The sequence below is a fragment of the Leptodactylus fuscus genome, chromosome 3, assembly GCF_031893055.1.
Source record: "Leptodactylus fuscus isolate aLepFus1 chromosome 3, aLepFus1.hap2, whole genome shotgun sequence".
Lineage (NCBI taxonomy): Eukaryota > Metazoa > Chordata > Amphibia > Anura > Leptodactylidae > Leptodactylus > Leptodactylus fuscus.
In genome coordinates this window covers 92,991,548-93,063,636 of record NC_134267.1, presented here as the reverse complement: position 1 = coordinate 93,063,636, position 72,089 = coordinate 92,991,548, and the positions used below count along the sequence as shown (strand labels likewise).

General features: G+C 42.5%; 1 protein-coding gene across 1 annotated transcript; it reads left to right on the top strand.

The window, feature by feature from the left end:
- The first annotated feature begins 41,178 nt into the window (after positions 1-41,178).
- On the top strand, positions 41,179-71,459 carry HDDC2 (HD domain containing 2). Its single transcript, XM_075267991.1, has 6 exons — positions 41,179-41,374; positions 44,543-44,664; positions 44,993-45,095; positions 54,869-54,937; positions 70,934-71,072; positions 71,316-71,459. Exons 1-6 carry the CDS (start codon positions 41,300-41,302, stop codon positions 71,411-71,413), a joined length of 606 nt encoding a protein of 201 aa, XP_075124092.1. The 5' UTR covers positions 41,179-41,299; the 3' UTR covers positions 71,414-71,459.
- The last annotated feature ends 630 nt before the right edge of the window (positions 71,460-72,089 follow it).

Here is a 72,089-nt window from a genome sequence, read left to right as displayed (position 1 = left end):
GAACTCATCATCCGACCACCTTTGTTTCCGTGAGCATACAAATTTTGTTTGTAATTGAGAACATGTTTGGTAGCTTTAGCAGAGAGAAGATCTCTAAGCTCAGTTCTGAGCGCACTTAGCTTGTCCAGGTCTAAAATAGATTGTGAGAGTTTATGTGCTCTTTCCAGGGCGGAAATATGGGTGAGAAGGGAGTCTATCTGCTGCTGTTGCAACTTCTTCCACCTAGCGCCCTGGGAGATCAATATCCCGCGAACATAATGCTTATGAGTTTCCCAAACTATAGTGGGGCTGGTGTCAGGAGTAGAATTAATTTCAAAAAACTCTTTAATGTGTTTGGAGACGTACTCCACTGTATCTGGGGAGTCAAGTAGGCTCTCATTAAGTTTCCACGTGAGCTCTGGTTTAGGGATAGGAACTAGTTTAATGTCACAAGTGATCGGAGCGTGATCTGAGATTGAGATCTGGCCAATACGTGACTTTCTGGAGCAATGCAAGAGATTCTTAGAAAGTAATAGGTAGTCTAACCTTTGATAGGAGGAGCGGGGATTTGAGTAAAAGGTGAAGTCTTTGGTGGTGGGTTGATGAGTCCGCCAGACATCTACTAAAGACAAATCCTGGAAAAGTTTATAGACTCTGCTCAAGGCCCTCTGCGACAGCTGAGATCTACCAGAGGACGAATCTTACAAGGGGTTTAGTGTCAAGTTAAGGTCAGACCCCAAGACAATCTCGCCCTCAGCAAACAGGCGAAGTGTTTCAAACGTTTTGACTAGCCAGTCTACCTGTCCCGAGGTCGGAACGTATAAGTTCACCAGTGTGTAGGTGTCTGAAGCGATTTTCCCTTTCACAAAGAGGGCTCTACCGTCTAGGTCAGTATATTGCTTAAGGCACGTGAAGGGAACAGAGTGATGCACGGCTATAGACACCCCTCTCGATGCCCTGGAGTCACTACCATTATGAAACCATTGGGAAAAATAATTAGTCAGGAGCTTCGGTATCTTACCCCTATTGAAGTGAGTTTCCTGCCGGAAAAGGATCTTAGTCTGCAGCTTTCGCAGAAGGAGCAAGACCCCGTGCCTTTTAGCCGGAGAATTCAACCCATGCGCGTTAAGTGACGTAACTGTCACCTGAGCCATGACCTGATAGGAGAACAATCAAAAGAAACTCCGTAATACCACTACTAAGGGAAGGGAGAGGAGGAGAGGATGGGTTGGGGAGAGAAACAAAAGGAAAAGTCAAAAAGAGAGATGCTACCATTAATTATTCTGTACAATGTATTGGGAAGCTGGAAAAAATCAGAATGGGGTGGATTTGAAGAAAAAGTGCATTTGTGCGACTTACTTACAGGCTCTGTTTTTATGGCGTTCACTGTGCAGCCAAAATGACATGTCACCTGCAATATATGTTTCAGCATGATTTCAGGGATACCAAATTTATATGGTTTTATTTACATTTTACAAAAATCCAAAACTGTGCCAATAATTTTTTTTCTTCTAAAAGTTGCCATATTGCATAGCGCATCTTTTTTTGTGGGACAAGGTGTACTTTTAAGTAATACTATTTTGGGGAATTCCTATTGCTTTGATCACTTTTTATTCACATTTTTTCAGAGGCAAAACAGTGAAAAAAAGGTGGTTTGGCACTTTTGATTTTTTTTCCCGCTACAGCATTTACCGTATGGGAAAAATAATTTTACAGATTTGTAGAGTGGGCGTTTTTGGATACAGGGATACCTAATGTGTATATGTTATACAGCATTTAAGTACTTTTATATGTGTTCTTGGGAAATGGGAGTGATTTGAACTTTTATTATTTTTATTTTTTTATATTTTTTTACTTTTTTGAATTTTTTTTAATGCATTTATTAGAATCCCTAGGGGTCTTGAACCCCAGGGGGTCTGATCACTAATGCAATGCATTACAATGCTAATGCTTTGCAATGCTTTGCATAAAAAACAGCAATTCTATTGCAGGCTACATAGAGTAGCCTGCAATAGAATCCATTGAATGACAGGCTGCGGAGCCTTCACAAGGCTCCCTGCTGTCATGACAATATGATCCTGGCTCCAGAGTTTGCTCTGGGTGCCAACGATCACCAGAAAAATGGCGACGCCCACGTGCTACCAGGAAAATGGAGCCTCGGTCAGCTGGATCAAGGCGCCAGAGGGGTACGGGCACCGATCACGGACATTAGCTGTATAAAACAACAGACACCCGGCAGCTATGGTAGCCGCCCAGCTCCCTGTTAAATAACGTCCCACACCACTTGACTGATGAGACAAGAGGTGTACTTCGGTGATACCAAGAAGCAGCTGGAGTCCAATCCAATTTGTGGTTAAAACAGCAAACGAAGGTTTAATTCAAACGAATAGATAGGTTACAGTCCAAAAATTAAACAAAGTTAAAAGAACATAGAATATGCATGACAAATATCAAGTGTCAATATGAAGAGAGTGAGAGCTGGTATGAAGGTGGAGTTAGTGCTCTACCTCCATGTTACCAAAGCCTGCTTATAAAGGCTGAGGATGCTTTACCCTCATCCAAGTTTTTTCCCCATAAGGAAAGGTGTAGGTATGATCCTTCCATGTACTCCGGATCGTTCCTTGTTTGACCATAGCCCTAAGTTTGGCTACACTGACGTATTGTTGTTAGTAACGAGACTTCTTCTACCTCCACCCAACATTCCACTAGCCCCTTCATCTGTCAAGGATGACATGCTGGACACAAATGCTACTCCATGACCTTCTCCACTCACACTCTAAGTTCAGCAAATTATGAGATTTAACACTCCCGAGCGGCCGCCATGTTTAAACACCTGGCATCCACCGTACTAGCACGGTAGATGTCGGGAAGGGGTTAAGGAGTCCAAGGACAAGATTTAGCTCTGTTTGTACAAAAATATTAGATGGGTATATTTTGTGTCAATGAATTAGTTAATAGTAATCCACAAATCTACATTTTGGGGGAAAAAACTAACTTTGCGAATATGAATTAAGGCAATAGTTAGCATATAATGTCTATTGCTTAAATTGGAATGTATAAATGCTGTACAATGAAGAAGGTGAAAAAAAAATATTCCCTGTGGGTTACAATGTAATCATATATGATCAGGATGATTGTTGCACTCCAGACCTTCATGTGCTGCACTAGGCCTTCTCCTCATGCTGCCTTTGACCCTACTTGTGATTGTTTATTCAGGCAGTGACTCAGACTGCAATGGAAGGCGTTGCAAAAAGGGCTAGGAATCTTTTGCATAAATACCCACTAAGTACAAGAACTTAAGCTGTTATTTAAAATCCTCCCATAGGTCCAGCAGGGAGTATCAGAAACACAACCTTCACCACCCGCTGACAATTTGGTAGATAGTGAAGCCAAAAAAATGGCTCAATACAGTTGTGAGGGATATGTGGCTTAGACTCTGTGCCAAAGAATTTATGTATGCCAGGGGATATGGGAGGGGGGGGGGTGGTGGAGGAAATCTCACCTCATAATGAGAAAAACAGCCTTGGATGAGCTGGCACAAACAGACGGCCCACTGTCACAAATCTGTATTTGTTTTGGAAAGTAAATATTTTTCTCATTTACCTTGGTTTACAACATGATAAAATGTTTCATTTATTAATTGCAGAGTACACAATTTCCAAGTGTGCTTAACTGGAGACGTTCACACTTTCTATCCTTCACATTTTATTATATCCATATATTTTCTGTTATTCTGGCGCAGGCTTAATATATTCTTATTAATACACATAAGCTTATATTTGAGGTTTTGTTTTACCGTAACCTAGATAACAGATAGGGATCAGGTGTAATAACACCCTGATGGGGTCATTTAGTTTAACGCAGAGATCTATATTTTCTTGTTCATCACATCACAGTTGGTTTCCTGCCAAAATCCTTAAATTTACACTGGAGCAAGTAGGTCACAGCTGGTTGAGCGCAAGTGTTTAGACCTAGTACTGTGTTTGGGCAACCATATAATATGTGTCAACATGGTATGGTGGTATATACTGTACTCAGTGCTGTGCAACATCTCAAGTGGAATTCTATAAATGCACCTACCATAAGTAGAGCAAAATAGACCATGTCGCCAACCATCCTCTTTTCACTCTCATCTGACATTGTTTTCCAACTTCAATCCACATGTATGTATATTCCCACCTGTACAAAGAAGCTAAGGCACCACTGCTCCCAGCATAACTCTATCACTGCTTGCTTATTGCTATGTTTCATCTTTTCTGCTTGAAGGTGCAGTCTCTATTCGCCATTTTGTCTCAATTGTATGTGCCCCCTGCGTGCAAGATGGCCTTGAAAAATGAATGCTTTTCAAAGCACCTCAGTTGTCTGAATATAGCCTAACAGGCTAGGTAATCAATTCTTACTTGCAAGTAGTATATACTTAAGTGTACAGGTCAATTCTGTGCAACTGTATGGGTGCACTGACCACTGACTTAGACTGGAATTGAAACAGAATGGATCTGAAGGTAACTGCTAAAAAAAAACTACATATAACTCTCCTTATACCGTAATTGATATGTTTATATAATATCACAAATTAGAATGCTGATCATTTTAACCACTGTTGCTCACTTCTAAAAGTGACTTTTCACCTCCTAGTATCAAGACCTGGACCAGTTCCAATTCCACAAACAATGTAGGTGAAATGAAAGAAATCCGCGCTTACCGACTGAGTTCTTGCCAATAGATCTTTATTAAAACCTTTCACTCACACAACGCGTTTCGAAACCTATAGCCGGTTTCTTCCTCAGGTGTACATAAGGGTAGTAAAAAACATCATACCTCCTCCATATATATATATATACAAATGACTGAGACAAGGAAGCAGAGGGAGACCCGCCCCCTCATCTCGTCACTACGTTCCGTTACAAAGATCCATATAGATCTCATTTCCCAACAAATTATGTAATTCAGATATTAAACATTTGTAACATACCAGCATAAGAAAAGAAGAAAAAAGTTGTCATTACCTTTCGCCGGCGCATGTCCGCGGCGTCTACCATTCCCCTGCTACACATCGCTGTTGGGAAGGTCGCCCGGAAGTTGTCATACATATGCCGGTGGAGCGCATATGCGCTCCAACCACCGGAAATGGTGTATGCAGGGCGTATGTGTTCCCCTCGCCCCTGCGTTCCATATGCCGGAAGTGGCATGATCCAACAGAGAACCTTCCCACCTAAACATATCGCTGGGAAGCTTATTACCTCACACATACCAGCTACTAAAAGTAAACTAAAACATACACGTTTCTGTCTTATTCAGACTAATAATATCAAATATATCCAATCTATAAATACATACTGTTCACCCTATGGTGCTATTCAGGTTATTTCGAAAAATTCCTACCACTATATAAAATCATTTGAATATAAAAAACATTTAAATATATAAAAAATAAATAAATACACAAACTCCCGCACATAAAAAATACATATATAAATATATTGACTATACCCTATATTGATAGAATAAACTAACTACTTACCAGAACTGCCAAAACCCCCTCCCTGGGGATCAGCTATTTAATAGGTTATGTCTTCCAATGCCTCGTTTAATCCAATTGGACTCAATGTGTTCAGTTGATATATCCAATAGATTTCTCGGCGTTTAAGTGCCTCGAATCTATTTGGTGTGTTTTTTGGAATATAATCCAAGGGGACAACATGAAATCCTGTGAAATCTCTATTATGTTTGTTCAAGAAATGTCTCGAAACACTATGTTTAAGGTACCGTTAAGTATATTCGATCTATGTTTATTTATTCGTATGCGCAAATTCATTATTGTCCTCCCTACATACTGTAAACCGCATGGACACTCCACCACATATACTACATAGGACGAGGAGCAGTCCATGCGGTAACCCAGCTGAAAAGATCTTCCAGTTGATCTACTAGAGATCTCAGTCACTTCGTGACCTATACACTGACAACACTTGCACAGTGTGTGTCCACACTTATAGCTCCCCTTCACCCCTTCTCGATTGATAAGGGACTGAGTAACCTCAGATTTCAATCTGCTCGGGGCCACTATATTTTTCACACTTCTTGCCCTCCTAAATGTCAGGCTTGGTTTTTTTGGGAGAAGATTTTTCAGGTATTGGTCACTGAGTAAAATATACCAGTGTCTAGATAAAATCTCTCGGATCGCTGGATGCGATCCATTATAAGTAGTCAGAAAGTTGAATTTAAATGAATCGTTGTTCACCTTCGATCTAGGTATCAAACAGTCAGTTTGCGTAAGTTGGTCTGTTCTAATTTTTGCAGCACTAATAATCTTGCGCGGATATCTTTTTTCTTTAAATCTATGAGCTAAGATCCCACTCTGTGCTTCATAGTCTGAATCAGCGGTACAGTTCCTTCTAATTCGTTTGAACTGACCGAATGGAATATTGTTTTTCCATTTTCTATAATGTGAGCTATTATAGTCTAAAAGACCATTACAATCAACGTCTTTAAAATACGTCTTACTAGAAATCTTATCGTCCGTTCCTATAAGAATCAGATCTAAATACTCTATGGTTTTGCTCTCAATTTTTCCAGAAAACTTTAACCCCCAGTCATTATCATTCAAAGATGTTACAAATTCATTAAATAACTCTGATGTTCCTTTCCAAATAAACAGAAGATCATCAATAAATCTTCTAAAATACACAATATGGCTGGACCAGACGGGGTGATTTTGAATAAATTGTTGTTCAAACTCCCCCATATAAAGGTTGGCATAGCTAGGGGCAAATTTTCGTCCCCATAGCTGTGCCACACACTTGGAGATACAAGTTCTTGAAATTGGAAAACATTATGCTCCAATATAAACTTAATGCTGTCAACTATAAATCCCTTCTGATTCTCAGGTAACCCCGACTTCGTATCTAACGATTGCTTAATCATCTTTAATCCTTTTGCATGGGGGATATTTGAGTATAAAGATGTCACATCTAATACTGCCCATGAATATAACGGGCTCCACTGTTGCGTTAATAAATCAGTGAGTAAACTACTCGAATCTCGTAGATAGGAAGGGAGACTAACAACAATTTTTTGAAGCTGAATATCCACATATTCTGACAGGTTACATGTAACCGCATTTAGGCCCGATATTATCGGGCGACCAGGGGGATTAGACAGAGACTTATGAATTTTCGGAAGATGATAGAAGACCCCTGGTGTAGGGTCTCTTATCATCAAATAATCCTTCTCCTTGCTAGTCAAAATCCCTTTCTGGTATCCCGAATCAATTAATTGTTTATATTGAAAAAGGTGTTCCTTGGTAGGGTCATTCAAAAGGGGTTTATAGTACACAGCATCAGATAAAATTCTCTGAGCTTCCTGTACATAGTCTATGCGGTCTTGTACCACAACCCCCCCACCCTTATCCGCATTACGGACAACTATCTGCCTATTTTCAGCCAGAGAACGCAAAGCTTTTGTTTCTGCACTAGTTAAATTAGACCTTCGCCTAGTACCAATTCCATTTATATTCCTAAACTCCATTGATACTAAGGAAAAAAATGTTTCCACAGCACTTCCCTTGTGGTGCAGTGGATAGAACTTTGATTTGGGTTTTAAATCCGTATGGATCACCCCAGTTTCATCCATGTGAGAATCACACTGTTCTATCCCCTCTATAGGGTCTTTTTGTCCTTTCGAAATAATATCAAAGTGTCTAGCCAATGTCAATTTCCTGACATATTGGTTGAGATCAATGAAAAGTTGTAATTCATTGATATCCTGATTAGGACAAAACGAAAGGCCACGTGATAGTAAATTCTGTTCTGCTGTTGTTAAATTGTATTTAGACAGGTTATATACATTATTAATTAAACCCTGTTCTTTTTGTGGTTCGGGCTCTGTGGGGATTTTGGTAGTACCTCTATTTCTGTTTCTATTCCTACCTCCCCTTGAACCTCTCCTTCTATTTCTATGTCGGGTTCTGATGTTAATTCCACCTGTATCTGGTTTAAATCGTTCATCCCCTCGCGTTCTTTCCTTTTCAAACATATCGGACTGTAATAATCTGAGATTTTTGTTATTTTTTTATATAATGGCGCTTCTTTGATGTGAAACGCTAAATCCGGGGTGAGGACCCGGGGTAACGGTAAAAAAGGACTCTTAGCTGGTTTAGGTGTCCTTGCCACTGGACTTTGTAAAGCTCTATCTATCTGGGAAGTTGAAAGGGGGGTACCATAGAGAGAGTCCTCCAGATCACAATCAGTAGAGGTCTCAAGGACCTCAATCTCTCCCTCCCCCTTCTTTTCCAAACCAGCTTCCCCAAACTCACTAAAATTAACAGCATGTATTTGGGCTGTAGTAGTAATAATTCTACCTCCCCTTTTTGATTTAATTTTGATTTCAATATAGGGTATAGTCAATATATTTATATATGTATTTTTTATGTGCGGGAGTTTGTGTATTTATTTATTTTTTATATATTTAAATGTTTTTTATATTCAAATGATTTTATATAGTGGTAGGAATTTTTCGAAATAACCTGAATAGCACCATAGGGTGAACAGTATGTATTTATAGATTGGATATATTTGATATTATTAGTCTGAATAAGACAGAAACGTGTATGTTTTAGTTTACTTTTAGTAGCTGGTATGTGTGAGGTAATAAGCTTCCCAGCGATATGTTTAGGTGGGAAGGTTCTCTGTTGGATCATGCCACTTCCGGCATATGGAACGCAGGGGCGAGGGGAACACATACGCCCTGCATACACCATTTCTGGTGGTTGGAGCGCATATGCGCTCCACCGGCATATGTATGACAACTTCCGGGCGACCTTCCCAACAGCGATGTGTAGCAGGGGAATGGTAGACGCTGCGGACATGCGCCGGCGAAAGGTAATGACAACTTTTTTCTTCTTTTCTTATGCTGGTATGTTACAAATGTTTAATATCTGAATTACATAATTTGTTGGGAAATGAGATCTATATGGATCTTTGTAACGGAACGTAGTGACGAGATGAGGGGGCGGGTCTCCCTCTGCTTCCTTGTCTCAGTCATTTGTATATATATATGGAGGAGGTATGATGTTTTTTACTACCCTTATGTACACCTGAGGAAGAAACCGGCTATAGGTTTCGAAACGCGTTGTGTGAGTGAAAGGTTTTAATAAAGATCTATTGGCAAGAACTCAGTCGGTAAGCGCGGATTTCTTTCATTTCACCTACATTGTTTGTGGAATTGGAACTGGTCCAGGTCTTGATATTATATGCACGCTAGTGCGTTTGTCATCTGCTGCTTCTGGCTTTTGTTACGGATTTGTGTGTGGGGCTGTTTGAATGCTGTGATCTTTTCACAGCACCAAAAGGTGATTACAGTCCTACTATAACTTATATTGTGCTGTATCACCAAAGGTAATGCACTAGGTGCCGCGCAGTGCTTCTTTGTGTTTTTTTCACCTCCTAGAAGTCTGAAGCCTGTGCCAGAAGAAGACGCGTGAAGAGGACGTTGCTGAAGAAGATGGAGGTGACGCTGGAGAGTTCTCTCGCAGCATTGGGGATGCCCCCAGTGCTGTTTGAGCGCTGGGGCCCACCCCCAGTGCTGTGAGAGAATTCATTTGCATACCGACAAAAACCAGGATTTCAAGCGAATGGTGGCATGGAGAAGACGTAAACACATCTCAAAGTGACCGCTGTAAAACAGAATCCCATAGCCTTCAATGTGTGCCGGTCTTACGTGCGCTACACATTGAAATCAATTGAAGGCTTTTAAACCCATTGATTTCAAAGGGTAGCGCGCGTAAGACCGGCACACATTGAAGTCTATGGGATTCTGTATTACAGTGGAAACGTGTTTACGTGTCTGAATGAGTGGAGTTTAAACTCCGTGTGAAGGCAGCCTAAGGTCCAAAAATCAGCTATAATTTCCCTATAGTGGCTTGCATATCTTCTTATAAATGTTGTGTACCCGCCTGATAACCCAGCTACAATAAGAAAATGAGTTCCTGCAAAGTCCTAGATCATAGAAAGCTTCTGCATTCATGGTAATATCCATTGGCAACTGATCAAGACAACAGATGTCACCACTAAGATAGTTAGAGAAAATCTTTAAAACTCTGCAAAATTTTCAACTACTTATATTTGCAAAAATGTAGAACTTTTTATTCTCTACAAATATATAGATGTGATTATGTTAATGAGAATACCCCTTTAACTAGTTGCCAGGGTTCTACTATATGAAACATAATATTTAAAATAGCTCGGTGTATGTGAAACATCTGCAGACAAACAATAATCGCATAAAATAGTAAATAGACTACTTCGAGACCTCAACAGAATTTTTTTGTTTTTGTTTAAGCTGTTTAATGTTTGAGTAGTTTCTCTCACAGATTGGGACCTAAGATTTGAATTGGCCATTTAAGAATGCTCCATTTCAGCTTTCTTCTGTATCTAGGGTAGATTCAGGGCTCGTTCACGGAGTCTCCATTCTATAGGTTTCCGCTTCCTGCACGAAACTGGACAGGAGACAGAAACCTGCAGTCATGTTTCAAACCCATTCATTTGAATGGGTTTGCAAAGTGTCCGGCTGTGAACGCCGGTGTGCGTTTTATGCTCTCCACGGCGAAAACGTTTTTTTTTAACCAGACACAGAGTCGGACATGCAGGACTTTGTGTCTGGTTTAAAAAAAAACGGTTTTGCCGCGGAGAACATAAAACGCTCAACGACGCTCACAGCCAGACACTGTCTGACAGGTTTCCATCTTCTGCCGGCAGAAGACGGAAACCTAAGTACGGACACCCGAATACTGGTGTGAACTCAGCGTCACTTGTATATTTTGGGTCAATGTCATATTGCAAGTTCTACTTTCAGCTGATAAATGCTTCCAGAGAGTCTGCCACCAGTAAATTGGTAAAACAGTTTCCAAATAGGTCTCTGTTATTACGCTTTGGAGTTCCAATTCCATGTAAAACAGTGTTTTATTCAAATGCAATTGATGGTAAAAGTGCTTTGAGGGGGTCATAGTATTAGATCCCCAGGCAAAACACTCTTCCCCTCGTTTGCATATGAATTATGCGGTAATTTACCTGAAAATAGGGGCCCAAAACTGAGTGATATTTGGAAACTGTAGAATCATCTCTAAGGGGTATTGTGAAGTTACTGCTGACAGACTCACTATAAGTAGCTAAAAAATAACCCTGTCTTTTCCCATCTGTCAGGAGAAGAGGTCTTAGTCAAGATCCAGATTTTGGACAGCAAGAATGAAGATGGCTCGATTTTCACTCCTCACAAGAGACTGCAGGTCATCCAATACTTTTAGTGGAAGATACTGACTCTCTTCTTAAGGCTGTGCGTTCCACCATTGATTGGAGGAGTCAAAGGAGTTGCTCTCCATCCCCAATCAAATATTTCAGAGAGAAGAAACTTAAAGGTTCATGAGGATATTAAGGGTATCATTGAGTGGAAGGAGGTTGATAGAAAGCCTACTACTTCCAGGATATTTAAGAGAAAATATCCTTTTTCAAAGCAAACCCTTCCAATGCTTCAACAAGACACCAACTTTCTAGCTGGCACTCCAGCTGACCTGGTGAAGGTAGTTGCCAGATCAGCGACCTTGGATATTGCGACCAGAAGAATGGTCTCATTGAGGTCCTGGTCGGGTGATGTGGGATCCAATAGTAAGTTATATTAGATTCCCCGTGAAGAGAATTGACTCTTCAGATCTGGCCCAAGCAATATCTTGGAGAAGGCATTCAGAAAGGGAAAAAGAGGTTCACCTCAGAGCCCAGGTTCTATTATCAAAGGCACTCCTTTAGTAACTAGAAAATAGGCCATCCAGACCAAAGGATCAGAGGCTTTAACAGATCCCACCAGCAGCAGAAAGGGTTAAGGGGATATTGTCACTCCTTAGGGAGAGACCACATATAGGTGTGTGGAGACTTGTTAAGCCTTTAGCACTCCACTTTGCAAGGAACTATGGGAAGAATATGCAAATCTACCTTCCATGATGTAATTAGGAAGACAGTTGCTGCCTCAGTATTGCAAACCAATAGAGGGCGCTCACTGGAATGTGCAAGCCTGTCTTATGACAGGATTCCAGTGAAATAACCCAATAATGGCTGCTCCCTTTAGCATCATGCCCGACCTTCCAAGAGGCCTTTGTTTTGCAATGACGCTGGGATTATTATCAGGTATAGTCTCTACAGTAGGGCATATGAACATGGGTTGTCTTCATGAAACTACCCCTGTAAGTACACTAAATCTCACCAGTGTTTGGCACTTGGCATCTAATAGATTGCTTTAACGTAATCTCTACAAATGGTTCTTAATCTCCTAATTTACCTTAACACCTTCAAAGATTTGTCTTTAAGGCCACCATGAAGTGAAAATATCCTTATGACAAAGAAAATATGGCTTATTTCTATGACTATATTAAATGCCCTTTGGTTTCCTTTTCTGCTTGTATCCTGCATGAACAAGGGAATATATGATCGGAAAAAAAAAAATAGTTACTAAGGATAAATGAACTTAGCAGAGGAGAATAACACGCACATATCTGTATAGTATTTATTGCATATTTGTGGTATGCTGTATATTTAACAGAGACAGACAAGGCCAGATACCTCATAGCACTAATACTTCTATTGCCACAAATATTCCTAGAAAACAAAGAATATAATCACTGAGGCAACAAAACCGCCATCTGAAAGTGAGGCTTTTCTGATGTAGACCAGCAAACATGTTTCATATATACAGTATGTCTCTAACTACATCCATGCCAAGGTACAAGGTAAAAGACAGAATAAAATAACATTGTGGTTAGTCTGTCAATAGCAGACAACCTTCTTAAAATAATACTGTTCATTCTAATGCATCAAGTACATGAAACAATATCGTGATGTTCGCTGCTCTCTGTACGCACGGCTTGGGTGTGGAATTGCTTATTTAGGAATATTTTCCATCCAGGTCTTTAAGTGATCTTTCAAAGCTTTTCATGTGCCTTTAGGCATAAAGGAAATAATTTAAGGTTTATTATTAGCTCTATTTATTCCGTATTCTTAACTTTTTAAATATTATTAAATATCAATACTTAATATTATATGATGGTAACAGGTAATGAATTCAGCTGTATGTAAAACTTAGCATTCCTCTAAAGCCTATAATATTAGATACACAGGTGTACTCTCAGTGCAAGGCCATGTTGGTGGCAGTATTTATGTGTTCATGATGCGGTATTGTTTACATACAGCCCAGCCATGGGGTTCATAGGGCAGAAGATTGGGAATATTTAACAACAGCACATTCCTAAATCTAAGCTACAAGTAATTGAAAAACCTCATTCAGGCTGGGCCCCACGTGGTGTAAACACTGCGGTTTGCCTGTGGCGGAAACGCAATGGAAAGAAACACTGCATTTTACAGTCACTATGTAGTGGATATGATTCTAGTGATCACCATCGCCACAGTGCAGTAAAATATGCTGAGTGGACATGCTATTTCCAAAACCGTTGAGGTTTTGAAAAATTGCAGCATGATAATTATACATACAGAAACATCGGAATATCCCCTATAGATATAATTGAACAGAAAGTCCACAGATTTGCCGCTGTGGTTTTTTCCCTCTGCTCTTTTTTTGTTGTGGGATGCTACATGGGGTCTTAGTGTCAGGTTGATACTCTTTGCCCTGTATAATCCCTGAGAAAGCTAGATTGCGTTACTGAAAGGTAGGCTTACCTTTCTTTCAGCAACTCTGCAGGCAATCATCCTGCTTTTTTAGCATAAGGGTACGATATCAGGTCATCTGTGTGTCACATATATAATTGTGATAATATATAGAGATGAGTGAACAGTAAAATATTCGTAGAGCCTTGCACCGGCAGTGTTTTTGGCCCTTGGAGTGAGTAGAGCCTTGCACCGGCAGCGTTTTTGGCCCTTGGAGTGAGTAGAGCCTTGCACCAGCAGTGTTTTTGGCCCTTGGCATGAGTAGAGCCTTGCACCGGCAGTATTTTTGGCCCTTGGAGTGAGTAGAGCCTTACACCGGCAGTGTATTGGGCACTTGGAGTGAGTAGAGCCTTTAAAAAGCAGTGTTTTTGGCCCTTCGAATGAGTAGAGCCTTGCACCGGCAGTGTTTTTGGCCCTTGGAGTGAGTAGAGCCTTTAAAAAGCAGTGTTTTTGGCCCTTGGAGTAAGTAGAGCCTTGCGCTGGCAGTGTTTTTGGCCCTTGGAGTGAGAAGAGCCTTACACCGGCAATGTTTTTGGCCCTTGGAATGAGTAGCGCCTTGCACCGGCAGTGTTTTTGGCCCTTGGAGTGAGTAGAGCCTTTAAAAAGCATTGTTTTTGGCCCTTGGAGTGAATGGAGCCTTGAACCGGCAGTGTTTTTGGCCCTTGGAGTGAGAAGAGCCTTACACCGGCAATGTTTTTGGCCCTTGGAATGAGTAGCGCCTTGCACCGGCAGTGTTTTTGGCCCTTGGAGTGAGTAGAGCCTTTAAAAAGCATTGTTTTTGGCCCTTGGAGTGAATGGAGCCTTGAACCGGCAGTGTTTTTGGCCCTTGGAGTGAAAAGAGCCTTGCACCGGCAGTGTTTTTGGCCCTTGGAGTGAGTAGAGCCTTGCACCGGCAGTGTTTCTGGCACTTGGCGTGAGTAGAGCCTTGCACCGGCAGTGTTTCTGGCACTTGGAGTGAGTAGAGCCTTGCACCGGCAGTGTTTTTGGCCCTTGGAGTGACTAGAGCCTTGCACCGACAGTGTTTTTGGCCCTTGGAATGAGTAGAGCCTTTAAAAAGCAGTGTTTTTGGCCCTTGGAATGAGTAGAGCCTTGCATCGGCAGTGTTTCTGGCCCTTGGAGTGAAATGAGCCTTGCACCGGCAGTGTTTTTGGCCCTTGGAGTGAGTAGAGCCTTTAAAAAGCAGTGTTTTTGGCCCTTGGAGTGACTAGAGCCTTGCACCGGCAGTGTTTTTGGCCCTTGGAGTGAGTAGAGCCTTGCACCGGCAGTGTTTTTGGCCCTTGGAGTGAGTAGAGCCTTACACCGGCAGTGTTTTTGGCCCTTGGAGTGAGTAGAGCCTTTAAAAAGCAGTGTTTTTGGCCCTTGGAATGAGTAGAGCCTTGCACCGGCAGTGTTTTTGGCCCTTGGAGTGAGTAGAGCCTTGCAATGGCAGTGTTTTTGGCCCTTAGAGTGAGTAGAGCCTTGCACCGACAGTGTTTTTGGCCCTTGGAGTGAGTAGAGCCTTTAAAAAGCAGTGTTTTTGGCCTTGGAGTGAGTAGAGCCTTGCACCTGCAGTGTGTTTGGCCCTTGGAGTGAGTAGAGCCTTGCACCGGCAGTGTTTTTGGCCCTTGGAGTAGAGCCTTTAAAAAGCAGTGTTTTTGGCCCTTGGAGTGAGTAGAGCCTTGCACCGGCAGTGTTTTTGTTCCTTGGAGTGATTAGAGCCTTGCACTGGCAGTGTTATTGTCCCCTGAAGTGAGTAGAGCCTTGCACCGGCAGTTTTTTTGGCCCTTGGAGTGAGTAGAGCCTTTAAAAAGCAGTGTTTTTGGCCCTTGGAGTGAGTTGAGCCTCTAACCAGCAGAGTTAGGGGGAATCAGGGTGGAGAGTGTGCCCCTGCCGTGTGTGGACCGGATGGCAGTTGTTAGCCTGTTGGAGGAACTCTCCTGTGTGCCACCAACGAGAGCTGATGGAAACATCTCCATCATATTCTGCACCAGTTGTTTGCGGCAATCACTGATGCGACTGGCCCTCCCCTCTACCGGAATAAAATTAGAAGTATTATTTTTATACCGGAGTCAAGGATTGCAAAAGTCCAGTATTCATTGCTCTCCAGGATTTTGACAATGCGTTTGTCAGTTGAAAAGCATGTATTCAGCCATGTGTGCCAGAGTGTTACTTGGCATGACTTGGCTGCCCCCACCGGAATGGTCACTCTCCATTTCCTCCTCCTCCTCCATTTCGCCCCAACCGTGCTGCAGCAATGGGACGCAATGAACTTCCCCACTGGCCTCCTGTGTGACAATGAGATCTGCCACTTCGTCACCCTCCTGCTCTTCCTCCCTCAATATACACAGTGAAGTGGACAGGAGTGTGCCCTGACTATCCTGCTGGGATGGTTGTGCTCCTATGCCTGACTCCTCAGCGTCCGATGCGTTATCCCTAATGGCGATGAGGGATTTTCGCATCACACAGAAGAGCGGGATTGTGACACTCACGAGTGCGTTGTCACAGCTGACCCTCATGGTTGACTCCTCTAAGACACGCAAGATCTCGCATAAGTATGCCATCCATGACCACTCATGGTGCATAAACTGCAAGAGCTGACTCTGAGGAACCCTTGGATTTTGGAGATGGTACTCCATCAAGGGTCTCTGCTGCTCACAAACTCTACTGAACATGTGGTATGTCGAGTTCCAGTGTGTGGGGATGTCGCACATCAGCCGGCGTTCTGGCAGATGGAGGCATTGCTGGAGGCTTCGGAGGCTAGCAGTGGCTACTGTAGACTTGTGAAAGTGGGCGCACAAGTGATGCACTTTCACCAGTAGCTCGGGTAAATTGGGGTACGTTTTTAAAAACCGTTGCACCACTAAATTGAACACGTGGGACAGGCATGGAACGTGTTGGAGGTTGGCAAGCTCCAGAGCCACTACCAGGTTCCGGCCGTTATCACACACAACCATGCCTGGGCCCAGGTGCAGCGGCGAAAACCATGTTGACGTCTCATCGAGGAGGGCATCCCTCACCTCGGAGGCAGTATGCTGTCTGTCCCCCAAGTTGATGAGCTCCAGTACGGCCTGCTGACATCTCCCCACACTAGTGCTGCAGCGTTTCCAGCAGGTAGCTGGGGTCAATGTGATGGCAGAGGAGGAGGGTGGTGGTTCAGAGCCCCTGTCAGGAATGTTGGGTGGGGAAATGAGGTAGACCGCCCCAGATTGTGACCTGGTCCCTGCCTCAACTACATTCACCCAGTATGCCGTCAGTGAAATGTAGCGTTCCTGTCCGCATGCAATTGTCCACGCGTCAGTGGTCAAGTGGACCTTTGTGGAAGGCAGGAACGGCACAGCGGGAGAAGTAGTGACAGCTAGGGATGGCATAGCGAGGTGCCGCACTTGCCATCAGGTCACAGGAGGCCTGAGCTTCCACAAGCCAGAACAGCAACATCTCCTGAGCCAGGAGTTTGGAGATGTGCACGTTTAAGGCTTGTGCATGGGGGTGGGTAGCACTGTAGCCTGCGCTCAAAAGTCTGGGAGATGGTGGGTTGCTGTGAAGAGGCGCATGATGGTACAGGAAAAGGAGCTAAGGCAGGAGAAGGAGCTAAGGCAGGAGAAGGAGCTGAGGCAGGAGAAGGAGCTGAGGCAGGAAAAGGGGAGTATGAGGGAGAAGTCTCCAAAGTGGTGGAGGCAGATGTGGAGGTTTCCTGGCTGGTGGTCTGGACTGCAGTGCTAGAACTGGCGACAGTGGGAGAGGCACTGGCGGCAACGCCGGACGACGATTGTCCTGTGTTTTCTCTCTGCCACTGAGCCCAGGGCTTGCCTTCCAAATGAGGGCGCTTTTCAGAGCCACTACTCAGTTTCGAGTTGCAGAGTGTGCAAACCACACTATATTTGTCCGCTGCACATACATTAAAAAAATTCCACACCACCGAAGACCGTGGCCTCGATGGGGGAGTTTTTCTAGTCTGGCTACAAGAGGTAACATGTTGGGCCCTGCTGGCTATGGCCTGGCTTCGGTGAAGCAGCTATCCTCTGCCTCTGGACATGCCTCTGCCTCTAGCCACCCTCTTTGGTGCTGCACTTCCCTCCACATCTACACTGCTCTGCCCGCTTGACATCCCCCTGTCCAGGTCGGGTTAGTGTCCTGGTCATCCACCACCTCCTCTTCCGATTCCTCTGACGGCTCCTCCTTCTCCTCCTCTTGCACACCGACAATGGCAACAGGCTGCCCTGATGGCAACTGTGTCTCGTCATCGTCGTCATTGAGGGCCGATTGCTGGTCAACAACAACAACAGGAGATAACGGATGCTCCAGTGTTTAGGCATCAGGACACAGCAACTCATCTGTTACCTCTGGTGAATCAGGACATGGTGGAACAGAGAGAGGGACAGTAAATGGACCCGAAAACAGCTCCTGGGATGTGGGAAAGGTGGGATTACTTTGCTGGGAAGATCGGGCATGTTGTGAGGAAGGAGGACCAGACTGTTGGTTAGGAGAAGGAGTTGAGGTAGAGGCTGACTGGCTGGTGGAGAATGTGCTGGAAGCATTGTCCGCCATCCATTGTAACACCTCTTCATGGTGCACGGGCCTGGTTAGGGTTGTACCCTGCACCCTACTTAATGTGGTCATCAAGCCGGGACTGTGGGGAAGGGCAATGCTTGCTGCCGCAGAGCAGTAGGCACCATAGATGCTGTTGGTTGAGCGCAACCTTGCTCCACATCTGCATTTCTACGCCCCCATCCTCGTCCCCTTGTGCTAGCCTTACGCATTTTTAGATGTATAGTAATGCCCTTTTTATGGTCTATACACCGAGGAAAGCTGGTTTGCACGTATATAGCTGGAACTAACTGCTCAGTATTCCTGCTATTTTGTGGGGGGACACCCTTTGAAAAGCTGGTTTGCACGTATGTAGCCGGAATGAACTGCTCTGTATTCCTGCTATTTTGTAGGGGGACACCCCTTGAAAAGCTGGTTTGCACGTATATAGCCAGAACTAACTGCTCTGTGTTCCTGCTATTTTGTGGGGGGACACCCCTTTAAAAGCTGGTTTGCACTTATATAGCCGAAACTAACTGATCTGTATTCCTGCTATTTTGTGGGGGAACACCCCTTGAAAAGCTGGTTTTCACGTATATAGCCAGAACTAATAGCTCTGTATATCCCTGTTTTGGGGGACACATCATCCGTGGAAAGCTCGACTCCTCTCGCTGCAATATATAGCTCTGAAAAGAGCTGTTTTTCTTCCGTTTTTCCCTGCCTACTAGAAGCTAATACCTATCTAGCCTTCAGCAGATATCTTTCTCTCCCTATCTCTCACCGCAAATCTGACGAATATGGCGGCTGCTGTTCTTATAAATGGGAGGTCACATGTTTTCGGCAGCCAATGCGTTTTTTCTATTATTTTTTCAATGCCTCCGTTTTCGTAGTTCCTGTCCCACCTCCCCTGCACAGTTTTTGGTGCAAAAAACGAGTCATGGAAAGTGGGAAGGGATACGAATATTTACTGCATATGCCGCGTGGTATTGGATTGGAAACGAATACCTCGAATGGCCTGATATTCGATCGAATACCTATTTGATTGAACGGTGTTTGCTCATCTCTAATAATATACTATATTATAAATAATGTACCAGAACTGCATTGTGACTTCATTGTTTCCCACTAACATTGCAACCATTACAAAGAATCAGACTCTAACCTTAACAATAAAGGCAAAAATATCCATTATGTTTTGTTATTAGCAGGATCAGTATATAGAGGACAGGGTTCTGCCATGGCATGTACCCAGGTGGTGTGTGACAAGGGAGTCCCCCAACAGGCCACTGCTAGTGAATTGTTTCTTTGTGGAAAAAAAAGTATAGCTATCACTTTGGAGCTGTGCATGAGGGTGCATGTCTATAGAGAAATCAGTACATCTGTCTGAAGGTTATACAATTGTCGGGGAACAGCTCCCTCTGCTGACAGAAATGAAATTAGCTTGGAGACCTGTAGCAATATAAAAGTGGTTCAGCACTATGTTCTATTCCTAACAAAATATTTAAGAGGTAGCTTATTAGGGCTAGTTCACACGTGAGTATAAGGGGAGGTTTTTGACAGCGGATTTCGCGTCCAAAACCTCCCCTTATAATGGTGGTCTATGGAGACCGCCGGGCTTCTGTTCTCCGCTAGCGGCGAGCTGCTGCTAGCGGAGAAAAGAAAGGACATGTCCTTTCTTCAGGCGGAAGCCGCGCTGTCTCAGTCGCGCGGCTTCCGCCCCCCGCAGCTCCCTCCTATGTCGGCTCATTCATTTGAGCCGACAGCAGAGGGTTAAGCCGCGACAGCGATGGTCGCGGCGGGCGGGTTTTGACAAGAGAGAGACGCGGCTCGCCGCGTCTCTCTCTGTGTCAAAACCCGCGCGGGCAGTTCACGTGTGAACTAGCCCTTAAGCAGTTAAAGATTTGTTTTATGCTTAAGTATATAATATGCTGGGCATACATGTCTTTTCTTATCACTAAGCAGTGGCGTAACTAGGAATGGCGGGGCCCCGTGGCGAACTTTTGACATGGGGCCCCCCCTCCCCAAACCGATGCCGAAGACCTCGACTGACCCCCTCCTCCGCACTCTATTATGTCCCTTAGTAAGCCCTGCACACAGTATTATCCCCAATAGTGTCCCCTGCACACACAGTATTAACCCCTATAGTGTCCAATGCACACAGTATTAACCCCAATAGTGTCCCCTGCACACAGTATTAACCCCTATAGTGTCCAATGCACACAGTATTAACCCCTATAGTGTCCCCTGCACACACAGTATTAACCCCTATAGTGTCCAATGCACACAGTATTATTAACCCCTATAGTGTCCAATGCACACAGTATTATGTCCATTAGTGGCCCCTGCACACAGTATTATCCCCAATAGTGTCCCCTGCACACACAGTATTAACCCCTATAGTGTCCAATGCACACAGTATTAACCCCTATAGTGTCCCCTGCACACACAGTATTAACCCCTATAGTGTCCAATGCACACAGTATTAACCCCTATAGTGTCCCCTGCACACACAGTATTAACCCCTATAGTGTCCAATGCACACAGTATTATTAACCCCTATAGTGTCCAATGCACACAGTATTATCCCCCATAGTGTCCCCTACACACAGTGTTATCCCCAATAGTGTCCCCATATGTCCCACTGTGGACACCTATAAACATTTATTATACTCTGGGGTCTGAAAAGACCCCAGAGTATAACAATCGGAGACCCGGGGGATTAAAATCATTAAAAGAACAGAGACAGTTGCTTACCTGTTCCTGTCGGCCGCCGCTCTTGTCCAGCTTTAATGACGTCAGACGTCACATGACCCAGGAAGCTGGCCTGGGTCATGTGACGTCAGAGATGTCAGACACGAATGACGGAGGCCTGGCAGGATCGTGGAGAGGTAAGTAACACTGTTTTTTATGTTACCTTACCTCTCCGGTCCGCCGATCATTATACTCGGGGGTCTGCAAAGACCCCCAAGTATAATGATAGCCTCTGTGGGCCCCGCGGTGTCACTTGCCGATCCCAGCCCAGCCAGGATCGGCAAGTGAATAGGGCCCGTAACGGACTTAAAAAAAAACAAAAAACACAGTGGTAGCAGCTGTCACCGGGCCCCCTAATGGCCCGGGCCCTGTGGCAGCTGCTACTGCTGCTACCACGGTAGTTACGCCCCTGTCTCTAAGCATCACTGGTTCAGAGAGGCCACCCAGATTCACCATCTGAAGAGACCCCAGATTATAATAATAACTGGTGAGTGGCAAACCCCCAAAATTTCGGCTTCTGCCAAGCTCAGAATTAATAGAAAACTTGTTGGGGTCAATATTGGATACTATTCAGTGTGGGGGAGTCACTACGGGACATTATACCGTGTGCAGAGGCCACTATGGCACTTTATACCATGTGGAGAGCCACTGTGGTTCATTATAATGTGTGGAGAGGCCAATATTAGACTTTATACCGTGTGAAGGGGCCATGGGCATTATTCTGTACAACAGTATGTTTTTGCACAAAAAATGTAGGCAGTTTTCCAATAAGAATGCAAGCATTTTTGTGCAAATACACACCATGTGAACAAAACTTTACATCAAAGTGAAAGTACCAGAGGCCTAGGACTGGATACAGCAATGGCGGCATCCATATACTGTACATAGTTTGTCATCACCCTAAGGATGCTGCCATACGGTGCTCCATACATTTACCGTAATTGGGGGCTATACATGTACTTATATTGCTTCTGATGGGAAAGTACAGGTGTGTCGTGGGAAATAGCAGTAAGCGCATGTGTCCAGAAGCATCTGGTGGCAGCACTTCTATGTTATGGTATATGGTATGTGACTTTAGTATAGGGGATATCAGCCTTACAATTATTGCCCGGCACTCCGAGGACCTCATCTTTGAGTTTTTACTTTAAATCATTACGCCGTACAAAAAAAGGTTGCCTAACACTGCCCTACAGCCTACTCTTTCAGAGACCACTCCTATAAGCTAATTCTCTATTTGAAGACCCTAACTCCTTATAGCCTTGCTCTATGATTGACAACTTTATCGAAATGACCGAAAATGTAATAAGCAGTAAATGTCTAGCACACAGCTTCTGAAGTACTTACAGGCTACTGTAGGGGAGGTAAGTGACATACATTGTATGTGTCAGTAAAATCTCGCTGCTCAAAAGATCAACTTTAATCTGTATGGAAATGACTGCTTGGTGCACCTGGTGCATGGCTGCTCCTCTCAGAAAACCTGCTAAAAAGCAGACCGTGCGCCGTCACCGTTATAAGGTTTCATTTTATTTAATTATATAATGCATGTATTTATTATCTATAAAATAGGGAACTATACATTTTTTTCCAATACAGTGTGTGATCATTGTGGTCTGGCACGAGAGAGGTCACACCCTGCATCAATAGTACTGAAAGATGAAGGAGTCACATACTGCTATATCAGTGATCTAAGGAGACATCTAATGATAGTCAGGACTCAGCATAGGTTAATACTCTGAAACTAGACTCTTGATATATGCTGAATTTTAGTCAAGGTTTGTGGTTTGTTTTTTGTTTTTTTGCACGCCCAGAGAGGTAGAGGCCCACACCACTGTAATATCCACCAAGGCAGCCCAGCTGTAACATAGCACTGCTCAGGACAGTACAGCACTGTGCTTGTGATCAGGGTGGATCCATTGGGGGTACTGGCAGCTGGTGATGTAATGCAGACAGTGTGCTATGGATGGCTCTCTCCATGTGATGACTTCACGTCTATAAGCACAAACTCCATAAGCACCTGGATCAAGACAAGGTTTTCTTCACATCCTGACCAGATTGTTGTCCCTGGTGCACAAATTTGTGAAAGTACAGATCAGATTACATGACTGGGCACAGAGCAAGTGCTTGGAAAGACATGGATAAACCGTAAGAAATATCTAAAATCTTCTGGATAATCTAGCACTGGCATGGTAATGTCTTCTTTAGGTGTCTCTATAGTCCCGGAAGCTGCCTCTGAGGACAGACTTCTGTTGCCTGTTCCTGTCCGCACTATTCCAAAGCTGTGTCCTATACCATTCATGAAGACTGGTGTATTCATCTGATGTTGAATACTGGTCTTCATATTTTCTGCGCTGGCTGAGGGTGTGCATCATTTATAACAAAGTGCACCCTCTGCCTGGAGCTGGCATATAGCTCTGCTCATAGCTGGCATAGATTTCCAGTACCATTTGCTACAATTTTATGGTATAGAGTGCCAGCATAGTTTATATCAGTTTTCTGGCATAAATGATAATAATTTTGGCATGGTTGATGGTTCCATGCCCATCATGCCTCCGCCATGACTGCTTTTAGTGATGGAAAGTGGTGTGGTCAAAAATGTCAGCATTGATAATATATGTCTCAGTCGGTGTTTAAAAAGTTACAAACCTTGGGAAATCTATCACAGAATAATAAGAATCCTATGTGGAGTCTAAACTAGAGGCTTTCTCTAATAATGTATATATTTCTCGACTATGCCTAACCTCTTGTCTAACCAATATTGTTCAGGGTTTGCTACAGTGAATCAGCATAGGCAAAACCTATCAGTCTAAAGAGGAGTTTCTACTTCGGTGTGTATAGTTTAGGTAATTAACTAACTGCACTAATACATTGTAACAATCCCTGAGCTGTATGAGAAAGGCTTGATTTAAATATCATTGATGATATTGATTTTTCACTAAACAAATATAGAAGTAGCCTTTAGGCCAAGTTCACACGTGAATTACGTGTGGCGTAATTTGGTCCAGAAAAAAAACGCTTCCTAATTAGGAAGCGGTTTTTGGACCTTAGGGCGTTTTTTTGAGCATTTTTGGAGCGTTTTTTGGAGCATTTTTTTTGGTAAAAACCGCTTCAGAAAACGCTAAGCGGTTTTCCCCTCCTGGACAGTGAATGGACCGTAAAAAAACAAGTCGCGGTTTTTGGCAAATCTGCAACCAAAAACCGCAATGAGGATTTTGGCAAAAAAACGCAACGCGGTTTCCGCCTCCCGGTCACTTCTATTGACTTCCTGAGGTGGAATCCACCTCAAGAAAGGTCATGTTGCTTCTTTTTTCCACTAGCGGCAACATGCAAAGAATGCAGCGGTCTCCATAGACCACCATTGTGATGGGGCGGATTAAGACGTGGATTCCACGCCATAATCCGCCACCTCTGTGCCGTGTGAACGGGCCCTTAGAAAGGCTATTCTAGCCCTACTTCTGTTTTTGTCCTGCTCGCCGCCATGTTTGAAATAAATTGGTTTTTTTTAATATACGTTAATGAAGCTCAGGGAGCACAGGGGGCATTCATCAGCATCCTCATACCCCCAAATACCGCCTCCTGGGCTGTTGCATCATGCCCCCTTCATGCACATGAGCTGTCCAGGCAGTGGCATAACTAGGAATGGTGGGGCCTCGTGGTGAACTTTTGACATGGACCCCCTCCAAGAGGGGTACATGGGCGTGCAGGCTGTTTGCGAATAAGAAGGTGACGTGGGGTGCAGGGTGTGTATAAGCAAGAGGGGAAATGGGGTTGCAAGCAGTGTGCAAGCAAGAGGGTGATCTGGAGGGGGGAACCCCCCATTCCACCACACTCTTCTCACCCACAGCCTGCAGCCCCTTTCCCCCTTCTTTCTCACACACAGCCTGCGCCCCAGGTCACCCTCTTTGCTCACACACAGCCTGCACGCCCATGTACTCCTCTCGCTCACACACAGCCTACACCACCCATTCCCTCCTCTTGCTCATATAGGGCAGAATGGGGGGTGTAGAATGTGAGTAGGAGGGGTACATAGGTGTGCAGGCTGTATGTGAGAAAGGAAGGAATGGGGGTGCAGACTTTCTCACACACAGCCTGCACAAGCATGTACCCCTCTTCCTCACAGCCTATAACCCATTCCCCCCGTTGTACACTGACCTGTACAATCCTGGTAGCTCCGCCCATAAAAGACACTGAGTCTATGTTAGTAGATTAAAGGACCTTTGATGATGTCATGTCTCAGATCCTTTAATCTACTAGTATAGATGACGGCACAGGGCCTGGGGACAACGGGCAGGAGATAGAAGTTTCTCCTGCCCACTGTCACTATGCAAGTGCTGCGAGGCAGGAGCCCGGACAGCAGGCGGCCCCTGCTTGGGTGCCATATTAAAGGCAGCAATTGCTGACTTTACTACTGTTAAAAGATGGACTGTTTGAGGAGGCAGCTTCTCTTCATCTTCAGGCAGCCCTCAGTACTGCAGTAAATAGGGCCCGTTACGTGCTGTAGTTACTCCAGCAGGTAACGGCCTATTTAAAAAAAAAAAAAAAAATCAGCAGCAGTAGCAGCTGTCACCGGGCCCCCTAGTATCCCGGGCCCTGTGGCAGCTGCCTCCGCTGCTACCACGGTAGTTACGCCCCTGTCTCCAGGTCACTATCTTCATTGCGTAAGCAGCCGACGCTGTCTTAAAGGGGTATTCCCATGTACATAATCATATCTATATTTGTAGATAATTAAAAGTTAAACATTTTTGCAAATATAAGTAATAAAAAATTCTGCAGAGTTTTAAAGATTTTCTCTAACTTTCTTAGTGATGACAGTCTTTTATCCTGATGGGTTGCCAATGGTTACGACCACCAATGCAGAAACTTTCTATGGTCTGGGACTTGTAAGGAACCAGCTATGATTTTCTTATTGTAGCTGGGATATCAGACAGGGACATTACATGTTTCAGAAGATATCCCGGCCACAATAAAGAAGTCATGGCTGATTTTCTGACCTTAGAAAGTTTCTGCATTGGTGGTCGTATCCATGGCAACCGATCAAGATAACAATCTGTGACCACTAAGAAAGTTAGAGAAAATCTTTAAAACTCTGCAGAATTTTTAATTACTTACATTTGCAAAAATGTTTAACTTTTAATCATCTACAAATTAAAAAATAATTAGGTAGATGGGAATACCCCTTTAAGTGGAATCCAAATCCCACACATGCGCTGTCGGCTCGGCCACTATGGGTTTGGGCCAAGACTACAGTGCATGCTCTGCAGGCAAGCGAGTATAGTGACCTGGACAGCTTATCTGCATGAAGGGGCAGTGCTTGGAACACAGGGGGAACGCCCCCTGTGCTGCCTGAATTTAATTAACATGAAATTTGAAAATTTAATTTTAATATGAACAATATGATTTATTTAAAAAATGGCAGCAAGCAGGACAAAAACAAAGGTAGGGATAAAATAGCCTTTCTAAAGGCTATGCCTATGTGTGTTTAGTGAAAAATCAATATCACCAATGATAGACTCCCTTTAATGACCTGATTTTACTTAGACTATGTTCATATTCATAGACTTCTTTTTTATTCTTTACTGGATAAGAACTTTTGCAATTGGTTTTAACAGGGATTCTTACGCCCTATGTGTCCCGATATATAGAAATCTAAAAAAAGTCACAGGTTTCAGAATATGTTGACTTTAAGAAAAAAAATATTTTTTTTTTGCAAAATTTGGGATTTTTGTTAAGGGCTTAAAATGTTAATAAAACTATATAAATTTGGTATCTCAGGAATCACCCAAACATAAAGTACAGGTGACATGTCATTTTGGCTACACAGTGAATGATGTAAAAACGAAGCCAAAAAGAAAGTCACACTTTTTCTCCAAATCCCCATTCTGAATTTATTTTCCAGCTTTCCAGTACATTGTACAGAATATTAAATGACACCATTACAAAGTACAATTTGTCCTGCAAAAATAAAGCTGTGAATGGAAAAATAAAAAAATTATGGCTTCTTGAAAGGTAGGGAGTAAAAAAAAAAATTGATTGTGGCGCCAAGGGGTTAAAGGTATACTGTGCTGGGAACCAAGAATGAAAGGTGGAGACAGTCTAAATCATCTCCTCATTTATCATGCAGTATCAGTCTCTGTGATAAATCTGGTGGATTTTCATGCTACATCTAAATCTGCTCCAATGTGTATACTTACTAGTCACATAGATTAACACATTGGGGGAGATTTATCACGATTTTATATCTTTCATTTCATTTCTTAAACCAATTTGTATTGTAACAAGGTGCGCAAAATGTATTAAAGGGATCATGCCCTGAAAAGTATTTATCCTCTGTCCATAGTATAGAGCAGAGGTAGGCAACCTTCGACACTCCAGTTGTTGTAAAACTACAACTCCCAGCATGCTTACTTGCTCTACTTTTCTTGGAACTCCCATGGAAGTAAATGGAGCCTTTTGGGAGCCGCAGTTTCACAAAAGCTTGAGTACTAAAGGTTGTTGACCCTGGGTATAGAGGATAAATACTGTAGTATTGCATTGTCATGGAGAAATCACATCCTCTGATTTTGCCACAGGGTGTGCCGAGCGGGGACATGGAGCATGGCGGAACCCCTTGAATGCCGCAGTCATGTTTGACCGTGGTACCCAAGGGGATTACAACCCTGATCTGAGCTGTGCATCTTGTTATCACGAAGTTTGAGGAAATTTGGATTCACTATAAATCGATTTTTCCTGAAATTCAGATTGAATTTCACTGTCAGCTGAGATTCGCTCATTTCTAGTACACTCAGTGGCCAAAAGTCACGGGAAGGCATGTCCCAGTGCCAGTTATACGGATATGACGCTCAAACAGTGTTATGCGATGCGGCCTATCACGTTAGTGTCACCAGGATATCTGAGCAGTCTGATGCAGACAGGTGTCTCGTGAACATGGCAGCACGTCGCTAGTTAAGTGACTTTAAACGTGGGATGATAATTGGTGCAAGATGCATGGGGCATAGCATTTTGGAGATTACCCGGGAATTTGAGTTTCCGAGGTCAACAGTGTCTTGGGTGGACCTGCAATATCACAGAGACAACGTTGGCAGCAGTGTAAACTGACGCATCGGTTGACCACGAGTGTTCGATGAACAGACGTCACGTCACCTCCGCAGAGTTGTACGGGGCTCTCGAGAGTCTACTGTGGGTTAAATTGCCACCGATTTGAATGTGGGGCGCTAGTACCCCATTTCCACCAGGACTGTACGCAGAGAACTGCCCCACATAGGCTTCAACAGTTGATGCCTGACCCGTGTCCCTTTCCTGACGCCGCAACACAGAGCTCGACGACTGGCATCGCCCCGTGACCATCATCATTGGACTATAGAACAATGGTGGCATGTGGCATGGTCTGATGAATCACGGTTCTAGTTGTACAGAGCCGATGGGCATGTGAGAGTGTGGCGTATGCCACATGAAGCCATGGATCCTGCATGGGACGTAACCAGGTAGGAAGTGGCTCTGTCATGGTCTGGGCCGTGTTCACATGGTTGCAATTGGGCTCCATTCCTCGGGTGCAGGGATCAATGACCAGTGCTCAATACGTGCAACTTATGGCAGACCATCTTCACCCCTTTCTGGTGTTGGAGTTCCCTGGTAGGGATGCTGTCTACCAACAGGACAATGCAACATGTCATCACTTGTTGGTGGCATGGGACTGGCTTAATGAACACAACAGCGACCTCACAACGCTCGATTGGCCTGTCCGCTCACCCGACCTCAACCCCATAGAGCATTTATGGGATGCTGTGGATACCAGTGTCCGCTCCATGGGCCCAGCGCCAACTATACAAGACCAATTGTGGTCTGCAGTGCAGACTGTGTGGATCAATATCTCTCCAGACCTCTTCCAACACCTCATGGAGTTCATGCCTCGTCATCTTGCTGCAGTTATCATGGCTCGCGGAGGGGCGACCCACTATTAACGGCGCATCCGATACCTTCCCATGACTTTTGGCCACTCAGTGTGATAGCAATGGCACTGGATAAGAGTGTCACTGCTTTGGTTCATAAAAACGCGTTTTCTATTCTTGGATAACTTTTTACCTCCCGATTGATTGATAATGTCACATTTAGAAGAGGGATAAGACCTACAGCACAGGGGATCAACATGCTTTATGAATCAGTATGAAAATTGTAACTGCTGTCCAATATCATAAACAGCCACAATTGTATTTTGCCACCAGATGAAATATATCAAAATGCAGAAAGAAACTTGGCTCATTCTCAGCAGAAAACAAGTACTTACACTGGAATATTTGCCAGACGGGACATAAACAAAACTTAAGTAGAATGTATTATTAAATTACAGATAGAAGACCAATAAATGATTCCTTATGAATATTCATAGTATCACTTGACAAGAATGTTAAATGGAGTCATACCAAAAGTGCATACCCTATAGTACTCTGTGTGGTCTAGGTCCAAGTCAGTGTTTCTGAAAACAGGTAGAACTTATTCGCTGTGTATTGGGCCCATGGAAGAGCACCTCAGACTTCTGCTTCTCAAGCCCCTGTGAGTCTAAGGGGGAGTTCACACGGAGGAAAGTGGAGCGCAATCTGGCACGTATACATGTGCCGGCAGATGATGCGCTCAAAATACTCCCATTCATTTCAATGGGAGTTAGGATCGTATACGCCGCGTTATTTTGCGGCCGTGATTAATAGCACTAACAGACCTTTTTTTGAAAATTCAGTTTTTGCAATTTCTTTTTGATTATGAAAATCCTCCAAATGTATATGTATATTGTCAGTAGGACATAGCAGGGAAGGCGCATCATTGAGCTTTTTGGAGGGCAGATTTTCCTGCAGGCTCCATGTCACATTTACAGAGCCCCTAGACTCGCCAGGATCAGTTGTCACCTACTCCAGGATAACTCCTAGAAGTAGTGACTAGAGATGAGCGAACAGTAAAATGTTCGAGGTTCGATATTCGTTTCGAGTAGCCCCTCAATATTCGACTAATCGAATCGAATATCAAACCCTATTATAGTCTATGGGGGGAAAATGCTCGTTTCAGGGGTAGGCAACGCTCAATCAAATTATACTTACCAAGTCCACGAGTGAGGGTCGGGCTGGATCCTCCGAGCAGTCTTCTCCTTGCAGCGTCCCCACGGCGTCTTCCGGCGGGGAAGCTGCACGGAGAAGACTTCTAAAGGTAGGAGAAGAACCAGTGTTGATTGGCCGACTGTATGGCATTCGGCCAATCAATGCTGGTTCTGCATCGAACTTTTACATTCGAACAGCGAGTGGTACTCGATCGAGTACGAGTATTTTGAATACCATATAGAATATATACTATCCTATTAATATTATAAATGTGAAAGTTTGTGAGTTTGGATGTTTGTGGGTTTGTGTGTTCGGATGTTTGTTAGTCAATCACGCTAGTCAATCACGCAAAACCCGCTCGACCGATTTGGCTGAAATTTTCCACAAACATAGTTAATACACCCCATTGCGCAATAGGCTACTTTTCGTCACAATAGCGCACATACGTTTTTCCCAGGACCCGCACAAAACCCAAACTCACATCACTATCTCTGCAATCTCACACACTTTGGACCATAGCAAGCCACAAAATTCATATTGCCCTCTACAGCCTCGCCCCTAACCCCACACAATCACATATACATATACTTTACCACTTTGCTCCTCACCTTAACGATACTCCAGGAGGCTCTCTTTAACGCTCCGGAGCAGCCATGTTTGCCAACCCCCACTGCTCTGACAATCCGCGACACCGCCCACCCATGTCAATACCCCTAGGCGGTCTAATAAATGCAAAAAAAAAGTTTAAAAAAAGTAAAAAAAATATTAAAAACAACAAAAAAAAGTATTAAAAATTCAAATCACCCCCCTTTCCCTAGAACACATATAAAAGTAGTTAAAAACTGTGAAACACATACATGTTAGGTATCCCCGCGTCCAAAATCGCCCGCTCTACAAAGCTATACAAATATTTTTCCTGTTCGGTAAACGCCGTAGCGGGAAAAATGGTCAAAAGTGCCAAACCGCCGTTTTTTCACTGTTTTGATCTGATAAAAATTTGAATAAAAAGTGATCAAAGCAATAACATTTCCCGAACATGGTAGAACTACAAAGTACACCCAGTCCCGCAAAAAAAGATGCCATCCCCGTACATGCACGTATAAAAAAAGTTACGGCTGTCGGAATATGGCGACTTTTCAATAAAATTTTTTTTAACAGTTTTGGCTTTGTTTTTAAGGGGTCAAAATGTAACTAAAACCATATAAATTTGGTATCCCCGGAATCATAACGAAACACAGAACACAGGGGACATGTCATTTTGGCTGCACAGTGAACGCCGTAAAACCAAAGCCCGTAAGAAAGTCGCAGAAATGCATTTTTTCTTGAAATCCACCCCATTTTGAATTTTTTCCCTGCTTCCCAGTACATTATATAGAATAATTAATGGTAGTATCATGAAGAAAAATTTGTCCCGCAAAAATTAAGACCTCATATGGCTCTGGGAGCGGAGAAATAAAAAAGTTATGGGGTTTAGAAGGAGGGGAGTCAAAAACGAAAATCAAAAAATGCCATCGGCGGGAAAGGGTTAACTTCAAATACCTCTGTCCCAAAGTCACTATGTAAAGTTTATACCAACACCGTATAGCAGCTCAAATACAAATTAACTTCAACACAAAAGTCTCACGTATTCTCTGAATTACAGCAAAAACAAGATACAAACTTACATTTCATATCCCATACCTTATACACAGTACGAAAACCTTACCCGCGCCTGTATATACCCACTGGGTACCAGCTAGTATATATATATTCTATAGATTCTCTTTTTTAAATAGAGTGCAAACTTAAAGGAATAATAACTTTGGAGCAAACATGAGTGATCAAGAGATAGTTAGCTGTGGTAGGTTTCCCACACTAATTATATAGGAGCTAATGTAAAAAAAGATACTTATAATTTATGGTTGTAAATTGAGATAAACTGCATGGCATAGAGAAATCCTTTAATTTGACCCCAGTCAATCTAGAGCTTGAAATAGAGCAAAGTTTATTTATTTGACACAATATTGTGCCAGAGCACGCAGCTATATAAAAGTCATGGAGAGAAGTACAAAATGAATTAAAATTAAAGAGAAGTCAATGTTTATTAAAGTCCTATTCCCATCACAAATATATATAGCATTTCTATAGCGCAAGTCAAAAATGTCTTATAGGCAGGTCCACTTTAACCATAGGGCTAACAGTGTACTTGCATTAGGCCCTATGGTAGTTGGGGCCTCTGTTGAGACAGCCAAATAGTACTACATATGCTATCCTGCCCATTCCGGGCTGCCCCAACTTCAGCTCATCAGCGATGAGTTGCATACAATTATGAAGCAAGGAGCCGTCTGCTCCCTACTTCATCATTCATGTGATGACACCACTTACATTGTCCCTGTGATTCCCTGAAGACTCTGGACCCGAGAAAACAGGGGAGCGAGATGAGATGAGTATTAGTGGAGGTTTTTTCTTTTGTGTAGTAGGAGAGCAACATTAAATTATGGTGACAACTGTAGGGGGACTTTAACCCCTTCCCAACATCCGCCATAATAGTACTACAGCGGCTGCATGGTGTGCACACAGAACCTGTTTGCGCACCATGCCCTGCGAATGTTAGCCATAACATATGGCTGACAATGCCCTGTAACATCCGCGGTCAGAACCGGGTCCAATCACAGGTGTTAACCCCTGAGATGCTGGCAGTCAAACATGGGTTTCAGTTTCATTACATATTTGGTATCACCGCGTCCATAATAACCTGAACAATAAAACTGAAACATTATTTAACCCGAACAGTGAACATCATAAAAAAAACCCATAGAAAACCGCACAAAATAATGATTATTCACCACCTTTCCCAAAATGTTCAATAAAAAGTAATCAAATGGTCAGATGAAAACCAAAATGCTACCAATAAAAAGCAGATGTCATACTGCAAAAAATAAGCCCTCAACCAGCTCTGTCTACCTAAAAATAAAAATGTTATGCCTTTCAGAAGATGGCGATGCAAAAATAATTGATTTTTTTCCCTAAATTTAATTTTATTCTGCACAAATAGCAATGCATTAAAAAATAATATAAATAAGGTATCGCCGTAACCGTACCGCCCGCAGAATAAAGGTAACATGTTACTTATGCTGTATGTTGCACGGGAAAAAAAATAAATGCTAAAAAGCAAAGACAGAATTGATGTTTCCTTTTACATCCCACCCAGATAGAGTTAATAAAATGTAGTCAATAAGTTACAGGCCCCAAAATGGTGGCATTGAAAAGTACATCTAATACCGCAAACACCAAGCCCTCATATGGCCACATTGCCAGAACATAAAAATAAAAATCTAGCTTGTACAATGTGAAGACAAAACCCCCAAAAGTCACCAAATCATTAGGAAGGACATAAGTGGCTGCGACTAGAAGGAAATGTATAATCTGTGCGAGCGTTTTCAGGGAACACCCCATATTTAGAGCTTATGAGAGATAATACACCAGCGCTGATCCCCCAGAATGCCCCTCTTCCCTGTCATAGGAGCTAGTGGGAAAATAGAATGGGATTTGGTGTACCCAATTTACTCTGCACAGCTTACATATTCACTTCTGGGTTACTAATGCTCACTACATCACTTAATAAATTCTTTGAGGGGTGCGGTTTTCAAAACGGGGTCACTTTCTAGAGGTTTCCACTGTTTTGACACCTCAAGGGCTTTGTAAATGCGACATGGTTCCTGAAACTGATCACAGCCAGATCTGCCCTCTAAAAACCCTTTGGCGCGCCTTCCCTTCTGCGTCTCACTGTGCGTCCATATATTAGTTTACACCCACAAGTGAGGTACTATGGTAGTCCGGAGAACTTGCATAACAAATTGTGGGATGCGTTTTCTCCTTTAACCCCTTGTGAAAGTGCAAATTCTAGGGCTAAAACGAAAATATTAGTAAAATAAAATAAAATTTGAAAATTTCACCTCCATTTTGTATTAATTCCTGCACTTATAGAGTTAAAATATTAGGTATATGAGAAGCGCAATAAATAACTCCAAGAAACTCACTGTGTACCAGTCACTGCAAAGGGACTACACCTTGGCCACCTATCTGGAGAGAATACGCCACCCCAAACACACACAGACCCTGAGCCGGTACAGACTGAGCGCCCACAACCTGGAGATGGAGCGACACAGGCAGACATACAAGCCACGGGAGAACAGACTGTGCCAGCACTGTGACCAGGAGGCCCTAGAAGACGAGGCCCATTTCCTGCTGCACTGCACCAAATACTCAGCTATGAGGGCCGTCTACTACCAAAGACTCTCTGCCCATATCCCAGACTTCACATCTGCAGACGAGAAGAGGAAACACTACATCCTACTGGGAGAAGAAGAGGCCACTGTGGAAATCGCTGCTCAATACGTGTCCAGCTGTCACCAAACAAGAGGAAGCTGAGACCCCACGGACTGTTATACCCCAAATCACCCACCCCATCCCGCCATACACTCCCCCTCGACTCCAGCCCCCCCCCCCCCCCCACACACACACACACTTTACTAGTTTTGGCAATGCCAAATATCTATTCGGACGTGCCAATAAAGCCTGTTTGATTTGTTGTTTTGGCTTATTTAAGTGGTGCAGTTTTGAAAATGGGGTGATTTATGGGGGGGTTTAATACAAGGGTCTTTCAAAACCCATTCATAACTGGATTAGTCCCTTAAAAAATGGGTTTTGGAAATTTCTTGAAAATTTTGAATATTGTTGTTTCACTTGTAAACCTTATAATGTCCGTAAAAAATAAAAGGGTGACTAAAGTTTGATGCCGACATAAAGCAAAGTTCTGGGACATGAGATTTATGATACAATTTTGGCGTTCTGACTATCTGTATGTAATGCACATCATTTCAAACTTTATAAAATGCATATTTTTCAAAATTTCCACCAAATTTCCTATTTTTTCATAATTAAACACAAAATATATCAATCAAAATTTTCAATATGATTGCTTGCACAGTGCTCCATGGTATGTCTAAAGCTTGGGAAATCTTTTTATATCCAAATCCAGCTTTAAACTTCTCCACAACAGTATCTCAGACCTGCCTGGTGTGTTCCTTGGTCTTCATGATGCTATCACAGAGCAGGTGCTTATATGGAGACTTGATTACACACAAGCAGCGCCACACCTCTAATGAGGCGAGGTGAGGCGGCTGCCTCGGACGGCGGACCAGAGGGGGGCGGCAGCTCGCGCGATTTTTTGTTAACTTTTTTTTTCTTTGAACCAGCCCAAGGAGAGCTGATTCAGATTTCTACATATCAGCGTAGGCAGCGTCATCAGCAGCATTAGGGCTAGTTCATACGGGGACATGGATGCTGATTTTGACAGCAGATTTTGCGGCCAAATCAGCGTCCATACAATGTCCACACTATGTGAACTGCTCCCGCCGCGACCATCGCGGTCGCGGCTTTCACCTCCGCTGTCGGCTCAAATGAATGAGCCGACATGGAGGGCGCTGCGGCTGGGCGGAAGCCGCGGCTCATCGCGAGCGGCTTCCGCCCGAAAGATAGGTCATGTCGCTTCTTTTTCTGCTAGCGAGCTAGCAGAAAGAAAAAAGCGAGCAGTTCACATAGGGATACATTGTATGGACGCTGATTTGGCCGCGAAATCCGCTGTCAAAATCAGCGTCCATGTCCCCGTGTGAACTAGCCCTTAGCATCAAGATTGGTAAGTATAATAACTTTTTTTTTTGTTTTAGAATAGGCCACTACCTGCTGTAGTATCCCCAAAAGGTAGCGGCATATTTACCAACCTCCCTGGACCTGCTCACTGCCGCCCCCGCTTCCCCTTGTACTATAGGCCGCGGTGGACGGCAGTGAGTAGGCCCAGGCCGCGGTCCACTACCGCTATTATTATACTCGGGCGTCTTTTCAGACCCCAGAGTATAATAATTGGAGCCCCAGGGGATGTGAGGGAACATAATAAACAATATTATTTACCTCTCCGGGATCCAATGTTACTCCTAGGAGGCTTCGGGCCTATATGGTAATGTCTCAAACGTCACGTGGTCTGGGATATTACCATATAGGCCCGAAGCCTGTGCTAGTAGTAATAGCCTGTTACTGCTAGCACAGGCTTTGGGCCTATATGGCAACAGGCTATTACTACTAGCACAGGTTTTGAGCCTATATGGTAATATCCCAGACCATGTGATGTCTGGGCATTACCATATAGGCCCGAAGCCAGCTAGGAGTAACATCAGATCCTGGAGAGGTGAGTAACAGTGTTTCCAGACCCCCGAGTATAATAATAGTTCATGGGTGAGAAACTGTGGGGCATAATAGAGCTTGAAGAGTCCACTGTGACCCCTGCAACCTCTGTTATGCCCCAGAGTGGCCCACCCAGCAACCTCTATTATGCCGCACAGTCTATTGTGCCACTGTGCAGGGACCGCTGTGGTATATATGTGTGTAGATATATATAGATATATGGGTTGGGTGAGTGGAGAAGTGAGGAGTCAAAGATGTCTGTGTTTCAAAGTTTACACAAGTCACAGCTGGAAGAAGTGGTCATGGCGGTCCAAAGGGAGACACAGGAAATGTGGGAAGACGTCTCCTGTGAGTATTACTGCACAAAATATTACTGCATTGTATTTAATGTAATTTTACAGCTAGCTAGTACCTCCAACAGTCCGCCCCTCCCCACTCTCCCGCGCTGTCTGAGGTGGACGATCAAAAGATGAACAACACCCACCTTCCCCCCCCGGACTCAATACGGGGGGAGGGGGGGGGGGGCGTCTTTTGATCGTCCACCTCAGGCAGCAGAGAGGCTAGGATCACCACTGCAAACAGGTGGATTCTATTTATCATCAGTCATTTAGGACAACATTGGATCATTCAGAAATCATTCAGAGATCCTCACTGAACTAAACGGAGTGAATTTGCTGCACTGAAAGTAAAGGTAAAGTAATTTTCGTTCCACTTCACAATTGTGTCCCACTTGTTGATTCTTCCCCAAAAATTTTTAAATTTGATATCTTTATGTTTGAAGCCTGAAATGTGGCAAACGGCTGAAAAGTTCAAGAGGGCCAAATACTTTCACAAGGCACTGTATATATGATATAAAAATCCCAATCCCGACTATGTTTTCAACAAGTAATATCTCTGGAAGTAATTTAAATAGCATTGCAGAGAATCTCCACTTTCATATGACACCAAGCACATGCGTAGAGAGATATTTAAAGTGGTAATTTTGGAGAGGTTGATTTAAAAATTACTAAGAAAGCTGTATGTGGCTATTTCACGGAGGGAGGAGAGTGTTGTTAATGTTTGAGTTTTGAAGAGCTGGATGTCACCTGTGAATGATATTTTAAAGGTGTAGATCCCTAAGTCGTAGTCAATTGAGATCTGGGTTGTATCTAATGGCCACCAGGAGATGATCCATTACCAGCGCATAGAGGATAGGGGAAAGAGGGGATTCTTGGCGGGTGTCATTGCAGATGGTCAGAAGTAAGGAGAGGGAGCCATTTACTTGTATTTGGACTTGTGGGGAAGAGTACAAGGCTCTTATGTGGGATAGCATGGTGGGTCCTGGACCTATTTGATTGTCACCTTGAGAAACTTCCAATCCACTCTGTCGAAAGACTTCTCCTCATCCAAGGAGAATAACAGTGAGCCTGATGAATAGCGGAGAAGGCCTCCAGAGTGTTGTCTGGAGCTTCTCTTTGCAGAATGAATCCCACTTGGTCGGGGGGATTAAGATCTCTCATTTGTTGTCTATTGGCTATTAATTTAGCGTATGATTTGGCAATTGTGTTAATTAGGGAGAGAGGCCTATATCTAGGACAAAGTTGGGGACCTTTGCTCTCTTTAGGCCAGACTATGACATGTGAATGAAAAAAGAACTATAGGAACGGCGTATCAGGTGACACTGCATTAAAGGCAGGAGGTGGGAGAGTACAGATTGTAAGGTGTTATAAAAGCGTACTGTAAAGCAGGGAGGACCAGGACTTTTACCCGTCAGTGTGCTAGAGATTCCTAGTTCTAATTCTTGCATGATGAAGTATTTAATGGGGCAATTGCAATTTCTTGGAGAGAAAGGAGGGTGGTCTTGGCCATATATTGAGAAAGGATGACAACAGAGTCAAGTTTCTGAGTGGAGGCTTGAGGTGGGGACAGATGGTAGAGGGAGTCATAGTAGTTGTGGAATGCCAAGGCTATATAAGGGGTGAGGTGGGAGATGTTGCTGGAGTACTGTTCCATGGACATGACGTGGGAGGTTGAGTGCTGACTATGGCTTGGTTTTTTTTCACCTTCTCTGGCCTAATAAAAAATTTTTCTTGGAAAACTCCCTTAGGGTGCATGCACACTGAGTAACGCCGGGCGTGTATGAGAGCCGTACACGCCGGCGTTACAGCAGGGCTGCCGAACACTTCCCATTCACTTCAATGGGAGCGCTCGTAAACGCCGCTGTTACGAGCGCTCCCATTGAAGTGAATGGGAAGTGTTCGGCAGTCTGCCGTAATGCCGGCGTGTACGGCTCTCATACACGCCCGGCGTTACTCAGTGTGCATGCACCCTTAAATATACCATTGTGTTACTTAGATATTATTTAGTTGTGCAGTGCCACCTTGTGGTTATTTAACAAATTGGATTTCATTATCTTTTTAACACTGTCTCTTTCTCAGCTGTACTCAGTGAGGTCATGTCCATGTGATGTCACCTCACAAGACCGTCACCACCAATCACCACCACATGGTGTCAGCACAACAGCAGCAGGCCCTCATTTACTGCCATCAGCAGAAAAGCAATGGGATAGTATCCGTAAGGAAAGTATCTTGTCACATCATCATGTTTTACACATTTTAGTGTTCATATTACAGTCTCAATAACTGGATCTACAATGATTCTATCAATTTGGGCTTAAATCACCATTGGATCCAGCAATGACACTGGCAGTACTTGGACGTTGAGTGTGTAAACAAAAAGAAACATCAAAACAAAAATGTACACGAGCAGATGTTAAAAGTTTATGGAATTTTTATTTAACATCAATAGCAACGACAAAAGTTAAAAACAGTGAAGTCATGGTTTAGGCGTCACTGTTCACTGAAGAACTGCGTGCAGTTTTTACTTGTAGTAATGAGTAGCACATGCATGTCACCTGTATGATCACAGTCATATTAGAAACACGCAACTCATAACTGCAATTAAAAACTATCATACAGCACATTGCAAACCAAGCCTAAAGAATGTCAAACTCACACCAAGCACCACTATAAAGGACGACCTACAGGACAAAATGGGCAGAAAAAGAAAAAACTTTTTTTCTGAAAAGTTTTGGATTTTTATAAATAAATCTATATAAAGTTGGTATACTCAGAATCATGTACAGATTACACTTAGAATACAGGTGACATGTCATTTTGGCTACAGAGTAAACGCCATAAATGTGAAGCCTGTAAGAAAGTCACACAAATGAACGTTTTCTCTAATTCCATTCGGCATTCTGAATTTTTTTCCAGCTTCCGAGCACATTGTACAAATCATAAATGGTACCATTATTAAGAATAATTTGTCCCGCAAAAATTAAGCCCTCATATGGCTCTGTGAATGAAAAAAAATAAAAAAAAGTTATAGGGTTTGGAAGGCAGGGAGTCAAAAATGAAAATTGCCACCGACAGGAAGAGGGTAAACAGTTATTCCATGTTGTCTTATCTGTAAAAATGGAATAAAAAGCTAGACTGAATTGCTATAAAATTAGACATTTATACATAGCATCAGCTGTATGTCTGTGTCTCCCAGGCCCATGATCTAGGTTTGTTTTGTTAATAGGTTTTCACAGAAGGTATTCAGCAGAATTTGGTCAGCACATCAAAATGCTGCAATGATAGTGATGGGGTCACAGTTTTTTGCACAAACATCACAGCTGATAAATGGGTGTCCTGGGTGTTGGATTCCCTCTAATCTTCTATTGATGACCTATCTGAGGACAGTCCATCCATACAAAGGAACTAAATACCTCTTTGTGTCCATGCAAAAAAAAAGGTTTCCAGGAACAGAGGCTGCATACGGACACCAGCGGTTACCTTTAAAAACCCATTCAAATGAATGGGTTGTTTAAGCTGACCGCCGTCAAGCCGTCCCCTGTTCAGTTTCCCCGGTGTTTAGGATGGAAACCCCGAGGGGAACAGTGGTGGTAGTGTGAATGCCCCCCTTACTTACCGTATTCTTTATAACAATGGGTGCTATAGTAGTATTCCATACTCATCTTCAACGGAACTCTGGAAGACCCCCAGGAGATGCTGCCAGAGCAAAAGAAACAGGATGTGCGGGAAGATACTGGAGCAACGGGGACAGGTGGCTATGTGTTTTTTTTTGTCACTGCTCCAGCAGATTTAAACGTTAAAACAGTTTTTCATTATTGCCTGGACAACCCCTTTAAAGCCTGGTTCACATCTGCATATGTATTCCATCTGGAGGGAGTCCCCCTGAAAGGAATACAAGTGCAATAATGGGGTCCGTGTGCTTGCCGTGCATGAATGATTCATGTGGGCAGTGCGTGGCAAGCACACGGACCCCATTAACATCTATGGGGTCCGTGTGCTTTTACAGCACAGTGCTTGCAATTGCGCTTGTATTCCATTCGGGGGGGGGGGGGGGGGGGGTCTCCATGCGGACTCCTTTCATACGGAATACAAATGCAGATGTGAACCAGGGGTTAGTCTATGGGACACTGCTGCAGAAACTCATAGCTATGAAGAATATGCCACACAGATGAGGTAAGGGTACGTGGTCAAAGTTTGTATCGGGGCCCACAAGACTTTAGTTGTCACTGAGCCTAATAGTGCATTTACTGTCACAGTGAAGTGAAGATGCTATAAAATAACGTTAGAAAGCTCCAAACAGTTTTGATGCAGTTTTTTGGAACAGTTTTCTTAAATGTATGGATGAGACATATCAGCACCAAACCAGCAGCTTTATCTACATCCAAGTGTGAAGGAATCGTAAGGGGACCAATCAGATTTCAAGTCTTATCTCTCTGCGGCCCACTGAAGAATGATAGGTGAAACCTGATTGGACAACTCTCCATTTATCTCTTGTACTTTAAATCTCCGGCCGGCCATGTAGTCGTGCACTGCCCTGTGAGATAATATGGCGGCTGGCACGGCTCCATGTAACTACTGCACCTAAACAATCTCCTTATGGCGGGCAGCACTCGGTTACAACTCTACCCGTGCGTAGAACGTCTCTCGCCGCGGCCAGAGATCTGATAGGTCACACGGCGCTAGGGGGACGGGCCACAGCTGTGTGCCGCTTCCTGTGTATAGTAGAGCCGGCATGGCGGTGGCTGGTGCAGGGAGTAGTGTGGGAAAGAACCTGCTGCAGTTCATGAAATTCGTAGGGCAGCTGAAGGTAAAGTAGTGGCGATCCCTGCACGTTATTATATAACATGGCGTCAGATAGCGCTGAGGTGACGCCACACGTCTGCTCTCATGCCGCTGTTACACTATACTGACGTCTTCTGCCTGCAGACTCCATCTTTCTATGTAGACTGAGCTGAGGGCGACAGGTGTGAAGTAATGCACAATGCTAGATCCTCTGGATGACATGGTCTTGTGTTGCTGTGGGTGACACAGTGGCCATCTTATTGTTTTTATGGGGTATTTTACACCAGCTGTTCCCTACAGGTGATGGCCAGTGCTCCTTCTGTGAATATCCTGGACACATCAATGGAGAAACCCTTAGGGCTCGTTCACACGGGGCAAGAGGGGCAGATTCTGACTCAGAATCTGCCCCCTCACAATAAAGGTCTATGTAGGCCGCTAGCTTCCTTTTTTCCGTGAGCAGTATGTTCCGGCTCATGGGAAAAAAGAAGCGAACTGCCCTTTCCTCAGGCGGATTCCACGGCAAAGTCAGCCCTGACGTCCGCCACCACCCTCCAAACTAGGCCCATTCATTTGGGCCTACTCCGGAGCGGGAATCAAAATCAGGACCTAAATACGCGGTTCCGTGCGCCGCGTGAACTAGCCCTTACTGTCTGTTATTTTGTATTTGTTTATATTTTTCTAGTCATGCTCAGACAGCAGAACCAAAAAAAAAAAACCCGCTAAGGGCTAGTTCACACAGGACTCCGAGTGAACAGATTTAGTTGTGGCTGCTGCGACGGGTTAGGCCCAAATGAATGTGGCTAGACAGGGTGGTGTCGCGGGGCGGACGCCGCAAATGAATCAGCCACGGAATCTGCCTGAAGAAAGGGCAGCTTGCAGCTCGGGAACAAACCGCTCACGGATAAAAGAACATTAACGCTCTACATAAACCTCAATTGTGAGGGTGCAGATTTTGAGGTGGATTTGGTGGCAAAATCCACCCCCTCTTGCCCCGTGTGAACTAGCCCTAACGGAATTGAGGGTGGGTTGACACCTGCGCCCGTGCCCGCTTTATGCAATCCTGCTGGGTTTCCGTCTTCTGCCCTGAGATACTGGACAGGGGATGGAAACCTGGCAGTCAGTTTTCAAACTCATTCACTTGAATGGGTTTGCAAAGTGACTGCCAGGTTTCCGTCCCCTGTCCAGTTCTCCGGGCAGAAAATAGAAACCGTCAGAGTTGCCTAAAGCGAACACGGGCGAAGGTGTGAACCCGTTCTGAGTGATGCTAATGTGTCAGTTTTTTTTAATTGATCCATTAAATGCAGGCTGAGAATCTGCTTCAGGAATTATGAAATGGCTTTTTGATGGGTTTTGTTGCATTTTTTTTTTTTTTTTTTTTTGCTACAGCACGCTGTATGGACTGGGAAACTTATTGGGTTTTTTTTTGTTTTTTTTTTTTGCAAGAAACACATGAAGAACTGTGACAAAAAAAATGCTTTTTTTTTTTTCCACCTTTGATTGATTTCAGTGGGCTTTTCAAGGCAGAATCTGCCTGAAGATAGGTCATGTCTCTTTTTTTTTTTTTTTTTTTCTTTTTTTCATCTAGCTGAAAAAATCAGCTAGAGTAAGGGCTCGTTCACACGGCAGAAAAGTTTTCCACCATGTGGTTTTTTGACATGGCTGGCTGTGACGGGATGCCTATGCAGTGCTTTGGCATTCAGTCATGGCATCCCGCTCCTTATTAGGTCCGAATGAATGGGCCTAAACAGGAGCGTGTCTTGAGCCGCAGACGCCACAGCTGACTCAGCTGTGGAATTTGCAGCAAGATAGGTCACATCACTTATTTTTTCCACTAGCTAGCGGTTAAAAAAAAAAAAAAGCGAGCGGCTCCCATTGAAGTGAATGGGAGCCTTTTTTGCAGGTGGATTCCACGTCAAAATACGCCTGCAAAAAACTCTGTGTGAATATACCCTAAAATAAAATAAAAAAAACAACTGGTACTGACTCCCATTGAAATGAATGTGAGGTAATTGTTGAGACGGATTCCACGTCAAAATCAGCCTGCATAAAACTCCGTTTGAACATACCCATAGATTTTATTTTTAAAAAATGGAAAAAAAAAAAAATAGCCTCATAGACACTCATTATTTTGAAAATGACTGTGTGACTTATCACTTACCACTTATCCCTGTTATGTGAATACGACCCATGGATCAGCATCTAAGAGCCAAAATCGAGAGTCGCACTGTATAAACTGCAACTTTGTTAAAGACTCTCGCTCTGGCACTACTGAAAGCTCATGCATACGAAAAAGAAGGAGAAAAGAATCCCATCCAAACATTGCAGAAAGATATATGGAGCAGAAACACCGTTGTGTTTTTGGAAATTGCAGCATATCAATTATACCGGTGGTTTCCCTATAGGTATAATTGAAGCAGAAAGTCTACAGAGGAAACATATGCAGAGTTTATGTGAAAAGCGTTGCAGAATAATCCCTGACGCGTTACCGTCATAGTATTTACTGCAGAACTTTTTTGAGGATAGATTGTCAATATCAGATTAGTGGGGGTTTGAGAACCCTGCTGGATCACCTGCTCTTAGCAGCTTCTATACAGTAATAATAGCCAAAAGCTGATAGCTCAGTTCTCTATGCCCAGGATGTGCTGAATTAGGGTGTGTTCACATGGTAGAAAATAAAGAGGAATTTCTCTTCATTTTCCGCTGCCGACATATTTGCTGCGGTCTAGCTGCGACGGGATGCAGTGCATCAGCAATCGGTCATGGCATTCCGCTCCTTATTAAGCCCGGATGAAAGGGCTTAAAAACAATGGGAGGTGGGTTCCTGGAGAAATTTGCTGCGGATTTGGGGGCTAAATCTGCAGCAAATTCCTCAGTGTGAATAGACCCTTATTGCAGCTCAGCTCCCATTCACTTGTAATGGAGCTAAGCCGCAGTAACTCAAAGACAACAGCTATCTGCTTCAGACGCTGTTCTCCACATAGCGGCTGTTGAGAGCAGCAGATGGGCAGGGGTCTCAAAAGATGGATTTCCTCCAATCCCATAATACAAATCTATTGTAAGGTAAAGTAATCAATGTCTCCTGTCTGGAAAACTTCTTTAATATGCCAAAAATTGATGATAAGCTCACTTTAAGTTACTGCTGCTTGTATAACTATTGGCATTTCAGAAATTACAATATTTTTTTTGTTTGCAGAGAGTCCCTAGAACAGGATGGGTATACCGCAAAGTGGAGAAACCAGAGAGTGTCTCAGATCATATGTATAGGATGGCAGTTATGGCGATGATAACTGAAGACAAAAAACTAAATAAGGATAGGTATGGTACCATTTGTAAATATGATGCAAGTAATTTTTAATAATTAAAACTGGCACTAAAGGAAACTTTCATGGGATAAAGATATCAATAACCTTGATATGACATCAAGATTAGATTGGTGGGTTCTTCATTCCTGGTACTCCCTTGATATCTCAGCAGCTAATAGACAGATAATGGGGCAGGATGCGGACCGCTGTGTTTTCCATGTAGTTGCCAAACCAAGATATTGCAAATAATCTCCCATTCATTTCTGTCATGTTTGAGGACCTATTCCTTTTTGTTGGAATACTGATTGTGTTTAATTAATTCTTATCGCTATTTCTCCTAGGTGTATAAAGCTTGCTCTTGTGCATGACATGGCTGAGTGCATTGTAGGTGACATAGCTCCAGCTGATAACATCTCCAAAGAGGAAAAACACAGGAGGGAGAAAGTAAGTGGCTTTATAAAACTTTCAGACATGTGAATTAAAGTGACCCTGTCAGGTGTTTTGTGACTCCCTATCTGAGAGCAGGATGTGATTGAGGGTTAGAAAAAAAAGCAAGAATTAACAGTATAATGCACAATGCTTAAAGTGCAAAAATATGTAGTCTAAAAGTGTGTGTGTCTGTGTTTATATTAGAAAAAGTACCAGTTCAAACAATCTATAAACATGCATTTAGCAAACGTGCTATGTAAACATGATATATACAAGAAGTCAAGCAATAACACCAAAATGGCAGAAGTAAAGGAGAAAAAATAATCTATACCACAGTGTCACATGGTGGAATGACAACAATGCCAAGCAGGAGAGTTACACACCCCTATTAGTGGACACAGTCCTGCTTACCCCACACACAGAGTGAGGTTAGGTTCACATCTGCTTTGGAGTCTCCGTAGGATACTCTGCCACAGATTGCGCCTAAAATCGACAGAGAGAAAAGTTCTGCAAGGAGGACTTTTCCTTCCGCTAATTGATAGCTTCTAGAGATGAGCGAACGCCGTTCGATCGAATAGGTATTGGATCGAATATCAGGCCGTTCAGGATATTCAATTCCAATTGAATACAAGGCCGCAAACGCAGTAAAAATTCGTATCCCCGCCCACCTTTCCTGGCGCTTTTTTTGCACCAAAAACTGTGCAGGGGAGGTGAGACATGAACTACGACAACAGAGGCAGTGAAAAAAATTGAAAAAACCCATTGGCTGCTGAAAACATGTGACCTCCCATTTATAAGAACGGCCGCCGCCATATTTGTGTCATTTCAGTTTTGGAGTGATAGGGAGAGCTTGTTCTGAGGGCGATAAAGTGCTTTTCATAGCTTTGGTTAGGCAGGAAATAACAGCTCTTTTCAGAGCTTAATACATTATGCAGCGTAGCAGCAGGGGACGTGGATATTCCGCTGGGTATCCACTCCACAGTCCAGGTACTGGTGAGGGGCTGTCAGCATTGCCTTTCGTCAGTAACAGCAGGGTACGTGCGCGAGGACGTGGACGTGCATACCCAGCTGTATATCCACTCCACAGTCCAGGTACTGGAGAGGGGCTGCCAACAGTGTCCCTCATCGGTAGCAGCAGGGGACGTGGGCGAGGACGTGGATATCCAGCTGGGTGTCTAGTCCACAGTCCAGGTACTGGAGAGGGACTGCCAGCAGTGTCCTTCGTCACTATGAGCAGGGGACGTGGGCTAGGATGTGGGTACCCAGCTGTATATCCACTCCACAGTCCAGGTACTGGGGAGGGGCTGCCAGCAACAGCAGGGGACATGGGTGAGGATGTGGATATCCAGCTGGGTATCCACTCCATAGTCCAGATACTGGAGAGAAGCTGCCAGCACCCAATTTACTCTTCCTCCTCATACTCCTGCTCCTCCTCCTACAACCCCAGCCCCTACTTCTGAATGTGAATTTTTTTTTTTAATATAAAAAAATTAAATGTTTTAGGGGTCACCCCAAGGGCTAAAAAATGAAACACTGCTGCTGCATGGCTCTTGTCACCCCAAGGGCCAAAAAATTAAACTTCTGCTGCATGGCTCTAGTCACCCCAAGGGCCAAAAAATGAAACACTGCTGCTGCAGAATGCTCCATTCACTGCTGTGGGAGTTCCAAAATCAACAGAGAAAGTGTACATGCTTTGAGTTGTAGTTTAACAACATCTAGAGTGCAGAAAATTCCCTGCCATAGACCTTATTTTTTGAGGGTTTTAACTTTTTCTTCTGGCTACACAGAGATATTTGCAGCTGTTATGCTTAGACTGAGGCCCCCTGTTGTGGAAACGCAGCTTTTTTTGTTGCAGTTTTTTGAGCTAAAGCCAAGAATGGCTACACAAGGAATGGAAAATATGTAGTTCTACCTCCTGCTCAATGCTCTCCTGGCTTTTGGCTCAAAAAAACGCAGCAAAATCTGCAACAAAAAAAAGCTTCTTTTCCACAACGTGGGGCCTTAGCCTAAAGGGGTTTTCTATGATTAATAAGATGACCGCCAGTAGGAATAGTCTAAAATACTAAACTTACTCATTAAGTATGCCACTAGCTCCAGCGTTGCGCTTTCAACTGTCCCCTCTGGTCGTGTAGCAATCGAATATGTTTCCTGGCACATGCGGTTTTATATACCACTAGAAAGCCGACAGTGCGCTGAATTCAGTGTTCTGACAGCTTTCCCGTTCTGTGCCCAGGGCTGGAGATATTGGTGCTATTAGGTTTGGCACCAATCTCTGCCCACCATCAGAAGGGCGTTCTTGACAGCTCAGCATAATCCTTGGCGATAAGGAATGCCCCCTCTAACAGTACAAGGCTACTGTAATGTTAGGAAGGACGTTCCTCACAGCCCAGCTAGACTGTCAGGAACGCCCTTCTGACGGTGGGCAGATATCAGTGCCAAAACTAACGACACACATATCTCCAGCCCCAGGGCATAGTACGGGTAAGCCAACAGTGCGCTGTCAGCTTTCTAGCAGTATATACAGTCCTATGAAAACATTTGGGCACCCCTATTAACCTTTTCGCTGCCAAGGGTCTCTGGAAATTTTGCACCTCCAGTAGCCAGAGCAATTTTCACAGTTTTGCGATGGACAAATCAAACCTAAATTGCAACATTAAAAAAGCATCCAACCCCCCCATACCTATATATTTTCTTAAAGTAGACACCTGCAGCATTGTCAGAATGCCACTTCGTACTGTATACGAACAGGCACCTTCATGCAATTTTGATTTAAAGTGAATGTTTTATGAAAAAATGCAAATAAATGTATATTAGTTGTTAAATGCACCAAACCTCCTAAAAATAAGAGTTCAACATGTGCAGAGTTCATACATATCACTATGGCCTGAACCCGCATGCACGTGTCTTCAGAAAATCGCTAGAACTGGAAGGAACAAAATTCTGCTTTGAAGCTGGAAATGTTAAAGTATCATCCTATAAAATGTAGGGATTACACACCATGAGAAGTAAGTGAACCCCTAAACCCTATATATTTTTTGAAAGTAGACAATCTGAAGATTACAAATGTCTTAATGGGTCATCGATAGCCACATTAAGCCAATTTAGCCAATTTTTTGAAAAAATACGCTAAAACCCATATTTGCACCTAAAACTCATGTTCAATCTCACATTCATATACAAAATACTTTTAAAATAATAGCTTATGGTGTATACAATGTGTATATATACTATATGTACCGCAAACATCAACTACAACAAGAGCTCGGACTCCCAAAAACACGAATACAGAAGACAAGCAGGATTTTGCTGTTGTTCACTAATATGTTAAAAAGCTATACTGCACCTACCAAACTGTGACTGTGATACCAAAATCTAACTTTTTTCAGAGTACACAGCATACCGTATATAAAAACACAATTTAATAGTTTATATATATACAACCACCTTCATTCAACTTTGCCGCAAACAGAGATTGCTAGCAAAAATTGCACAAAAATTCAAATTTGCCACTAAAGTGCGGCTCAAGAAATCCCTTTCTGCAAACATAATGTACTGTCCATAAAACTGCAATATGTGAGGAGTTCATACATACCACACATGTATATATTTACAGGGGCGGGTGTTAAAGAATCGCCAAAATCGCAGAAATGCGCCATCCCATTTTGTGCATGCAAATTAAATAGGACTTTACATAAAAATGTTATTTTCCATCCCCCTATAATAATTTTAGCAATCTATACGTTCATCTCTAGTGATAATCGTTATTACTATTATTTTAGTGTGTAACGGACATCAAAAACGAAAATCAAAAAATGCCATCGGCGGGAAGGGGTTAAAGATGAGTCTCTTCTTTAACCCCTTCCCGCCGATGGCATTTTTTGATTTTCGTTTTTGCCTCCCCTCCTTCAAAACCCCATAACTTTTTTATTTCTCCGCTCCCAGAGCCATATGAGGTCTTAATTTTTGCGGGACAAATTTTTCTTCATGATGCTACCATTAATTATTCTATATAATGTACTGGGAAGCAGGAAAAAAATTCAGAATGGGGTGGATTTGAAGAAAAAATGCATTTCTGTGACTTTCTTACGGGCTTTGGTTTTACGGCGTTCACTGTGCAGCCAAAATGACATGTCCCTTATATTCTGTGTTTCGGTACAGTTCCAGGGATACCAAATTTATATGGTTTTATTTACATTTTGACCCCTAAAAAAAATTCCAAAACTGTGTTAAAAAATTTTTTTTCTAAAAGTCGCCATATTCCGACGGCCGTAACTTTTTTATACGTAAGTGTACGGGGATGCATAGGGCGTCTTTTTTTGCGGGGCCGGGTGTACTTTTTAGTTCTACCATTTTCGGGAAATGTTATTGCTTTGATCACTTTTTATTCAAATTTTTATCAGAATCAAAACAGTGAAAAAACGGCGGTTTGGCACTTTCGACTATTTTTCCCGCTACGGTGTTTACCGAACAGGAAAAATATTTTTATAGATTTGTAGAGCGGGCGATTTCGGACGCGGGGATACCTAACATGTATATGTTTCACAGTTTTTAACTACTTTTATATGTGTTCTAGGGAAAGGGGGGTGATTTGAACTTTTAATTCTTTTTATATTTTTTTATATTTTTTTTTTACTTTTTTTTTATTTATTTTTTTGCATTTATTAGACCCCCTAGGGGTGTTGAACCCCAGGGGGTCTGATCACTAATGCAATGCATTACAATGCTAATGCATTGCAAAAAAGCATCCTTTCTTTTGCAGTCTGCATAGACCAGCCTGCAAAAGAAAGGATTTGCAGACAAGCCTGGGAGCCTGTACAAGGCTCCCGGCTGTCATGGCAACGGGACGTCAGCCCTGGAGCATGCTCCAGGAGCCGGCGATCCCGGCCAAAATGGCGGCGCCCATGCGCCGCCGGGAAAATGGCGCCTCCGGCGCCTTTGATCGCGGCGCCTGAGGGGTTAATGCCTCCGATCGGTCCGGGGACCGATCAGAGGCATGAGAGCCGGTTGTCTACTGCTTAAAGCAGTAGACACCCGGCGGCTATGGCGGCCGCCCGGCTCCCGGGCGGTTGCCATAGTTACAGACCCGACATGCGCCGTACTATTACGGCGCATGTCGGCAAGGGGTTAAAATGCATTTTAAAGCATCAAGATATGTTGATGCAGTCCAGAGATATCGGCATTAGTAGGGAGGACGTACTAAGTACGTCCTCGGCTACTGAAGTGCCAACTTGGGAGCACGTACAGTGTACGTGCCTGGCAGCGAAAGGGTTAATCTTAATCATTTTTAGTTCTAAATATTTTGGTGTTTATAACAGCCATTTCAGTTTGATATATCTAATAACTGATGGACACAGTAATATTTCAGGATTGAAATGAGGTTTATTGTACTAACAGAAAATGTGCAATATGCATTAAACCAAAATTTGACCGGTGCAAAAGTATGGGCACCTCAACAGAAAAGTGACATTAATATTTAGTAGATCCTCCTTTTGCAAAGATAACGGCCTCTAGTCGCTTCCTGTAGCTTTTAATCAGTTCCTGGATGAAGGGATTTTGGACCATTCCTCTTCACAAAACAATTCAAGTTCAGTTAAGTTCGATTCAATTAAACCAGAATCAGAAATGCCGAAGCTCTCACCTCCCCCTCCCCTATCTGAGGAGCTCCGTTACTTGTCAGACATAAACAGATCAGAGCTGCTTCTGAGCACTCATCCCCTCCCTCCCCCCTGAGTGCAGGCAGCTACATCACTTGGGGACTGAGCAGATAAGCCCAGTGGCCATAGAAACTGAGTGTAAATAATGAAGTGAATAAATTAAGATAGTGGACAAACAAAGCAGTTTTGATAAAGCAACGTAGGAAAAGTCTTAAATCCACATAAACTAGCAGTATAGATAGGATGCTTTTCATGGGACAACCCCTTTAACCACTTCAGTACCGGGCCAATTTGTGGTCCAGGACCAGACACATTGTAGGTTTATTATGTATGTGCGGTTTTGAGGTCTGTAAAAAAATTTTCGTATGTCTTAGTCAACTAATTTTTGCGTCTTTTTTCGGGGACACATAGGGCTTTATTTTTATGTTATTTTTATTTTCAAATGTGTTTTAATTTTTTTTATATCCAGGAAAATATAAACAAAATAGGAGGGAAATTGTGTCTGGTTTTCAATTTATAATTTTTTTTAATTTAATAACACAAAGTGTCACTGAAAAACTTTATAAAATAGTTTTTCCTCTCCGTTACGGTAATTTTTATTTTGTATGGTGTCTTCGGGGGTGGGGCTATAACCTTTAATAACAGCGTTTTATTAGCGTATTATTTATTTATTTTTTATTAGTTTATTTACAATTTTTTTTTTAACTTTTTTTTATTATATTTTTATTTTATTCCCAGATTGTGTCCCCATAAGGTGATAAGAGACCTTTGGGGACATCTGATCACTTTTTTTTTTTTGTACTTGAGGCTGATTTCTCCTATAACTGAGGCTGGTACATTTAACCTCAGTTACAGGAGAAATACAGACTCCTGCACACTGTATACACAGTATGCAGAGCTGATCTGAGTCCTGTAGGACCCAGCAGCTCTGGCAGGACACTGCTCCCGGCAGATCACGTGTCTGCCGGGTCAGAGGGCAGCTGATTTATGGCTGCGTCCATAGCCCTGTATACAGTGCTCATTGAGCGCTGTATACACAGCGATCGAGATAGCAGAGCAGGTAATAAATCTGCCCTGCTATCTCTCTGGGAGCTCCGGCTGAAGTTACAGCCGGCTCCTAGTGAAAGCAGCTGCACGATTTTGTGCAGCTGCTGTGTTCTGACTTGGACGTACAGGTACGTCCTGGCAGAACTAGACAACCACTATCCGGACGTATATAGTCTATGGGCGGTCCGGAAGTGGTTAAGAAAGGCTACTCTTTTCCTACCTTTAGAAGTCTTCTCCGCCCCACTGTTCCGTATATATCCCAGTTTTCTTCTGCATGCAAATGATTTTTCTCGCAGCACTGGTGTTGGTCCCCTGTGCTCAAACAGCACTGGGCGCGTCCCCAATACTGCTTGAAAAATCTCCAGAGCCGGCCTCTTCTTCAGGAACGCCTCTCCCTGCCTCTCTTCTTCTGGCGCCGATTCGATTGCAGCCAGATGACTGCTACAGGACCAGAGGGGACAGTTGAAATAGCAACGCTGGAGCTAATGGCATGACAGATGATGATAGGCTTCTTATTTTTACATTTTTGTTACATAAGGTTCTAATTCAGAAATTTGCACCATGTGTTTTTTGTTTTTGTTTTTTTTCAGAGCACCGGTATTGGAAGCTTACAGTAGTTCCTGCTTGCTAATACTTATATAGTCAGCAGCTTTTACTGATCTGATAACAGATGCTTCACAATATGGGAAGATAGGTTGGTAGAGACGAGATACAAAAACATTGCCTTCTTGGTTCATTAATGTGGAAAGCTAAAATTTTGTTTCTTAGCTGTTGTGTTACACTTTTAACAATTTATAATATTTTGGCGTTCCTGATTTGCAAGAGCTATAGGCTCTTTAAGGTTGCAAGCTTTCCCCAGTGGTCACATTCAGACTGAACACTTCCAAACTGGAACTGCTATTATACTGTGGAGTCTCTAAGAATTTTTAGGGTCAGTGCACACAGAATTTTCTGACGCTGATTTTGATGCCGAATCCGCCTCAAATCAGCCTCCAAAAAAACCATCCCAATAGAGTTTGTTCCGCAAACAATAAGACTTCATGTTACTCTAATACACAATAAATACACAAAAACGAAAATTAATTGCCTCAGTCTTTAAGGTGTTAATACATGTAATAATTACTTTTCTTTACATAAAATAGAAGTAAAGGTGCAGGTGCAGCTTTTATAACACTTCCAGATATATGCTTTATAGCATATATGCAAATGTATAATTGAGTTTTATGGGAAATGTTGGGGATATGCTCTGTGACTTTACATAGAGAAGAATAGAATATGAGCTGTGTGTATCACTTATCAAGAATGCTACAGTCCTATGAAAAAGTTTGGGCACCCCTATTAATCCTAATCATTTTTAGTTCTAAATATTTTGGTGTTTGCAGCAGCCATTTCAGTTTGAGATATCTAATAACTGATGGACACAGTAATATTTCAGGAGTGAAATGGGGTTTATTGTACTAACAGAAAATGTGCAACATGCATTAAACCAAAATTTGACCGGTGCAAAAGTATGGGCACCATTATCATTTTATTGATTTGAATACTCCTAACTACTTTTTACTGACTTACTGAAGCACAAAATTGTTTTTGTAACCTCACTGAGCTTTGAACTTCATAGCCAGATCTATCCAATCATGAGAAAAGGTATTTAAGGTGGCCAATTGCAAGTTGTTCTCCTATTTGAATCTCCTCTGAAGAGTGGCATCATGGGCTACTTAAAACAACTCTCAAATGATCTGAAAACAAAGATTGTTCAACATAGTTGTTCAGGGGAAGGATACAAAAAGTTGTCTCAGAGATTTAACCTGTCAGTTTCCACTGTGAGGAACATAGTAAGGAAATGGAAGACCACAGGGACAGTTCTTGTTAAGCCCAGAAGTGGCAGGCCAAGAAAAATATCAGAAAGGCAGAGAAGAAGAATGGTGAGAACAGTCAAGGACAATCCACAGACCACCTCCAAAGAGCTGCAGCATCATCTTGCTGCAGATGGTGTCACTGTGCATCGGCCAACAATACAGCGCACTTTGCACAAGGAGAAGCTGTATGGGAGATGATGAGAAAGAAGCCGTTTCTGCAAACACGCCACAAACAGAGTCGCCTGAGGTATGCAAAAGCACATTTGGACAAGTCAGCTTCATTTTGGAAGAAGGTCCTGTGGACTGATGAAACAAAGATTGAGTTGTTTGGTCATACAAAAAGGTGTCATGCATGGCGTCCAAAAAAACAGCATTCCAAGAAAAACACTTGCTACCCACTGTAAAATTTGGTGGAGGTTCCATCATGCTTTGGGGCTGTGTGGCCAATGCCGGCACCGGGAATCTTGGTAAAGTTGAGGGTCACGTGGATTCCACTCAGTATCAGCAGATTCTTGAGAATAATGTTCAAGAATCAGTGACGAAGTTGAAGTTACGCCGGAGATGGATATGTCAGCATGACAATAATCCAAAACACCGCTCCAATCGACTCAGGCATTCATGCAGAGGAACAATTACAATGTTCTGGAATGGCCATCCCAGTCCCCAGACCTGAATATCATTGAACATCTGTGGGATGATTTGAAGCGGGCTGTCCATGCTCGGCAACCATCAAACTTAACTGAACTTGAATTGTTTTGTAAAGAGGAATGGTCCAAAATACCTTCATCCAGGATCCAGGAACTGATTAAAAGCTACAGGAGGCGACTAGAGGCTGTTATCTTTGCAAAAGGAGGATGTACTAAATATTAATGTCACTTTTCTGTTGAGGTGCCCATACTTTTGCACTGGTCAAATTTTGGTTTATTGCATAGTGCACATTTTCTGTTAGTACAATAAACCTCATTTCAATCCTGAAATATTACTGTGTCCATCAGTTATTAGATATATCAAACTGAAATGGCTGTTGCAAACACCAAAATATTTAGAACTAAAAATGATTAATAGGGGTGCCCAAACTTTTTCATAGGACTGTATCTATCTTCAGATTTAGAAATTAAGTGTTTGGGGGTTTTTTTTGTATGTTTTGGTGACCTGAAAAGTTAGTCTGTGAATTCCTATAGATATTTACAATTATGCCTATTTTGATGTGTTGTTTTTTTTTTCTTTGCAGGAAGCTATGAATTATTTGTCTAATATGTTACCAGATGAAATGAAGAAGGAGGTGTATGAACTGTGGGAAGTAGGTGTGAAGCAGTATATATTTCTATCTACACATTATTACATACATCATTGTAAATTATCTCCAAATTATTGTAATGTTAATTGTAACTAGTTAATGGCAGTATATAAAGGATTGCTTTAACAGATTGTATAATGCTACATAAATAATCACCTGAATACAGAGACATGTGTCATGAGATCAACAGCTTTTTAAGACAATGTTATTATGGCACTATTATTATACATATGGTTCTGTGTGACCACCCAGTGACTTTTATGAATGGCAACCTGTGAAGGGTTTTACTATCATGGTAATTTTTTTTAAAAAAGGAGGAATATATATGGCCAAGATAAGAAAATGAATAAGAAAATGCAAATTTGGTGCTTTTTGATTGTAGGACATGTCTTTCTTCAGTGCATACAATGAGAAAACCAAGACTGCCACCATAACAAGTGGTTAGGCTGTCCCCACTTTATAAAGCATTTAATTTTGCTTAATGAGCAATTATATTACTTTTTCATTTTGAGTTTAAGTTTCAATGGAAATGGTGTGGCAGGGTTAGCTGAGCATATAAATATTTTATGGGAAAAGATTCAATACTTGTCACTTATCCATTTCTCTTTGTTTTTAGCATACTTACAATGGCTTGCAAAAGTATTCATACCCTTTGAACTTTTTCACGTCTTGTCAATTTACAACTACAAACTTTAAAACATATTTGAGATTTTAAGTGATAGACCAACAGAAAGTAGCGCATAATTGTGAAGTGGAATGAAAATGAAACATGGTTTTCAAAATTTTAATCAAATAAAAATCTGAAAAGTGTGATGTGCAAAAGTATTCAGCCCCCTGTACACTGATACCCCTACATAATATCCAGCACAATCAATTGCATTCAGTAGTCACTTAATTAGTTAATAGAGTCCTGCTGTGTGTAATATAGTCTCCGTATAAATACATCTGTTCTGTGAAGGCCTCAGTGGTTTGTTAGAGAATACTAGTGAACAAACAGAATCATGAAGACCAAGGAACTCACCAGACAGGTCAGAGATAAAGTTGTGGAGAAGTGTAAAGCAGCATTAGGTTATAAAAACATATCCCAAGCTTTGAGCTTCCCAAGGAGCACTGTTCAAACCATCATCCCAAAAATGGAAAAATTTATTCTCCAACTACAAACCTACGAAGACATGGCCGCCCACCTAAACTGACAGATTGAGCAAGGAGAGCACTAGTAAGAGAAGCAGCCAAGAGGACAATTATAACTCTGGAGGATCTGCAGAAATCCACAGCTCAGGTGGGAAAATCTGTCCACAGGACAACTATAAGTCGTGCACTCCACAAATCTGGCCTTTATGGAAGAATGACAAGAAGAAATACATTGTTGAAAGAAAGACATAAGTGTCATTTGCAGTTTTCCACAAACCATAAACTGGACACAGAACACATGTGGAAGAAGGTGCTCTGATCAGATGACACCAAAGTTGAACTTTTTGCCTAAATGCAAAGCATTATGTATGGCAGAAAAGTAACATCCTCATCATCCTGAACACACCATCCCCACTGTGACACATGGTGGTGGCAGCATCATGCTGTGGAGAGGCTTTTCTTCATTAGGGTCGGAGAAGCTGGTCAGAGTTGATGGAAAGATGGATGGAGCTAAATATAGGGCAATCTTGGAAGAAAACCTGATGGAGGCTGCAAAAGACTGGGAAGGAGATTCACCTTCCAGCAAGAATATTACTCTAAACATACAGCCAGAGCTACAGTGGAATGGTTTAGAGCAAAGAATATTCATGTGTTACGATGGCCCAAAGGCCAGACCTAAATCCCATTGAGCATCTGTGGCAAGTCATGAAAATTGTTGTTCACAGACGCTCTCCATCCAATCTGAGCTTGAGCTATTGAAGAATGGGGAAAAATCTCAGTCTCTAGATGCACAAAGCTGGTAGAGACATACCCCAAAAGACTTGCAGGTGTATAGTATTGATATAGGGGGCTGAATACTTTTGCATGTCACACTTTCCAGATTTTTATTTGGTTACAATTTTGAAAACCATGTATCATTTTTAGAGATGAGCGAGTACTGTTCGGATCAGCCGATCCAAACAGCACGCTCCATAGAAATGAATGGATGCACCTGGTACTTCCGCTTTGACGTCGGCCGGCCGCTTAACCCCCCGCGTGTCGGCTACGTCCATTCATTTCTATGCGAGCGTGCTGTTCGGATCGGCTGATCCGAACAGTACTCGCTCATCTCTAATCATTTTCCTTCCACTTCACACATATCTGCTACTTTGTGTTGTCTATCACTTAAAATCTCAATAAAAGACATTTAAGTTTGTAGTTGTAAGGTGACAAAATATGAAAAAGTTCAATGGGTGTGGATACTTTTGCAAGACACACTGTAAATGAAAAATGATGTCACTAACACAAACATGGTTACCTTTTTATTAAGGCTTCAAGTAGCATAAAAACTCCAGAAGCAATGTAAACCTCCACCAATTTGAGTCAACTGAGTGATTGCTATGGGTCTGAACACAGGGTCCATTAAAAATTAGGATAACAGAGGCCTGCAACTTCCCAATGTGCTCCCTGTGAATGCACAGTCACTGCTCTAGAGATCACCATCCTGGTAGTTCCTTTGAAGTTAATGAAGCAGTTATGCCATGTTGCAGAACCTCCTTCTCCTGATCACCGGGGACACAGCAGTTGGACTCCCAGCAGTACACAGAGCTTCAGGGTACTGTTCTCCACTATCTCTCAACACACAGGATTTCTGTACAATGAAATCAGTTCTGTGCTGAAGTTGAGTTGATCAGTGACATGTCTCCCCCCCCCCCCTTCCTGATTTCACTCTGGTCCTTATTCTGCTTTGCGTCTTCTATTCTATTACTTTCATTTTGTCATTGAACTTCCATCTAGTGATGATAATATTTGATGCATCAGACTGGACTGTAACCAATTGTTCCACTAGGTGTCAGCACATTTGTTTATCTTAGTCTGTCATACATTTATAGAGAAATTGTAGGTGTAAAATTTACCCAGTATTGCTACTGTGGAGGAACCATAAATGTGTGCACCAAAATAAGATAAAGATCTATATAAGTGGGTAGAGCGGCTACTGCAAAATTAGTTGGTATAAACAGAACCAACTGAGGCAGCAGGAAAAATTGACCAAGGGCCCGAGGGACCCCTTTGACTACAATAGGGCCCATCAGTTGCCTTTTATTTTTAGGAATAAAAAAAATCAGGTTTACAGAACTTGCAGCAGACTCTGGCCCATATGTGATCCCCGCATCAGTTGGAAACATAAGTGGCAATATTGTTTACAATTATTGTGATGTAACTGGCATGTCAGCTTCCAGATAATGTCACAGTATCTTACAAAAATAATTCAGGGTTGCAGAGTCTTTATATGTAGTGGATTATTTCACTATTTTTCCTGTATAACACAAATCTATATGCATCATGTATGATAATTATAGGATTCTATGCTCACTCCTGTATATGGCAGCAGTTACAGCTGCTAGTTTTGTGCAAAACTCTAAATGTGCTCTTGTGCAGGACATGATATATACTAAAAGCATTAAGGTTGTCCTAAAGCAGGAAGAGAATAAATATATCACAAAAATTATTTTGTTAAATTTAATATCCTATAGATCTGCTACAAAATGAAAATTCTGCTCGTCTTTGTGCTGTGTTAAAGGGAACCTGTCATATTAAAAATATAGTCCTATCCCCATGCAGTGTCTTATAGCAAGACTAGATGTTCAGATTGAGGTATACTTTTGTTAGAAAAGTTCCCGGATAACTTGTCATTTATGTATTTAAATCTCTTCTTAGTGGGCGGTCCTACCTAAACGCAGATTAGGCCGATATTTTGAAATTCCTCACAGCCCAGCTAGACTGTCGGGAATGCCTTCCTGACATTGGGCAGAGATCGGTAATGGCACCGATATCTCTTGCCCCAAGGCACATAACGGGTAAGCGCACAATGCGCTGAATTCAGCGCACTGTTGCCTTTCTATCGGTATATAAAACTGCATGTGCCTGAGGACATGAAAGGTCCTCTTTAAAGCATGTCTCCAATTATAAAATAATTTTTCTAAAATGAATAGCGCATGTGAATATAAAAAAAAAACGTAATTCATTTTATTAAATTTGGTTTCCTTTACCATCTCTTAAGCTATTTACATAGAATCTGTAGCTGTTTCCAGTTCGCACATAGAACTGTATGGAAAGAGGAGGAAGGAGAAGGGAACTGATAATTGATTTATTGCCTCATTCTGGTTATCCTGTCATCTCTAGCATAGCAGTATTAAGAGCTCCCTGACTCACAGAGTAGCAGCGTGTAGCAACAGCAGCAGTTAGCTTTGTGTTTGCCAGCAGCGTTCTTCGTCACTACCCTCTCCATAGACTAATATGTGAAAACTAACTCTGCTTGATAAATGAAGAAGTTAATATGCTTGTACTATTTCTTAAAGGGATTCTACCATTAAAAAGGCTATTCGTCTCCTACCTTTGGAAGTGCTCTCCGTCGCACCGTTCGTTCGAAATACCGGTTTGTACCGGTATGCTAATTAATTCTCTCGCAGCGATGGCGGCTTGAGGTCGGACGCCTGCGCAGTACACTCTGTTCGGGGAACTTGTGTTGTCGACACTATGGCCGCGGGCATGCGCAGTACGTTTGCGAAGTTGGCGAACAGAGCGTACTGCGCAGGCGTCCAACCTCAAGCCGAAGAAGGAAGGGGAGGATGCAGAAGAAGATAGAGACGGCGCTGGAGTCGGTTTTCGAGCAGCAATGGGGACGCCCCATCGCATCTCCTGCGCTGGGGGATGCCCCCATCGCTGCGAGAGAACTAATTAGCATACCGGTACGAACCGGTATTTCGAACGAACGGCGCGGCGGAGAGCATTTCCAAAAGTAGGAGACGAATAGCCTTTCTAAAGGCTATTCTGACGTGTTACCTAGAAAAAAAAAGTTTTTTAATGGTAGAATCCCTTTAAATATGCTTGTACTATTGTTAATGTCCGTTGCTGTCTTCCGTGGTAGGATGATCGCAATGGACATTAAACTGTTGCAGAGAAAGCACACAAGACTGATTCTGTGTTCCCTCCCAATGACACTAATGTGAACAATATGATGGAAGCTTTCTTCTGTCATGTTTGTTTACTTTTCTAATGGAAAGTAAAGTTGTACATGCAGGCAAAAACATGGCGATCTGGCACTTTTGTGTGTGGGGTATATGTTTTGTTTTTTATATAACTGACTTTAATGGGTTTTAAAGCTGACTGCCAGGAAGCCGTCCCCGGTCCAATTTCTCGGGGCTGAGGACGGAAACCTGGTAGAGAGACACAAGGCTGACACCGGGTGCAACTGTGAACACCCCCTAACTAACATTAACAGCCTTAATGTATGAAAAGTTATATCATAATTGAAATTACACTGTAAATTTTGTCATAAATGTTCCAGTGTAATTTCCCACTTATTTTAGAAAATTATAGAACATTTATGCTCAGGATTGTTTCATTCTTTGCTTCCATTTACCGGGGAGGAATTTAACCCTTTACTGCTCCGCGCTAGACTATTATGTTGCGCTGAGTGTATAGCTAACGCTTTCATGCTGCGGACTGTGCCCATTTAACTACGGTAGCTGCCGACTCTGGCTTAACAGATACTATGATCAATAGAAATCAGGGGATCGGGGTGGTTCGGAGGGCAAGATCTCTGCAAATCAAAGAACCCTTACATATATCTGTCAACTAAACAGTGAAAAAGCTACAGGCGTCAGAATATGCTGACTCCAGGAAAATCATTAATTTCTGAAAAATGGCGTTTATTAGCAAACACGGTAAAACATAAAACCAATATAAATATGGTATTATCATAATGACCTGATGTATAAAGCGGCCCTGTCATTTTTAATGCAGGGCAAACACCATAAAAACAAAATCCCAAAAATTATGATAGAATTTTGAGTTATTTAACACGGACCTCCTCCACTCCCAAAAGAATGTAAAGCATAAGCCCTCACCAATCTATGTCAACAGAAAAATAAAAAGTTAAGACTTTTGGATGGCGGGAAAGGGAAAAAAAGTCAGAGAGTCCAAACTACTCTTCGTCGCTAAAGGGCTAAAATTTTCAAGGTTACAGAGCAGTACATTATACAGCAATTTTGAGCATTGTATCTGTGAGGAGCGGGTCTTGATATGTTATCTGTTATGAGGGAAAAATTAGATTTTGACTTTTTGCAGTAGAGATCAGGGTTTGCATATTCTGAGTTCGCTGATCAAAAAGATACGGTAATCTTTTCCTACCTCATTGAGCTGGAACAGTATGACACACAGAGCCTGTGAGGAATGCTACATTGCAGATAATCACGTACAGTTTCTTCGCATACATCATTGCCTACGTTGCAGGGCCATTTCTATTTTTATGCTTCTTTGCTCTGTGCGGTTAGCATTTCGTTCATTGACATTTTAAGTGTTATGTGTATACATGCTTTTCCAGCTTGATTAGTTAGCTACCTGTGACTGTCAGCAGCTCTGTCAGGAGAACAAAGACGTTCCCATTCCACTGTGCAGCCTAAGCTGCTTTTGATTCTGCAGAACATGTCATGGTTTCCAAGGTGACTCACTCTTCTTTTAAGCCTAGATTCATAAAACTGCTCTTGCCTGTTGAGAAGGAAACTAATCCAGATTTTTTTCATTTTTTACAGCTGTGTAGCTATGTTTCAAGGAATGTGGCATACATGTTAGTGTATATATCAGGATATCTGACTACAGTTCTCCAGTGTTAAAGGGATTCTACCATTAAAATCCCATTTTTTTTCTACATAACATGTAGGAATGGCCTTAAGAAAGGCTATTCTTCTCCTACCTTTAGATGTCTTTTCCACACTGCTGTTTGATAGAAATTCCGATTTTTGTCGGCATGCAAATGAGGTCTCTCGCAGCACTGGGGGCAGGCCCCAGCACTCAAACAGCACTGGGGGCGTCCCCAATGCTGCAAGAGAACTCTCCAGCGCCGCCTCTCCATCTTCTTCAGGAATGGCCTCTCTGCGTGTCTTCTTCTGGCGCTGGGGTCAAACTTCTAGGCCTCAGGAAGAGCCGACTGCGCGTGCCCACAGGCCACAAGAAAATGGCTGCTTACTTACTGTGTAAGTGGCCATTTTTCTTGTGGCCGCAGGCATGCGCAGTCGGCTCTGCCCGAAGCCTAGAAGTTTGACCCAAGCACTGGAAGAAGACACGCAGAGAGGCCGTTCCTGAAGAAGATGGAGAGGTCGGCGCTGGAGAGTTCTCTCGCAGCATTGGGGACGCCCCCAGTGCTGCGTGAAAACTCATTTGCATACAGATGAAAACCGGGATTTCTACCAAACGGCGGCGCGGAGAAGACATCTAAAGGTAGGAGAAGAATAGCCTTTCTTAAGGCTATTCCTACGTGTTATCTAGAAAAAATGGGATTTTAATGGTATAATCCATGTGGAAAAAACACTCCCATTGTGTTAGTTAACCATTTTTCAGTATATGTTGTGGGTGGTTTTTTTTTGTTTTGTTTTTTTTTTTTATAGACATTTATGGAAAAATAGTCCATTTAGCCAAAAGAAACACATTGGATACAATAATGTATGCATCCAAAACTTTTCCTGGCATAAATGTTAAGAATTCATGACTAATGTAATGTTAACAGGAAGTTGAATGACTTTGAAGGGGTTTTCTCAGTTGGGCAAAACATTGGATTTGGGTGGAAAAAATATAAGAATTATTAAAGATGCTTAATTGCTGCATATTTTATATTTCTCTGAAGTAGGAGGTTTGTTCAATGCAGAGCAGTCCAGTTCCTCCAATCCATATTTACTATTGCTGGTCTCTTTACATGCAATTCTGCCAGAACTGTAAAATAGGAAATAAATGGTTAAAGGGGTTCTATCAGCAAAATTATGCTGTATGAGCTCCACATATGCCTGAATAGCCTTTAAAAGCTATTCAGGCACCACTAATCTTATTTTACCCCCCACCCCCCTTTTAAAATAATACCCTAAAAACGAATTTGCAAATTATACTTACCGTGCACGGTGGGCGGTCGTGCACTGGTGGACATCATCTGCTGTCTCGCCTTCCTCTTCCTTCTTCTTCCAGCGACACCCTCCTGTCCTGGCTACAGGGCACGCTCCGGGGTCATTTTTATAGTAGTTCTAAGTTCCCCTTAGAACTACGCGAGCGTACTGCGCATGTGCAGTACGCTCGTGAACCTCTTCATTCCGGAAGAACAGAAGATCAAGGTGTGGAAGAGCCAGGACAGGAGGGCGTCGCTGAAAGAAGAAGGCATGACAGCAAGATGACGTCGGACAGTGCACGACCGTGCACGGTAAGTATAATTTGCATATTCATTTTAACCTCTTCAAGACCGAGCCTAAAAGTACCTAGATGACAGGGCCTCATTTTTCAAATCTGACATGTGTCACTTTAAGTGGTAATAACTTTGAGATGCACTAACTTATCATGGTGATTCTGAGATTGTTTTCTCGTGATCCATTGTACATCGTGTCAGTGGTACATTTTGGCCAATATGTTTTGTCTTTAATTATGAAAAAATAGGAAATTTGGTTAAAATTTTGAAAAAAATGCAATTTTCAAACTTTGAAATTGCATGCCTTTCATGTAGAATGTCATACTACCCAAATTACTTCATACATTTAATTTACCATATCTCTGCTTTATATTGGTATCAAACTTTAATCACCCTTTCATTTTTTTCAGATGTTATAAGGCTTACAAGTCAAGCAGTAATTTTCCAAATTTTTAAGAATATTTCCAACACACATTTTTCAAGGGACCAGTTCAGTTCTGAAGGGGTCTTAAAAGGCCTCTCTAATAGAACCCCCCATAAATCACCCCATTCTAAAAACTTCACTCCTGTAAGAATTCATAACTGCATTTAGGAAGTTTCTTAACCCTTTCAGCATTTCATGGCAATTAAAACAAAATAGAGGTCAAATTTACAATTTCATTTTTTTTTCACTAATATGTCCATTTAGCCCTAGATCTTACACATTCACAACGTGTTAAAGGAGAAAACACATTCTAAATTCTATTAAGCAATTTCCCCCAAGCATGAAACTATTCCATGTGAGAATGTTAAAAGATGTATGGGCACACTGTAGGGTCCAGAACAGAAGGAGCGCTATTGGGATTTTGGAGGGCAGATTTTGCTGGAATCTGTTTCAGGCACCATGTCGCATTTGCAGAGCCCCTGAAGTGCCATAACAGTGGAAACCCCCTCAAAATAACACCATTTTGGAAACTAGACCCCTCAAGGAATGTATCCAGGGGTATAGTGAGCACTTTGACCCTACAGGTGTTTCACAGATTTTTTTACCATTGAGACATGAAAATTTTAAATTATTTTTTCCCTAATATAATGTCACTTTAGCCCCCAATTTTTTATCTTCAAAAGGGGTTAAAGGAGAAATTGCAACCCACATATTGCTACACACTTTCTATTGAATGCAACAATACCCCATATGTTCTGGTATATTGATATACGGACACATGGCAGCTCTCAGAACGGAACGAGCGCTAATTGGGTTTTGGAGGCCAGATTTTGCTGGAATCATGATCAAGCACCATGTCCCATTTGCAGAGCCCTCTAGGTGTCCAAACAGTAGAAACCTCCAAATTGTGACCCCATTTTGGAAACTAGACCCTGTGAATTATTCATTGAGGGGTATAGTGAGTATTTTGACCCCATAAGTTTTGAAAAAATTTGTGTCAAACTAAAATTTTTCATATTTTTTACACAAGTGTCATTTTAAAGGCATCTTTTTTCCCCATAACACATGAAAATAAATAAAAAACCCCCAAAATAGATGACCCCATTTCTCCTGTGTTCAAAAACATACACTTTGTGGCCTTAATCCTATGTACGGACGCACAGTAGGGCCCAAAAAGAAGGGAGCACCAACTGGGTTTCAAGACACAATTTTTGCTTCAAAATGTTTCAGACCCATTGCACATTCAAACAAGATTTGAGTTACCAAAACAATTGAAAACCCCCATAAATGACCCTATTTTATAAACTAGACCCCTTAAGGTATTCATTGGGGGGTATAGTGAGCATTTTGACCCTATAGCCATTTCACAGATTTTAATAACCTTGGGATGTGTAGGTGAAAAATTACTAAAATGTCCCTTTATCTCCAAAGTTTTCATTTTCACAAGGGGTTAAAGGAGAAAAAGCCCCCCACAGTTTGTTAAACAATTTCTCTTGAACACGGAAATACCCCATATATGGCCATAATCTGCTGTATGGGGACATGGCGGGGCTCAGAATGGAAAGAGCGCTATTTTGCTTTTGGTGGGCAGATATTGCTGGAATAGTTTTGAGGAGCCATGTTGCATCTGCTGCGCCCCTAAAGTATCAATACAATGGAAACCCCTCAAAAGTGACCCCATTTTAAAAACTACACCCATCAAGGAATGTATCAAGGGGTATTATCATTCTGAGCCTAAAAATGCTTCCCAAAAATTAATGCACAAAATGAAAATTTAAATTTTGAAAGAAATATGCCATTTCGGTGCCCAATGAGTTGCACCCACTTTGTGCACTCCTAAAACTATTAAGGGGCCGTCCCGGGTAGAAAGAAGTTATATATGTGGGTGTACACTGCTGCTTGGGCACACAGCAGGGCTCAGAAGGGAAGGAGTAGTGGGCTTTTCAGCTTTTGGTGTACAGATTTGGAGGGGTTTCCTGACGCCATGTTGTTTTTGCAGAGCCCTGGAGGTGACAGTAATTTGGAATTCCCCAAGTGACCCCATTTTGTAGGGGAGATTTTAGAGTCTCTACAAACGTGACATGGTGTCCAAACACCAACAATCTAAATCAGCTGTCCAAAAGCACATATCGCTCCTTCCCTTCTGCGCCCTGCTGTGTACCCAAGCAGCAGTTTATGCCCACAGGTATGACACTGGTGTACCCCGGATAAGGAACCTACTATAAATTTCCTACTATATCTCCAGTAGCTACTATGTTGGGGGGGGGGGGGTCACTAAGGGGGGCAGTTCTGGTTTATTTTCCGTCGTAAGCTCTACATCTGGTTTGTACCCCAGTATTCGCTCGCACAGCTTATACATTCCCTTCCTGCCGTAGCCAGTTGTGTTCTTATGATTTGGTGATTTTTTTTTATTTTTTTTTTTGTCTTCACACTGTACAGGCTATAATTTTTTTTTTATTTTTCTGGTGATGTGGCCGCATGAGGGCTTGATGTTTGTGGTATGAGATGTATTTTGTTATAACATTTTTGGGTGTTTAACATATTGACTTACTTTTATTAACTCTTTCTTGGTGAATTAAAAAAAAATCCCTATCAATTCTGGTATTGTGTTTTGCCTTTAAAAAAAATTTCTGCAAGGCGTATAGCATAAGTAACATGTGACCTTTATTCTGCAGGTCGGTACGATTACGGCGATACCTCATTTATATTGTTTTTTATGTGTTACTAGTTTTGCAGAACAAAAAATCCATTTGGGGACGTAAATCAATTACTTTTACATCACCAACTTCTGAGAGGTATAACATTTTTATTTTTCGGTTGACAGAATTGGTTTATCAGAATTTTTTGCGGGACAACCTGTGATTTGTATTGGTACTGTTTTGGGGTACATGTGACTTGATGGCGAAAAAACATTACTTTGCCGGGTTTTTTTGCGTTTTTTTTTTCCGGTATTCACTGCGTAGGTTAAATATTGTTTGTTTTATTGTACAGATTGTGACGGACGCGTTGATACCAAATATGTATTGTTTTTATTAATATTTTGGTTTTTTTTTTATATCATGAATTTTATATAAGAAAAGGGAATTTGGGGGGGTTTATAACTATATAAAAAAAAATTTACACACTTTCTTTCTTTATTTTTTAACTTTTTATTTAATTTTTTATTTGTTCTATAAGGACACTAGAACCAGCGATCAGAGAGGATCGCTGGCTCTATGCTATAGACTGCAATACAGTGCATTGCAGTCTATGGAGGAAGCCAGCTGATACAAACGCATCGGCTGGCTTCCTCTATACCTGGTAGGATCAACCAGGTACTGGGGGCTCTTAGCAGCCTGGGGTGACTGGTCAGACCCCAGGCTGCAGAAGATACTTATGGGCACCCCCCGATCTCGCCGCGGGGGTGCCCAGGGGGCACTTTATCTTTGCTAAGCCCCTTGGATACGGCGGTGATGTTTCACCGCCGGCATCTAAGGGGTTAAAACCTCCGCTCGGAGACCAGCTCCGAGCGGAGTATATAGAGCACAGTGTTAGCTATCACATATAGCTAACACTTGCTTCCGATGCTGTCTGCAGGATCATCTAACCCGCGGCGGCATCGCATGTCAGGGAAAGTTTGTTACTGCAACAAACTTTCCCTGACATGGCCGCTACATGATCGGGACCTGAATCTATCAGGTCCTGATCATGTCTCCGTGGACCCCAGCAGCCATTAGCGCTGGATCCACGGAGCTCCCGACCCTTGGGGAGACCCGATCCCCATTTTAAAAGGAGCCGTTAATTAATCTACAGGGGCCGGTCGGGAAGCGGTTAAGGGTGATATTTTAAAACCGGGGGGGGCGGATTGTGTCAGAATAAGAATAGCTGTGCCTGAATAGCCTTTTTAATTCAGGCATCTGTGGGGCTCATACAGCATGATTTTGCTGATCGAGCCCCTTTAAGAAAAGCCCAAATGACCATAATACAGGGGATCCAGGGATGCCCGGACTGCATATACACATTATGTTGCAGCTAAAAGACCCTGACAAAAGAAAAGAGAAATCTGAGTACAATGGGGAAATCTTCTTGCTTCATCCCATCTGCAAATAACACAAGCAGTTAGAAGTGGACAGAGACTCCTTAATCTTGCTGATAAACAATGTACTGTATTTAGAAATTTTAACATTCTAGACATATATATTGGAACATGTATTTGCTGATGAAATAGATGCTTGACATGTAAGAACAGAATTAGATGGTAAAGTAGGCCACTATTTTCAGTGCTTGAAGCTACAAGTTTTAGACAAGCTGCCGCTGATATATAGTGATCTGTGTGGTCTTGATGGGGGATAATTTGACAATTTTCGGCCTTCGCTTATTGCACAAACTACCCCTCAGGTTTGTGACTGAGCAATCGCTTTCTCTGTTTAACCAGTATTTTGCATGACTGGAGAAAGCCAGGCTAAGCATTAGTGAGAAATGAAGTATAATTATGTGGAAGAGGATTAATGCCGCTTAGCCTTTGTAGTTTGGCGGTGTGAAATATTTTATGGTCAAGCAGTGCTTAGGTTTGTTGAGTTTCCATGGAAATAAGAACTAGCCATGTGATAGATAATAATTGAAGTGTGGATAATTTTCTCATTATACAGATAACCAAATTCACACTTCTTGTGTACAAGAGGCCTTGACATCCATTTAACCCAAAGCTAGGAAGAGATATAAACGTTCATGACTGACTTGTTCACAAGACACTGTCTTGTAATAGCAGGCAAAACAAACTCTAGACACCCAAGGAAACAAGACATTTTTTGGCACCTCACTATTTGGGGTTTTCATAGGTCTAATTTCTTATGACTAGTGCTAATAGAAGAAGAACAAAAACAGACTGGCTTCTGAAGAGGTGTAACTGGCTTTTGAAAGTGAAACTCCCACAAAATTACACTGATTAGAATGATAGGACATGTCTGACTATAAGACAACACCATAAGTTTGAGCAAGAAAAATTAATAAAAAGGTCTTGGTTTTTCTTCCCTGGCGGTCAAGTCTAGCAGAGGAGTAAATGTCATCTCATGTCATGTAAATTCCTAAACTAGGAGCAGCAAAGATGTTTCACGGGTTTCATTCTTTTTGGACACTCAAGCTGTGGAATCGACAGGCCAAACCACTCTAACTTCTCTATTTTTCCACAGTCCCACTCTGACTTCATAAATGGCTATATTCCTAATTACTGTGCCTCTATAACTCATCGATGTATAGAAATCTACTGTTAGGTTTAAGGGCACTAATTTATTGGAAGTAATGGCCCCCATACATGTCTTTATGCAATCCCGTTTAACTCTTGGCAAGGCAAAGATGCCATTCAACCTAAAGAAATCTGTCAGTGCCCACACAGTATTTGCATTATTATCCACCAATTGCAACTAAAATGGGTGCACTTATCATGGCAGGTAGGTCCTCTAGTTAATCTACTTCCAGTATGTAGCTGAATCTGCATTGGTGAGTGGTTGGAAACGCTGTGAGGCAGGTACTCCACCACACTGAATTTGACAACAGTGAGCGAGTTCCCACTGGTAAGTCATTACGTGGTAAGAATTTATGTGAGTTGGGGTAGCCAGAGTACTGTAGTTGGGTTACTCTCTACTCTCAGCTTTGCAAAATGGCACTCTCTGAGCTTGTATGACAGCTAACAGAAGGCTGAGAGTGTTTTTTTTCCCAAAAGTTTCAATCAACCATTTCTCAAAAAATCACTAGTGCGCTGATATTATTTTTGAAGTCTGTTTTTCAGATCAAGTTTATCAATAAACAAGGTGACTTTATTGCATCATTTTTTATTTTTTTTATGTAGATTGTGAGCCCCACATAGAGCTCACAATGTACATTTTTCCCGATCAGTATGTCTTTTTTAGAATATGGGATGGAAATCCATGCAAACACGGGGAGAACATACAAACTCCTTGCAGATGGTTTTATGCCCTTGGCGGGATTTGAACACCAGGACTCCAGCACTGCAAGGCTGCAGTGCTAACCACTGAGCCACCGTGTGGCCCCTGACTTTATTGCATCATTTTCCATAAATGTGTATGCATTGGTGGGAGCTTGTATTCCCAGAATCACACCTGCTCTACCACTTCTCTCACACTCCTAAAAGTCTTTTTAGGAACACATATTCTTGCATGCTGCCCATTTCCATGGCCAATAACAGTGTTACTCCAGGTAAATTCATTAAACATGTTTTGGACTGTCAGCCCCCACAACTTTTGAGTCGGAGATATGTACACTGGCATACACCTATAACTTTCCAGCCCATGATTTCATGGTCCCTCTACTTTGGTACTTATCCCCACAGCCATCTCCTCTTCCTATTCTCCAACAAGCGTAGGTGAGTTGGACTCTGAGAAAAAGGCCCCAACATCCCTAGCACCCTAACCAAAGTGCTGCAGAACTTCTGCAGATGGGTAGCCACCACTTTGATTTTACTGATTATTGTGGCACCATTAAGTGACATAGCCCTCTTCCTTCTCTGCCATCTCCAAATGTCTGGTTCTTGTGTCATGGTCACCAAATATCACCTCAATGAGTGGAGATTAAATAGAAAAAAATATATGGAGCAGGAGAATGTTTTTCAGGGTGTTAAGACATATACTTACAACAGATAGGAGCTATAGAGGGCACCCAGCGACTGAGGTGAGAAGGAGAATACATAATGTCCTGGAACACCTACAGTGTTAATTGCAGTATGAGACTGGATAGACTCAAGGAAGAGGAGGATGATGGAGAAATTGCTATGTTTTGTCTATGTATGTATTACATGAAGTACTCCTGTAAATAGAAACCTGCTCTCCTGTGACTGACAGTAAAGGCTCTGATTGTGGAAATGCAAAAAAGCAACCTATCACTTCAGTTGTGTAAATTATTCGATATACTGTAATTGGGGGTTTTAGCTTAAAAAAAAATGCGGTTGGTTAAGCCTCCATGCACACACGTGTGTTTTGTTAGTGTGCCAGCTATGTTTTTAACAGATCACTGATCCATTATTTTTTCCCCATGCACACACTCTTGTATTATCACAAAACTCAGTACAGGCCCTATTGCTGTCTGTTTTGCAGCCTGGACTCCGTATGTGAAATTATTTGATCAGTAGAGGGCACACTGTTTTCCGACAGACCCTTAAGATTATATTTGTCTGGCAGTAAAGATTCCACAAATAGGATTTGACTTTCATTGTTATCTATCCATTAAAACCATTTGTGCTTTTGAACAGGAGTATGAGCATCAGTCCAGTGCTGAAGCCAAGTTTGTAAAAGAGCTGGACCAGTGTGAAATGATCCTCCAGGCCCTTGAGTATGAAGAGCTTGAAAAGAGACCAGGAAGACTTCAAGATTTCTACGATTCAACTGCAGGTATGGAATATATGGCCACCAGCTTCTCCTTCTGCAAACTCTCTAAAATAAAGACTTCTATTTATCTCTTCTCCCAACCTCAACTAGGCTAGCATGACAGATGTTATGCCCCCTGATACATCATGCATATTATTATTTTTTTTATTAGTCTTCCACAAAAGAGCACAATCTGGATTGCAAAGTTATCTTTTTACCCATTCATATACAAACCTTTTATCACAACTGTTTTCTTTTATGTTACAGGAAAATTTAAACATCCAGAAATTATTCAGTTGGCGTCTGCAATTTACGAAGAAAGAGCGTCCAACATCGCTTTACAAGGAAGTAGCTCTCAGCTCTAAAATCACTTTTTCTGGCCAAAATAAACTATTTATAGTTATTTTTATACCCAGTTGTCTATGTTTTTTTTTTATTTGAAACTATCAGTTTGTAGTTGAAGTGGGAAAAAAGGGTCCCAAAAATAAATAATTAAAACCTAACTTTTAATAGGTAATGCAGCTAACATGCTAAACTTGAATACATAGATTATAATTATATGGACGTCCACATAAATATACGAGGGGGTACCCAAAAGTTTCCAGAAAAGTTGTTTTTGAAGCTTGTATTTATTTTTTTGAACAAAATTCCTTCAATCTCCTTCAAAGTACTCTCCTTTAGTGGCAATACACTTGTCAAATCTCGTCTGCCATTGTTCAAAACATTTTTTAAACTCATCTACTTTGATGTGTGCAAGCGCCTCCGTCGTTTTCCTCTTCACCTCCTCCACGTCGGCGAAACGCTTCTAATTGAGGTTCCTCTTCATTCGTAGGAATAAAAAAAAAGTCACTGGGAGCCATATCAGGTGAATAGGGTGGGTGGGGCAAGACAGCCATGCCATTTCTTGCCATGAAGGTGGTCATCGAGATGGCTGTGTGGGCTGGGGCATTGTCGTGGTGGAAAAACCAATCACCAGGGGGCCACACGGTGGCTCAGTGGTTAGCACTGCAGCCTTGCAGCGCTGGAGTCCTGGTGTTCAAA

Coding starts and splice junctions, on each gene's coding strand:
- HDDC2 (XM_075267991.1), top strand. CDS start 41,300: ATGGCGGTGGCTGGTGCAGGGAGTAGTGTGGGAAAGAACCTGCTGCAG. Junction 41,375..44,542: donor AATTCGTAGGGCAGCTGAAG/GTAAAGTAGTGG, acceptor TTTTGTTTGCAG/AGAGTCCCTAGAACAGGATG. Junction 44,665..44,992: donor AAAAAACTAAATAAGGATAG/GTATGGTACCAT, acceptor TATTTCTCCTAG/GTGTATAAAGCTTGCTCTTG.